Source organism: Moschus berezovskii, chromosome 2, assembly GCF_049115385.1.
Source record: "Moschus berezovskii isolate FMDL1 chromosome 2, NW_MosBer_1.0, whole genome shotgun sequence".
Taxonomy (NCBI): Eukaryota; Metazoa; Chordata; class Mammalia; order Artiodactyla; family Moschidae; genus Moschus; species Moschus berezovskii.
Window position 1 is genome coordinate 67,797,851 of NC_142461.1, and position 72,089 is coordinate 67,869,939.

Here is a 72,089-nt window from a genome sequence, read left to right on the forward strand (position 1 = left end):
GGAGGAGTGATAATGGAAATTAACGTTTACTGGAAACTTACTATGTGTTGGGAACTGCTCTAAGTTCTTACATAATAACCCATTTATCCCTCATAATAATCCTGTGATGTAGGTATACTATGATTTCCATCTAACAAATGAGGAAAGTGCAGCACAGAGGAGTTAAGTAACTTGCTCAAAAACACACAGCCAAGAAACTAGAGTCATTTATATGGCTCTCTTCTTATTTGTAAATAGGAAAAAATTGGAAGTCAGTATATTGAAGGGAAATCTGAACTTTGAAATCAGATGGGCCTGTGCTCAAAGCACTGCTTATTGTAGTCTGAGTCTCTGGGAAGTCTCTATTTCATCTGTAAATGGGTATAATAATATGCATCTCGGGGTAGTTGTGAGAATTAGAAGAGCCTACATATGTGAAACCCCAGAATGAACAATCCAAGAATGTGTTTTCTTAGCATGCCCCTTCCTTTCTTCTGCATAGAATGATTTCCATAGAAAAGTAGAAGTTAGGGATAGGCCATAATTTTGGGGGAGACTTCTGATTTTATAATTTTTTTTCGTACTTTCATTCTTCTTTTGCAAGGGTATTTCAGAGCTTATGACTACTGGTATACCTAGAAGGGTGCTGAGTAGATACCCTTTGATTAGGTGAGCAGTGGTAGAAACCACTTGAGCATGGTTACCAGGAAGCAGAGGGGGCCACTTACCCATGCCCTGGGCCTGTGGGCTAGTGCTTCTCTCTAATATACAGATCAGTATATTGGATTGATTTTGGTAGCAGCTGTATCCTGGTTAAAATCTTTACCAGGAGACTAAATACTGCCTGCTCCTCTGGGGCCTCCTCACTGGCCTACTTAGAATCTGTGCCTTCTAAACATCTCAAGACCTCTCAGCAGCAAAGAGCAAGAACAAGTATTCTTGAGATGAAATGTGTGAGGGAGATAAATTCACCACATAATGCTTTTTTCTTCAATAATCTCACTTTCAAATCCCTCCTGACCTTAAAATGATTAAGATAATAAAAAAGCTTTGTCATTTCATTGACCTACCATTGGCCCTCATAAAAAAGTCATCATGAACTTCAAATGTTAGTGCGTGGTTACTAATATCATCTTAACTTTTCATATTCTTTACTTTCTCTCATAATTACGTTCCATCAAATAATTTTTTTCCTCAATGACTATCCAGAGTACATTATAGGCAATTCCCAAAGTTTTAAAGAAACATTCTACAGGCCGGAAAGATTATTATACTATTACAGGGAAAGTGTGTGGCTTTTGTGCCCAGTGTAAATGCCCATTTTCTTTGGTGGTAAGTGTGCCCTGATCCTCCATTCTTAGCCCATATGCTTCAAGGAAATGAGTCTACTTCAGGCTTCATGGAGGATCACATGATATGAGCCAGACCATCAGTGCATTCTTTCTTTTCTTTTTTTAAGTTTACCATCTTTTATGGGCATAGTTCATGGCACCCCAGAACAATTACAAAAGTAACATCAAAGATCACTAATTATAGGGCTTCCCTGGTGGTCCAGTGGTAAAGAATCTGACTTGCAACGCAAGGTTCACTGGTTTAATCTCTGATCCAGGAAGTTCCCTCATGCTGCAGAGCAATTAAGCCCATGCACCATAACTGTTAAACTTGTGCCCTGGAGCCCGCAAGCCACAACTACTGCAGCCTGCATGCCCAAGAGTGTGTGTAACCCAACAAGAGAAGTCACTGCAATGAGAAGCCCTGGCACCACAAGTAGCGAGTAGATCCCACTCTCTGCAAATAGAGAAAGCCCGCGTGCAGCCATGAAGACCCAGCACAGTCAAAAATAAATAAATATATAAATATATATTTTTAAAGATCACTGATTATAGAACACAATAACAAATATAATAATGGAAAAGGTTGAAATGTTCTGAGAATTACCAAAATGTGACACAGAGACATAAAGTGAGCAAACATTGTTGGAGAAATGACACAGGGTTGCCACAAACCTTCAACTTGTAAAAAATGCATTATCTGTGAAGCTCAACAAAGTGAAGTGGATAAAATAAGGTAGGTCAGTAATAAGTAAAATAAGGTAGGTCAGGTAGGTAATGTCACATCAATGCAAGCAGAGTGTTCTTCCTTTCTGATTTGGATATCCTTTATTTCTTTCTCTTGCCTAATCACTCTGACTAGGACTTCCAGTACTATGTTGAATAGAGGTGGTAAGAGTGGGCATCACTGTTATGTTCCTGATCTGACAATCAGTGCATTCTGTCTTCCCAGGCACTGTGACTCTCTCAGGAACAGGCTTAAGACCTAAGGCTCAAGACTGGAGTTAAAAAGGCTCTGCTCAGGGATTGTGGGTACAGTATTATAGGAAACAGAGTTTCTCTCTCTTTCTCTGAACTTCATATTATACCAATGGGAATAGAAGATGCTGGGCTCAGTCCTGAGGATCTTGAGGATGAAGTCATCAAAGAGAAGGAAGAGTTGAGAATTGGTTCCTGATGACATTGTTTTGTGTCTTGGTCTTCTCAGGATGTTACAAAAATTACCATGTGTTGGGTGGCTTCAACAACGCTGGGGCTGGAGAGTCCAAGATCACGGTGCTGGCAGATGTCTGCTGAGAACCTGCTTCATGGATGGTAGGTAGTCTTGTTGTGTCCTCACATGATATACAGCAGAGAGGAAGCAAATCCTGTTTATGAAGGCTTTACCATCATGACCTTACCTAATTCTAATTATTTCCCAAAGATCCCATATCCTAATACTATCACACTGGGAGCAGAAGGATCCCAAGGACCTGGAAGAAGAAGAAGAATATAATCTAGACCAAAAATGATTCCTTTAGCCACATTGTTAGATAGTTGACATTTATTTCTGAGTGACTACTGTGTCCCAGAATAATTACTAGTTTCTTGGTAAGAATGAAATGGAGATGAATATCAGAACCTGTTCCTCTTTGTGGTCCTTAGATATTTGTGTGCATAGTAAATTATATTTGTTTTCACTGTACAATGTTGGACCAGCTGTTCAAGAAATTCTTTTGTACTATTTGTAATATTATTTATCAATGAAAACCTTTAGGCATCACAAACACGGTTATATCCAGGACTTCACTTGATTTTTCATAGTCATGATTTTGGTGTCTAGAGTACAGATAAGCAAGCTTCCTGTGGGATTCTATCTCAACAAGACTTATTTCTGCCTGGGCCTGATATATATTACACTAGCAATGAACAAACCACTGTCTTGATGTGGATTTTCATGGCTTTCTATGGAGGAATTCCTGTTGACAATCTTTACTGCTAAAGAGTTATGTCTTATGTTTGTGGCAGGCTAGAAAACAATTCTTACAGCTCCAGTCACTCATCCCTAAATAACATAATCCAGTTCTCTACTTTTCAAAAAAGCATCCCTTTTCTCATGTGGTTTTGAGAAAGTGAGATCCATTTCTGATATGAATTTGGCCCTTGGAGTACATGAATCCAGATTATGAATTGTTCCAGAAGGTTGACCCTAAGTAGAGAACAGTTTTTATATCCTTCACTCCCTTCTAGGCTGTTATTAACCACCCCCCCATGTTGGAGGCAGACGCTCCATGTCTTCCAGTGTCTCTGATCACCTCTGGTACACCACACCCGATATTACTTTTCTTTGGAAAAACACTTTTGTTTTCTTTGGAAAAAACACTTTTTGGGGGACCAACAATAATTAAGTGCCCTGTTTAGTCACTAAGTCGTGTCCTCCACCTGCTCTGTGCTAAACACTGTGGAGTTTCTATGTTTGATATTCAAAACAAGCCCACAAGGTAAGTATCTTTATATCCAACGAGAAAACAGAAACTCAGAAATATGATTGCTTTTTTATTGATTAAAAAAATTATTTATTTTTAATTGAAGGATAATTGCTTAAAAGTATTGTGTTGATTTCTGCGATACATCAACATGATGTTAATTTTTAAAAATTTATTTTTATTTACTTTTTGACTGAACAGCACAGCATGCAGGATCTTAGTTTCTTAACTGGGGATTGAACCCATGCTACAATGGAAGCATAGATTCTTGACCACTGGGCCACCAGGGAAATCCCTGAAGCTCAGAAATTTTAAAGTGACTTATTCAAGACAGTCTGATTCCTAAGTCTTTATTTCTTCTAATATACCCAAGAGCTTTTTTACACTTTCCTCTTTAAACACAATAAAATTTGCCTAGGTCACTGTCCAATTGTCTTGGACTGTATTTTCAATCTTCTAAGCACATATTGCTGAGATATCAGTGGTAAGTTTTTCTTGCTAAGGTATTAATGACTGATTTGGCTTTTCTAAGGTGTATTTGTTTTTTAAGAGTTCATTCACCTAATTAAAAATATTTACTAAGTTAATATTTGAAGATTTATAGATGGGCAACATAGCCTAGCTTTTTGGTATGGGCTCTGTGGTGACAAACTGGGTTCAAGTCTTTACTAGCTTTGTAACTTTGTTAAGTTGCTTAGCTGCTCTGCTTTATTTCAACATCATCATTATTGTTAATGAGAATTGAATAATTTAAATCACATCATGTTCTTCGAGCAGTGCCTGGCACATAGGGAGTGCTCACATTGTTCTTGGATAGACTGTGATCCAGCAGACAAGTATTTTGTGCTAGGCACAGGGGAGGCCCAGAGTCACATGAGTTCAACTCAGCTCTCTAATGATATGACTTTGGCTATTTCAGAAGCGATTTTGGGGGCAATAACAAAACTGTAATGAAAGAGCTAAAATGTACTGAGTACTCATTATATGCCAGACTGTAAGCTAAGAGCTTTACTTGGATTAGCGCATGTAATCCTCAACAACTCTGTGAGGAGCCATTATCCCCCTTTCATAAGGAGAGGGCCTGAGAGGCAGGGCTGGGATTTGACCCCATCAATCTGGCTATAGAACCTGCCTGTATGGAACTTCCACTTCTTCCTGGGGTGTTTGAACGTGATGCCAGCCCCTGTTCTCTCTCCCTCTGTCAGCAGCTCTCAGCCTCCCCGACGTGTTCTGGCCTCATTTCTTTTTAGTTCAGAGTGATGTATTGCCAACTAGAAACAGACTTTTTAAAAACCAGTGGGCCTGTATTTTAAAAGCTTTGTTTGCAAAAGCAGTGGGGCAGCCGGCTGGTGCTGCTGTTTGCTGAAGAGACACAGAGGGAGGAAGTACCAGGAATTTGGCTGAATGAGAATATTTATATTTTTCCAGATAATTAACTATGGCAGCTTGTAAGTGAAATATTTGCCAGTGCTCATGAACATTACCCAGGGTAATGTTATCTTTTGATTAAACAACATATGTTCCCTAATAATGTGTGTGTATGAGGGATAAAGAGGAAGGTGCCAAGATGCTCAGAATTTCTTAGAACTGGTGGGCGTCAGCCAGATTCTCACGTAGTTCAAGACTTTCACGGGAGACGGGGAGACTAAAGATTCTGTTGACTATGCACGTTCTTTTTCTAATCCACCTACAAACAATATTGTGCATGTTAATAATGTAAGTAATAATACACGGAAGGAGCACTGGATTAAGTTTGGTAGTAGTGAGGAAAACGAGCAATTTTATGAATTAGGATTGGGTTAATTTCTCCATGAGACTCATTTTCTAGGTCAGTGGGTCTCAAATGTTAGCTGCATTAGCATTGCCTAGTGGCCTTGTTCCTCAGATTGCTGGATTCCATCCAGAGTCTCTGGTTCAGTGGTTCCAGGATGTTGTTGTTCAGTCAGTAAGTTGCGTCTGACTCTTTGTGACCTCATGCACTGCAGTACACCAGAGTCCCCCGTCCCTCACTATTTCCTGGAGTTTGCTCAAACTCATGTCCATTGAGTCGGTGATGCCATCCGATCATCTCATTTTCTGCCATCCGCTTTTCCTCTTGCCCTCAATCTTTCCCAGCATCAGGGCTTTTTCCAACAAGTCAGTTGTTTGCATCAGGTGGCCAAATTATTGGAACTTCAGCTTCAGCATTAGTGGGTCTGGGGTATGGCCTGAGAATTTTCATTCCTAACAAGCTTCCAGATGCTGTTGGTGCTGCTGGTCTGGGGGCCACATTTTGAGACCTCAGGTTGAGGTTAGATTGAAGCAGCACAGGAACATATTGATTGACTGAGGGTCCCACTGTGATATTAGAGACATGTCTATTCCTGCCTGCTCCAAAAGACTCACATACATTTTTGTTTATCAAAGGTACTGGTGGTTTGATGAAATGTGTTTGGCATAAAATCTGCTTGGGTTAGACAAAATTGTAACCTGGACCCTAATTATAAACCTCCGAGCTATTTTTCTTGCTGTAGCGATCAGCAGATATTCAGGAATACACACAAAAACAGCACCAATGAAAAGATGCCTGTCTGGGACATCATAGTGCCCAAGTGGGTGCTTGTATGCTCAGCCACTGGTTGGTTCATTGGTGATATTACCGTGTCTTCTCAGGACTTTTCTCAGCAGCTCCTCAGTTTCTTGTAGGCTTAAATTCTCAGGATGTAAATTTGGGACTATGGCATGGCTTTTTGGATTATGTTGAGTGATATTATTAATACCCTAGCAAAGTTACAAATATTAGAAGCTATCTAACTCAAACCAAATCAAATATGAGAATACGACAAACACATGTTTGTCTGTACCATGGCTCATTACATGATGTCCCATTATCAACAAATACTATTTCTGGAATAAGTAGTGTGTGCGTTAGTCAGTCAGTTATGTCTGACTCTTTGTGACGCCATGGACTGAAGCCCGGCAAGTTCCTCCATCCATGGAATTCTCTAGGCAAGACTGCTGGAGTGGGTAGCCATCCCTGATCAGGGGATCTTTCCGACCCAGGGATCAAAACCAGGTCTCCTGCATTCCAGGCAGATTCTTTACCTGCTGAGCACCAGGGAAACCCAAAAGTAGAGTTGGGCTCAATTTTAATTGGGTATTAAAACCAAGGTATGTCAGATCCAGCATGGCTAGAGAGAATTCACCTAGAATTCATGGACTTCTTTTATTTCAATCTAAGGTGATTAACTCAGAGTCATTCTCCTGGTCGCTTACATTCCATTGCAACTCTAATTCCCTTTTCTGGTTTAGGACACCATGAAGAATATGTCAACTTTAATCAGCAGGTGAATTGTCCAGAGTGTTGGATTCTGAAGTGATGGCTCTGAATAGCTGTGGAGCAACATGAAGACACTGAAGTATCTAATTAATTTGTCAGTCAACCAGGGCCAATTTTGACCCTCTAATGGGGGTATTTGGAGTTTCCCTGGTGGCTCAGCATGGTAAGAATCTGTCTGCAATGCAGGAGATGCAGGAGACGTGGGTTTGGTCCCTGGGTCAGGAAGATCCTGTGGAGAAGGGCACGGTAACCCACTCCAGTATTCTTGCTGAGAAAGTCCCATGGATGGAGGAGCCTGGCAGGCTATGGTCCATAAGGTTGCAAAGAGTCGGACACAACTGAAGCGATTGAGCATGCACACATACGTGGGGATATTTGGCAATGTCTGGAAACATTTTTGGGTTGTACAGCTGGGGAATTGCTATTGGTATCTAGTGCACAGAGGCCATGGTTGCTGATAAATATTGTACAGTGAGCCGGACAGCCCCTCACAAGAAAGAATCATCCAGCTGCAAATGACAATTGTGCTGAGGTTGAGGAAACCCTGTTTTGGGAAGCTGAGATACCCTCAGTTCATTGGGTGCCTTAAGAGAGTAAGTCATTGCAGCCTGTGATGCCTCTTACTTAAGTCACTCTGTTTAAGGGATTCTCCAGGGAAGATTATTGGAGTGGGTTGCCATGCCCTTCTCCAGGGGATCTTCCCAACCCAGGGATTGAACCCAGGTCTCCTACATGTCAGGCAGATTTTTTTTTAACCACTGCACCATCAGGGAAGTCATCGAAGCCTGTGATGCCTTAGTTTTTTATTAAAGGATCCAAGAATCCTAGACTGTGACTCAGGAACACCTGGTCCTGTCAAGCCAGCCAGGAGGAAGTTAGAGGGGAGTGTTTGCTCTTGGCCTTTGGGGAGGCAAGGCTGCAACTCTCATCCAGCAGTGTGGAACCCAGCTCTTGCAAGAATGTGGCATTCACTCCAAGGCTGAGAGACAAATAGGTCCTTTCCTGTTATCCTCCTGTGAAGCTGCACAGTCATTACAGGGCATTCTGAATGAAGAATGTTTGATGAATCCACTCTGGCTGGATGTGGAGCGAACCAGTGCTGGACACTATATGGAAATCCATGCCTGCACCTCATTATCTCTAATGACAGTTTCAAAGGCACTCACAGATTTAGTATCCTATTTGGTCTGACTTGTATAACACCTGTCAGTAAGCTGCTTTCTTGCTATGTTATTAATATTTAAATAATGTGATTTAAAGGTCAAACTGCTCCTATGGCAATATGAAATATATCATTCAGGTCTAGATGGTACTGCAAAGGACTAAGAGACGCAACTCACAGGAGACAGTGAAAACTTAATGACCCTACCTAAGAGGGAGAAGCAGCCACACATTTATTTTTATTGCATTAATATGATTAGTAAATTGAGAAGGTTGCTCCCCCCACCCCTTTTTTTTTCTTCTCTGGTCAGAAATTGACATCCTTGGATTGAATTGGTGCAAAGATGAACTTTAGGGGATGAGTTTTATCTAGACTAGTTGGGAGTGAGCAGGAGAGGTTGGGAGACTTGCCTTCCCTTTACTGTCTTCCTTCTGAGTTTTACATCCTGCTTACTTCCGTGGTCCACTCTGGTCTTTCCTGGGAAATGCTTTGGCTAGATGGCTCTACCACCTCTGCCTGCCCTGCACCTCATTTCTAGCAGAAGGGGTCTCCACCACTGTTGCTTTGGAAGGAAACAGTAACAAATTTATCAATGATATTAATAAGGAAGGAAATGGCAACCCACTCCAGTGTTCTTGCCGGGAGAATCCCAGGGATGGCGGAGCCTGGTGGGCAGCCATCTATGGGGTCGCACAGAGTCGGACACGACTGAAGCGACTTAGCAGCAGTAGCAGCAGCAGCAGTGAACTTTTGCCAGTTTTGGCCATTCAGCATCTACCTGTTGCCTTCTCATTCTATCACATCTTTTGCTGCTGTCGTTCAGACACTAAATTGTGTCTGACTCTGCAACATTAAGGACTGCAGCACACCAGGCTTCCCTGTTCTTCACTGTCTCCTGGAGTTTGCTCAAACTCATGTCCATTGAGTTGGTGATGCCATCCAACCATCTCGTCCTCTGTCATCCCCTTCTCCTCCTGCCCTCAATCTTTCCCAGCATCAGGGTCTTTTCCGATGAGCTGGCCCTTTGCATCAGGTGGCTAAGGTATTGGAGCTTCAACTTTAGCATCAGTTCTTCCAGTGAGTATTCAGGGTTGATTTCCTTTTGGATTGACTGGTTTGATCTCCTTGCATTCCACAGGACTCTCAAGAGTTTTCTCTAGTACCACAGTTTTGAAAGCATCAACTCTTTGGCGGTCAGCCTTCTTTCTGGTCCAAAGCTCACATCTGAACGTGACTATAAATCCAGGTCCTGGTTCCCACCGTGGGTGATGGAAGATGTGAATGGTTCCTCTCCAATTGAAGAGACTTAGTATGTAAGATAAATTCCTTCAATATCCTCATGTTGAGCAGAATGTTCCTATCTTTGGAGCAATGTAGCTTTCTTGGTTCTCTGTGTAACCAACTCAAGTTTTACTGTGGTCCATGACTCTCTGAGCTTTCTGGTGCTGCCCTTCCATGGACAGAGAAGTAGCACATCGAATGACCTATTAACTGAACCCTTGTCTATTTAGGAATGAGACTTCCTAAAGATGTGGGACAAATTGGTCATGAAATGCCTCCTAAATCGTGGTTGAATTGATGACCAAGAGGAGGTGTTGTGGAAAAAGAATCTTGTCTGCCATTTCAGTGAATGAATGATGTCCACCATCAGGCCCTCAGCCACTGCAGCCACATTGATGGTGCACCCTGAGGGGAATTTAAGATGGAGAAAATCAGGATACTTGCCTTACATAGCTATGGTGCATACCCAAGGAATGATTTCAATAAGCCTAGACTCTTGCAGAGTGCACCCTCCTGACCCCAAACTCCCTACTGATTTGTGGGTCTGTCTTGTGTGTTGGTGCACAGAAGCCCAAACAGGCATGAAAGATGCTCCTTCTTGATGGTAGCAAATTGGATTGCACTGTTTATGCCTGAAGATGACACTTCATCAATACTTCAAAAAGCAGAAAAGCTATTGGATCTGATCTGCCCAACTTATTGCCAGGGATGAGGACAGAAACCCTAAACAAGGGTGTTTGTAGGCAGCAGTGAGAGAAAGTCAGCTTTTTGTTGATTATTAAATTGATTATTAAACTGGTGTCCCTTCGGTTACTCTTAGTGAATTACCAGAATCAGTTTCCCATCCTTGGAACCAAAGCTCTGTACACAACTTAAGTGTGGCATGCCTCTCAGAGGTATTTGTGTTGCAGTGCAGGATAACTTTTAAAAATCAAGGTGAGATTTTTCTGGCATCCTTCACAGGTGCGATGAGGGAGAAGAAGAATAGTATATTCCCTCACAAAATGAAACAGTGAGTTTCCCTGTGTTTGGGCTGCATCCTTGCTGGATACTGTCAGACAGATGATGGGAAGGTCCACCATCACAGCCAGCTGTGGACCTGTCTTTGTGGCTTGAATTATGACCTCAATTCCAGGTCACTTAATGGCTCCAGGACAAGTTTCCATATTTACAAAGTGAGAATAATAACAACTTGTAGAATGGTGAGAATTCAGTGAGGCAACACATGTGAAATAGTTTTTTAAACTGTAAAAGAGTGTACAAATGGGAAAGATTTTTCTTAATTTTTGAATAGATATTTTTAGCATATGTGCTTTAAAATATTTCTAGAGACATTAGAAGAAAGTTCCCTCTTACTCCTGTCCCTCAAGCACCCAGTTGTTATCTCAGTCTCTTCCAGATCTCTACTGTTTGTAGCTTCTTTATGCATATTCAAGCAAAGCCCAGCGTACATTCTTATTTTTCTCCTAAATTTTACTCAAAGGTACAATTATTCCTCTGCAACTTGCTTTTTGCCCCCATTTATTTAAAAATATGTCTTGAGTTTGTTTCTATATCAATATATGGTTCGTTCTTTTTTTTTGTAACAGCTGATTTAGTGAGTCCTCTGTTCATACACATCTAGGCTGTTTCCAGTATTTTTCTATTTAGATAAGTCTGCAAAGAAGCCTTGTGTGTATGTGTGCACATGTGGTTATGTACATGTGTGTTTACATACTGAAATTTCTCTGTCAAAGAGGGAAGATTTTTTCTTTCTTTGTTGGTGCAGGAAATCTTGAAACAGTGCTCTCTTTTAGTAACTCTCACCAAGCTCTGATTTTTTTCCCCCTGGACAAGACTGGATTCTGTCAGAGGCCAATTCTTTGTAGCTTTTAAATTTGAGGAAAGAGAAGGGAAGCAGGAAAGGCTTGGTCTAGAGTTGGATTTCTCTCCTCCAGACACGATGAGCTGCTCCTAGAGAAAAGGGACTAACATCACTTCCTTTCTGTGTTTTAGGGCACTTTTCTCATCCAAGGAATGAGATTGGACTCTGATTTACAGGGTCACAGCTGGCTGTGATGGTGGACCTTCCCACCAGGCCCTCTGTCTGACAGTATCTGGCAGGGATGCAGCTCAAACATAGGGAAACTCACTGTTTCATTTTGTGAAGGAGAATACCATTCTCCTGGAGAAGGAAACAGCAACCCACTCCAGTGTTCTTGCCTGCAAAATTCCATGCAGAGAGAAACCTGGCAGGCTACAGTCCAGGGGGTTGCAAAGAGTCGGCCGCGACTGAGCACATCAGCACATACCATTCTGCTCTTCCCTCACTCCCACCTGTGAAGGATGCCACCCAAAGGACTGAATTCCCAGCACAGGCCCACTCTGTGATGTTAGACACACAGCTGTCCTGTCAGCAGGGTATTTGATGGTCCCTCAGCTCCATTCAATTCACCATTACAATGTGAAATAGGACAGGTGCCAGAGGAGCAGGGGCGGAACAGAACCAGGTGTGTAAGGCCATTGTTCACAGTTTGTGGTTTTGGAGGCCCCAATACTCCGCTTCTTAGTTGTCTCAGTGGGTGTCATGTAAACACGCTTGATGCTGGGACAGCTCATGTGCTCCCTGCAGTTGAGCACAACCTGGTCAGACACTGACCTCTCTGTTGCTTGTCCAAAAGCAGCTGCTGTGAAACAGCAGAGCGTGTTCAGGGGCATTGTGCAAGCATCATTTCCTCCTCACAGTGACTGCTCCAGAGACAGGCAGAAGTAGCTGCTGAGAAAAGAGGATGCACCAGGCGGGGGCTGGATGGTGACAAGTCTTGATGACTAAGTTCAAGCTTTTAAACTATTCCAAAATCTTTGGCTTCTGTTGGGGATTTTAAGTAAGAGTGTAACTCCAAATGCACCGGTGTTTGCATGTAGAAAGAGCAATCTCGCACCAGTGGAGGGGGATGGAAGGGGAAGACCCTGGGCTGGCAGGCCAGGAGAGCAGTGAGGGCGCCAGGGTAAGGCAGGAGGTGGGAATGCAGGCTGTGACTCACTGGGAAGTGCAGAGCATGGGAACTGTGAGGGATAGGAGATGGTAGAGGACTAAGTCCTGGATGACTGCCCAGTTTCCAACTCTGCTGGCCAAGTAGACGGTGGTGTCATTTATTGAGCTGTAGGCATAGGAGAAGAAGCTGGTGTTTGTTTATGGAGTGCTGCCATATGGTGATGCACTCCACCCGCGAGTCCCCACTCCCGGGAGGGAGCCCCGCCGCTGAGTCGGACGTAGCCGAGCAGGTGAGGCGGCCTTTCTGGCGCGGATGAGGGGGAGGGTGGACGGCCGAAGTGGGGACGGTTGGAGCGGGGCCCAACGGGGCTCTGCCCTGGGGGCCTTCCTCGCGCCAGTGGCTCCCCACCGCCCGGGCCGCTAGGCCGCCTCCGGCCGCGCCCGACGTCAGCGCCCGTGACCCTGGGCTGCAGGTGCTTTCCCCCCATCCCCTGGCGGGAGAAAGTTGACAATTGTGCTGTTGCCCCCGCTCCAGTGACCGCGTTGATTTGCCCTCCGACAGGTAGTGGGCGCGAGTTGGCCTGCACTGGATAGGGACCTGCCTGGGGAGAAGGATGCTGCACTCAGGACCCTGCGGGTTTTACCTGCCACCTGGTCATGACATTCACAAGTCAGCATCGTTTTTGCTTTGCTCTGATTTTACCACGATTCATGCTTTAGATTTCTCTAAAATCTAAATCTAAGTAGCTCCATTGAGAAAATAGAGCTAACTGGGCGATAAAATGATGGTAAGACCTATGTTTCTCAAACTTGAGTAATGCGTGAACACCTTTAAAAGGTGTTCACTTATTCTCTGGAGTTTGTCTCAGAACCTGGAGGGCTTCTCAGACCCCAGTTAGAGGAACACCAGTGTGAAGTGTTTTCAGAGAACATTTGTCACTAGTAGGAAAGTAAAGAGATGCCTTACAATTTAGGAACTTCCATGCTGGAAGATCGGAGAAGGCAAGGGCACCCCACTCCAGTACTCTTGCATGGAAAATCCCACGGATGGAGGAGACTGGTGGGCTGCAGTCCATGGGGTCGCGAAGAGTCGGGCACGACTGAGCGACTTCACTTTCACTTTTTACTTTCATGCATTGGTGAAGGAAATGGCAACCTACTCCAGTATTTTTGCCTGGAGAATCCCAGGGACAGGGGAGCCTGGTGGGCTGCCGTCTATGGGGTCGCACAGAGTCGGGCACGACTGATGTGACTTAGCAGCAGCAGCCATAAGGTGGCGAGCTTGAGTTCCTGGAGAGACATCTAAATGAAGATGTCCAGTAGGCAGTTTGACATGTGAGCCTAGCTTGGGAGAGAGATAAGGACTGACAGCTGTGCGGATCAGTCTCTTCTACGTTTTTGCCACATTTATTTTTCTGGAAACGGTCTTTTCTTTCTTTCCTGTCTGCATCTTCTCCCATCCCCTCAAAATTGCCTTTCTCTTACAACAGAGACTATGCCGCTCAAGATGTAACCCTCCTGGGATGCTGTTTCTCAGCTAGTGGATCTTTGGTGACTACCTCCTGCTTGCTGAAATGGAGCCTGTCCTGCACATTTGAAAGGAGTGTTAGCAATTCTAGCCTCTGACAGATACCAAGTCCACTAGTTACAATCCTAAGTAATTAAAAGATAGATTAAATGTATCTTTCGTTCTTCTTTAGATTGCAGGAAGAATGATCAATTATGCAAGATTTTGTTTGATCAGTCAGGAGACTGGAAATTCTCAAACCGCAACCTTTCAAAGCATCAGTGGCAGATTGCAGCTCCCTCTCACTCATGAGCACCCACTGTTTCTTGTCTAAAGGAATTAATTAACCATTGTTCCTTCCTTTCCATGTGGATGTCTACAAACCTCCAGGAAGATGCCCTGGTAAGAAACTCACTTCTAGAGAAGAAAGGGAAAGCCCCTTCCATGTGTCTTCTGGAACATTGTAGAACAGGCATTACAGCAAAAATCACCCCAAATTCATCAGCTCTGGCGTATCATCAAAGGAGAAGAAAGACTTCTAATGGGGTGAGCGAATCTTTGTAAATTCAACAGCTCCTTTGAAAAAACCTGACATTTCCTGCTGCCATAGAAACCATCTTTTTCAAGTGTATTGTAAATACAAACAGGGCCCTCTGTCTTCCCATTTATAGTATATGTATATTCTCTTTTAAATATGGAAGAGTATGCCTATTTCTCTCAGAGGTGTCTGGTCTGTTGGTCTCATTTTCATTGTATCTGACTAATCATCGGGAAAACTCAAGTTAGTCTTTCTGGGTTAAGAGATAAGAAATTGACGCAACTGAAAGATGCCAATATTCATTTTAATGCAGTCATAGGTTTTGGGTTCCTGAGAGCAGATGAATCACGGAAAATTAAAAAAAAATCTCTCAGCATGGCTAAAATAATGTCATAGATGTGTGTGGAATTGCTCACAGAACTCCTGTGACAGGAGGGCTGAGGCTGTTTTCAGACATTTCATCTGTTTTTCACAATTTACTTTGAGAGGAGATTCTAGTATTTCATTAGGGCAGATATTTGCCCTTTGTATATCCTTCTCGGGTTTTGACTGGCAGTCCCATGGAAGAGCGCATCTGAGAATCTGCACGGAGGATGAGAGCAGGGTGGCCGGAAGTCGCTTCTGCCATCAGCTACACCTGCCACATACCAACTGGGCAGGGAGGCATGCTGGCAGGTGGGTGTAGGGCTTGATAGCTTTCTTCGCTAACCTTGAGTTAAAGGATAACTGACTTTGCACATTTAAAATGGAGGTCTCCTTCAAAAAGCTACTTGTTTACCCTTGATTTAGCTAAATGCTCTTCTTTTGCATTCCTGTAGCTTCCATCTTGTCACTCAAAGAATACTGAAATTATCTGTTTCTGTTTTACCCACCAAACTCTCCACTTTTTAAGTGCAGATACTGCTCCAGATTCATTCTTATGCAGCAGTGTCCAGTCCCGTGTCCCACACCTAGTAGGTTGTCACTAAATACCTTTCAAACAGAGCTGAAATGAGTTCAAAAGCCACAGCCTGTAATTAGACGCGAGCTTCTCCAGGGTGGGTACCAGGTCTCATTTATTTTCACAATAACAGTGAAGACAGTAGCTCACATTGGTTGATATTTGCATGCATTATCGTTTCTAATTGCCTCATCAATTCTATAAGATACCTTCTATTATTGTCTCCATTTTTCAGATAATGAAACTGAGTCAGAAAGGTAATTTATTTGGACTTGTACAGCTAGTAAGTGATGGATCTGGGGTTTGACACATACCCTCTAATTCCAGAGCATGTGACCAGTGCCATGATGGTCTTCTGTCTTCAGACCTAAGCATGGTCCCTTCTTTAAAGAAGATGTTAAGAGATGTTTGTTGAATGAATATATCCCATAGGAACTCTGGTAGCTCAAAGTCGTCGTGTGCCTGGCTTGCTCTTTAATGTTTATTTATTTGGTTGTGTCAAATCTTAGTTGCTGCACTCAGAATCTTCAATCTTTGATGGGGCATGAGAGATCTTTAGTTGTGGCATGTGAAATCTAGTTCCCTGACCAGGGATTGAACCCAGACCCCTTGCATTGGAAGCATGGAGTCTTAGCCACTCAACCACCAGGGAAGTCCCTGGCTTGCTCTTTTGCTCTTTAGAAGCAGTCAAAACCTTGTTTTTCATGGTGCTGTTGGTTGATACTTAGGGGACTGATCTCATGACCAATCATGAAAGTTGTTCACAAATGTTTTGTTTCTTATCCTTCCAGGCCACGGTAGAATTCACTTCCCTGTTACTTCCTGTTAGTCCTGGACAGTGACTTGGTTTAGCCCACCAAGAAGGAGAAAAATGATATGTGCCACTTTACAGGAAGAAGCTTCGAGGGCCAGTGTGTGTTTCACAATGTACTCTTTCCCCTGCAGTGGTGAATGTGGACACAAAGGCTAAGATGGTACTGTTCTCATCCTGGGTCCGTGAGTGACCTCAACAACAGAGCTTCTTGACAATTCATGTTGGTCATATGTAGTCCGAGGGAGAAATAAACCTTTTTGTTATTGTTGTTGTTGTTGCTGTCAGTCACAGACATTGGGGCTTGCTTGTAATTATAGCGTAATCTTACCCATCCTGACTGGTCCAATTATCAAATGATTGCTTCTCTCCCATTTCAACCATATTGCATCACTGCAATGATGGTCAAAGTACAAGAGGTATTCAAAAGATCTCTGGTAATTCAACAAATATTAACCTATTTCTCCTACCATCTCCTTTTAGATTTCAAAATTTGGAAATTTTTGATGGTGCCTACCTAATATTCCTTTTGAGAGCTTTGTTAGTACGATTGCTTTTCTGCATTTGGCTAGGTCTTTCTTAGGTCAGGTTCCCCAGGAACAGACACAGAAATGAGAATTCCTTTATTGTTGTTCTTGTTGAGTCCCTCAGTTGTGTCTGACTTTTAGTGACCGCATGGACTGCAGCCTGCCAGGCTTCCCTGTCCTTCACTACCTCCTGGTGTTTGCTCAAACCCATGTCCATTGAGTCGGTGATGCCATCCAACCATCTCATCCTCTGTCGCCCCCTTCTCCTCATGTTCTCAATCTTTCCCAGCATCAGGGTCTTGTCCAATGAGTCAGCTTTTCTCATCAGGTGGCCAAAGTATTGGAGCTTCATCTTTAGCATCAGTCCTTCCCAGGAGTATTCAGGGTTGATTTCCTTTAGGATTGGCTGGTTTGATCTCCTTGTTGTAAGTGTTTAACTCAAGAAGGGGTCCCAAGGGAGGCCAGGGAAGGGTAAGGGAGCAGGACAGGGAAGGGGAGGAAACCAAGGTAGCACATAGCCTCAGGCTAAGTCTTTAGCAAGAGTCCAAGGGAAAGGAAAGTAAAATTTTAGTGTTGTCTTTCCCGGCGTAAGGAGTTAGGCTTCACTGCTCCTTAGCTGAACACCTTTGATTAATGGTCACCCTGTAGCAGGTGGGATGCAAACCCCAGGATATGGCCTCCTCATTGGCCAAGGACATTCTCAAAGAAGATGAGCAGATGTTGGCTGTTGAAAGCATAGTGAACGGGGGAGGAGAAAGGAAGGGTAGACACAGAAAGTTAATTTGGGGACATTTTTTAGTTTTGACCTGTTTTAAACGCATTGCTTGACATCTGTCAGTGAGAAATCAAAAGCTGGCCTCCCTCATTTCTGTATGACAATGACAGACAGGGGCCATGGGGGTGTAAAATGACCTTCCTGTCATCAGGGAAGCAGTTGCAATGAAAGATGCTATTGGCACTGTGACTTCTGAGTCTGGTTCCAGAGAATCATGCACCAGCTCTGGGGTACTTTCAGCACGAGAACTGATTGTATCAAACTCTAAGTGGGCTCTACTTTAATACAATCTGATGTGCAGATGTCTAAATGTCCCACAAAGACAAATTAGGGTATATCTACCAACATTACAAAATCATTTACTGAAGCTGAAAGGTTAAATGCCAGTATTCCTGGTAACGGTTTCCAAGGTACAAAAAGTGAGTTTGGGAGTTTGAGATTGACATGTACACACTGCCATGTTTAAAACAGATAACCATCAAGGACCTACTGTATAGTACAGGGAACTCTGCTCAATATTTTGTAATAATCTGAATGGGAAAAGAATTTGAAAGGGAATAGATACATCTACATGTATAACTGAATCATTTGTCATTTGCTGTCCACCTGAAACTAACACAACATTGTTAGTCAACTATACTCCAATATAAAATAAACATTTTAAAAAGTGCAATAATTAGGAATGAGGTTGGACAAGAAAAGAACAAAGGAATAAGAGTATAAAACTCTGAGAAAAAAATAATCGTGGTGTGTAAATTGTTTATAAGTAGTTCACTAGGAGAGGTTGGAGGCTTTCTTTCTTTTGAGGATTTTAACAAGGTCTTATGTGGGGGCATAGGAGGAATGGGCTTCCCAGATGGCACTAGAGGTAAAGACCTTGCCTGCAGTGTGGGGGACATGAGACACTTGGGTTTGATCTGGGTCAGAAAGATTCCCTAGAGGAAACCATGGCAACCCATTCCAGTATTCTCACCTGGAGAATCCCATGTACAAAGGACCTGGCAGGCTACAATCCAAAGGCTTACACAGAATCAAACATGACTGAAGGAACTTAGCACACAGGCAGAAGAATGGGGAGGGAATGACTTTTCAAGGTCACTCATGTTGTGATAATACTGCAACAAAATTGGGATTCCAAGTAACTGTGATCAGAACTATTTATGTACGATACCCGGCACTACATGAACATATGGCAGGGACACAGACACTGGAATGCATGTACAGATTGCATCATTATGTTTGTGTGACTTCTGTTTTATACATCTGTCACAAGGAAAGAATGAGGCCTGTGATTATCTTTCTCTTAGATTGGCAAATGAAATTGTAAAAGTTGGAGAAAAGACAGACATTCTATTTACCAGAAACTCATGAACTATGAGAATCTGTAAGTAAATGTGTGAGAATCAATTTCTTCTTGCTTGGGAACGTTATCAACATTTCAGCTGTAACTGCAAATAATGTGAGATTTAAAAACAAATACCAAAATATGTTCCTGTTTGGAAATGTTTTAAACTTTGGTCTTTATCAATAAATCTAAATCTTTTCATTCCACTCACAGCTCTGACATTTTATTTTCAAAACGTTGTGTTTTTATTCTGGCATACAACTCTTTTGCTTCCTTACCCCTTCCATAACAAACAATCACACAAACAAACAAAAATCACCCTGGACCTTTACAGTTCATTGTGCTATGCTGGCTCCCACTCAAAAGTTGTCTGAAATTCTTAGCAGAATTATTTCAACATTTGGTTTTATCATAGCTATAACACTTATCATGTTCTTTTTTTTTTTGAAAAAGAGGAGGGACAGAAATGAAATACAACTTTCATTATAATTTGTTTTAAGCAGTAATAGAACATGACTGTGCAATTAACTTTTCTTTTCCTCCTTGCATTTCTTGGATTTCCTGTCTCTTTGTGGAGTCTTAGCCGGTGACTCTAGGTCACCTGCTACAGTGGAATTGTGCCTCTTGTCTCAGTGTGGAAGGTGCATTTATAGCATGATCCATGGCAGGAAGGATTAGTAAGAAGTAAAATATTAAAGCTCACGGGTACAGGTAGATGTGGGTACGGTGCTTTAAAAGTGTAAAAATTTTTAAAAAGTGTATCCACAAATTCTCTCAAATTCTACTAGTACTCTATCTTCCTTTTTCTTCTAAATCTGATTTTACTCTCATCAAGACTCTGAACCTTAACTTTTCCCTGTTTTCCCCCATCTGTTTTTCTTTGCATTTTCTTAGTCTATGCTTTTATAGGCACCCAAGAGTTTCTTATTCCCTATTTCATCTTGCCTGCTTTGAACATCCTTAACCGCACACAGCTCCCCAATGTCTGCATTCTGTTTCCAGTATTATTACAGGTGAAGACTTTTGAGAGTCCATCAGACTGCAAGGAGATCAAACCAGTTAATCCTAAAGGAAGTCAACCCTGAATATTCATTGAAAGAACTGTTGCTGAAGCTGAATCTCCAATACTTTGGTCACCTGAAGTGAGGAGCCAACTCATTGGAAAAGACCCTGATGCTGGGAAAGATTGAAGGCAAAAGGAGAAGGGAGGGTCAGAGGATGAGATGGCTAGATAGCATCACCGGCTCAAAGGACATGAATTTGAGCAAACCCCAGGAGACAGTGAAGGACAGAGGAGCCTGGCATGCTGCAGTTCATGGGGTCACAAAGAGTTGGACACAACTTAGGGACAGAACAACAACAGCAGAATATTATGGTGGAAAACTAGGATATTCATGTTTCTTGAGAAAAGGTGGCACATGTGCCATTCAGGCCATCATGGGGAAGCCCCAGGTTTGGTCAGGAGGTGAGAGCAGGAGCGAAGGGAAAGCCTAGCTCACAGGGAAAGGAAAGGCAGGATGGGAGGAGTATTTTAGGACTGGCAAGAATAATTCTGGCAGAACTTGGGGCATAGGGTCTCCAGCTGCCAGGTTCACAGCCCTGGGTGATTAGGGCAGAAGAATATAGTCTCCTGGGGTGCACCAAGCAAATAGAAGAGGTGGTTTAGAGCGTGGGTTCCGGACTGGGTAGATCGCACATGAAAGACATGTTCCTGTCAGAAACCTTAGTTATCTCTAGGAATTGGCTAGTCCTGATGGGGGCAGTCTCTTCCTGTCCAGGAAGGTGTTGCATTTAAGACGCTAAAGCATCACAAGAAACAGAAAAAAAAAAAAAGATTAACCCAGTGCACATCATTTTTCTAGCTTTCTTTTCTTAAATTTAGTTTTATTTTTAAAATTTATTTAATAAATTATTAAAATTCTATTTTTTTTAACTGGAGGAAAATTGCTTTACCATGTTGTATTGTTTTCTGTTGTACAGCAATGCGAATCAGCTGTAATGATACATATATCCCCTCCCTCCTGTCCTCCCATGCCACTCTAGGTCATCACAGAGCAACAGGCTGGGTTCCCTGTGTTATACAGCAACTTCCCACCAGCTGTCCATCTACTTTACATGTGATAGTGAGCTCTCATTTTATTATCTCACCACCGCATCTCTGTTTCCTCTTGCTGTCAGATTACGCCCCCCTCTAAAATTTAGACCTAAACCCTCCAGTTCTCCTTCGTTTCAGTCTGTTGTGCCCATGTGCCCTTTTGGGGCCTTAATCAGTGCCTCTGTCTATCAGGGATGGAGTAAGCTTTAGTAAGTGTTTCTGTTTGGGCCTCTGCTTCTTTGTCTTAAAATAGAAGGAGGTAAGGGGTCATAAGTGGTCGTGCTTAGTCATGTCAAACCCTTTGTGACTCCATGGACTGTAGTCGACCAGTCTCTTTGGTCCATGGGATTTTCCAGGCAAGGATACTGGAGCAGGTTGCCATTTCCTTCTCCAGTGGATATTCCCAACCCAGGGATCGAACCAACATGCCTGCATCTCCTGCATTGGTAGGCAAATTCTTTACCACAGAGCCACCTGCGGTAGAGGGCTTCATTTTTCCTCCCATCTGTACTTTTTATCTTAAAGGTTGTAACCAGCCCCTGAAAGGGGGCCTCTTTTTGAAATAAGGCGTGGAGGATATTCTCCATCACCAAAGTGCTTGTTTACCTGGGAGAACAGAGGAGGGAAGATGGAATATCTCTGGGTCAGACAGAAAAAGAAGTAGTTGAAACAGATTTCACAACTCTCTGCCATCCAGCTGAATATACAGCACTCTAATTTTGCTTGTGTTATTAATTTTAGGCCCCATAATATGAATGCCTGATATTTCCCAACACAAGCCATTGTCTGCATCCTGACAGGTCTTTGCTTTTTCTTTTTTTCAAAAACTTTTTATTTTGTATTGGGATATAGCCAGTTAACAATGTTGGGAGAATTTCAAGTGAACAACGAAGGGATTCAACTATACATATACATCTATCCGTTCTCCCCCAAACTCACTTCTTATCCAGGCTGCCACATAACGTTGAACAGAGTTCTGTGGGCTATACAGTAGGGCCTTGTTTGTTATCCATTTAAAATATAGCAGTGTGAACTTGAGACAGGTCTTTGTCAACTGTCTTCGTTATTTCCACCAATGTGTCTTGCTTCATCCTGGCTCCTCTGTCTTGCATGCCCTTTCCCTTCATGTTTAATCTTCAAGGCATAGGGTTTTTACTCCTGATTTTCTTCTCTGGTTTTTCTGGGCTGCCTTGAGCTCTACTATAGTAGTTAGGGTCTGCATCACACAAGGATCCCTTAACTAATTCTAATTGTTACAAATGTGTTAGTTTTTGAAATTGGACCCCGAACTTTAGGTGGTCTGAGGCCACTTCTGAATGCCCTGCCAATGTTGGAGGTCTTTAGTTACATACATATATGTGACTACATAGTATGTTTTCTCCTTGGATCTCCCAACTGCAGGCTGCTCTTCCTCCTGCACCAGCTGAATGCCCTGCTGCTTCAGAATTCAGTGCTTTCACCCATACAATCCCCTTTGTTTGCACACCCCCTCCATCCCCATTACAGTTTTATTGGCTTCGTTATGCCTACTGTAAAACTCAGTTTTGATTACTTATCGAATCTCCTTAGGCTGTGAACTCCTTGAGGGCCATGACTTGTAATGCTTGGCACACAGTAGGTGCTTAAGAATTGCTCTTAGTATAATTAAAGAAGAGGCCCAGCTGGCTTTCTCACATATTGTATTATTCTCCACCCCGGACTTATCACATTTATTTTATCTTGAAGGGGGCTGGTTTCCTGGAACAAAGAGGGACAGAGTTTGCCATGAATTCTGACTTCTGTTTGACCCTGGTAAAGACAATCTGAATATTTTTTCCCTTTGGGTGCTTGAGGAAAGCAAATTAGCTCCATGCTTGTCAGATTCCCTCCTCTCTTTGTGCTGCAGATGAAAGTACAAGGAGTGAAAACTGGAACTCTCTTAACCTTTTCAGGTCTTCAAATAATGATTTTCTAGACAGATAAGACTAAATTGGTATTGGATCTCTCCTCAGGAGCAGGAAGGATGGCTGTTTACAGGCTGCATGTGTCTTGCTCACAGCTTCATTGTCTCCTCTGCTCTTCAGTGGAGGAAATTAAAACTCTGATGGTCAGATTAGGTGGTTCTTAGCCTCTGCCCTTTTCCTGCTGCTGCACATGTGAGAATTAGGCTTATCTACCGGTTCAGATGAAGTGGTCGATAATTTGAACAATTGAAGAAATAACTGAGGTAATAAGATCCTAAACTAAAGGGCTCATCGGTTGTTAAAAGAAATCCACAACCCAAAGCAAACAAACAACCGTCCTCACCCTCAGCTTCCCACTGAAGAGCAGAGGGTTACCTATTCAAAGAAAAGCAGAAGGCATGGTCAAGATCATCTACTTCCTAAGACTGCCTTCTGATGTGAACTGCCCCTATTAATCATTCCTTTGCGTTAAAGCATCCATCTAAAATGGAGCTGCCTGTTAAACAGGAAACATCTGCTGTTGACCAATATAAACACGACTTCCATCCAAGTGTTTAGCTGGGCTTGTGGGGAGCTGAACCATGTGCCAGGTAAGTCTTCAAGAGGAAAGGGGGTTGGCAATAATCCAAAGCCAGGGGTTGTTTCCAAAGGCCCATTTTCATCACATACCACAGGGGAAGTAACTGGGGGGCACTGGCTATTTTCTTGAAAAAGATATCAGGGGTTGGAAGGAGAGGTCCTCAAAAACACTTGTGGCTTACATCTCGGTATGGCTAAGACTGGCTTCCCAGGTGGCGCTAGTGGTAAAGAACACATCTGTGAATGCAGGAGACATAGGAGATGCCAGTTCGATCTCTGGGTTGGGAAGATCCCTCGGAGAAGGGCATGGCAACCCACTCCAGTATTCTTACTTGGAGAATCCCAAGGACAGAGGAGGCTGGTGGACTACAGTCCATGGGGTCACACAGAGTTGGACGTGACTGAAGCAACTGAATATGCATGCATGTGGCTAAAACGAGCAATGATGTCTTCGAAGCGTCCTTATTAAGGGCTGTGAGTCAGTCTGCATTTACTGGGTGTCTTGACTCTTGGAGCAATGAGAATTGGAAGGCCAGAGAGAAAAGTTGAGTCATCAGACTTCTTTGTTTAGTGGCACATCATTGTAAGGTATACTTTTTCTGCACCTACTCCTCTATGTTACTGATCCTCTTAGGGGGTAGCTTTGAATCTCAGTCATATAACTCTGCACTGTCTGGGATAAAGCATTAGGAGAAACAGGCCTGGATAGTTATTCCTCTAAGGCTTAGCAGAAATCAAGCTTTATTTACTTATTTTTCAAGCTCCATAGTTAAAGAATACAGAAGATTATTGCATCTGATTCTCACAGCAGTGTGACTTTTCTTCTGAAACCAGTGGAACAGGACTGGTTTTGTGCAGTCACACAAGTAAAGAATCTGAGGGTCACAGTGAACCACTAAATAAAGCCTAAATGAGACTATAGAAAAAATATTAACAAGAGACTGTTATTTTTCTATTTTTTAGTCTCTTGCTCTCTTTTTCTCTCTTTCTCCTTCTGTTTATAGAAGGATTGGGCTCTCTAGACAGTACCTGGTCATTTTCTCCTGTGACCCTTTAATTTTACTAAAACAGCTCTCTTTATTGGGAAAAATTAGGTTCAAAAGAGCATTTACTATTGTTCTTTGGTTTACTTAATGGCAGATGAAATAGTTATTTGTGTACAGTTTATGTGACTTTTTATAGTTCCTAAGCTAAACATTATAAAATGGCATGACCCTTTTATCAGAAAGTTGACAGTTCTGGCCGGTAAAGTGTCCAGAGCATAGATGACCAAAGCCTCCTTCTCTCTGTGATCAGACTCACACCAGGTTCATTCTAAGCCATTAACAAAGCCTAGGATAAAATCATACTGAGAAAACATGTCTCATGAACCGACAGAGTCTGGTACTCTATACCCTGAAATGACTAAAATGAGACTGCGTTTGTTGTATTGACATATTTGAAATGATGTCATATTGCAAAGGGGCAGCCTTTGTCCAGAATTTGGTTTGATGTCCAGGAGTTCAGGGCAGGGAGATCTGAGCTCATTATAAGGAAGAATTGTTCCATTAGAACTGGTGATGTACTGAGACTTCTTTCACTTTAAGTATTCCAGCAAAGACTGGATGCTTACTTGTGAGAATATTGTAGATGAGATTAGGCTGGGTTATCCAATGTGCCTGAATCTCAGATGAGGTTTTCCCCAGTATAATCCTCAAAGAAGCAAAAGTTATTTTATATTTGAAGACAAATAAGCTTGGAGATACTTTAAATACTTTAGTTGATGCTACTTTGAATAGCATCAAAGATTTATGATTTAAATAATAGAATCGGTAAAAGATGAAGGAAAAGAATTTCTGAAAAATTTAGTAATGGTTTCTGGGTATTTGACCTTGCAATTCAAAACACTGAGGTTGTTATAAAAAATAATTTTAAAATAATGTAATACTACACTACAGTAAGAGGTTACTCTGGCAGTGGTTCTTATCTGGGGGTGATTTTGCCTCCCAGGAAATATTTGGAGACTCTTTTTTTAAAAAAACTTTTTATTTTGTATTGGAATATAGACAATTAACGATGTTGTGATCAGTTTCAGGTGAACAGTGAAAGGATTCAACCATACATATACAGAGTCTATTCTCACCCAAACTCCCCTCTAGGCTGCCAGGTAATTTTGAGCAGACTTCTGGAGCCATTTTTGATTGTCATGACTGATAGGAGCTGTATGTGCTATTGCCCCCTAGTGGATAGGGGCCAAGGATGCTGCTAAACATCCTTCAATAAGCAGGACTGCTGCTGCTGCTGCTGTTAAGTCGCTTCAGTCGTGTCCGACTCTGTGCGACCCCACAGATGGCAGCCCACCAGGCTCCCCCGTCCCTGGGATTCTCCAGGCAAAAACACTGGAGTGGGTTGCCATTTCCTTCTCCAATGCATGAAAAGTGAAAGTGAAGTCGCTCAATCTTATCCGACCCTCAGCGACCCCATGGACTGCAGCCTTCCAGGCTCCTCCGTCCATGGGACTTTCCAGGCAAGAGTATTGGAGTGGGTTGCCATTGCCTTCTCCAAATGAGCAGGACAAGCCCCCACAATTAAGAATTATCCAGCCCGAATGTCAGTCGTGCTAGAGCTGAGAAGCCTTGCTTTAAGGAAATCAGGAATTTAGCTACAAGCCTAACAAAAATCAAATCAGTGACAACATCATGTATATTTACAAAATGCTATATTTTAAACAATATTATGGGAGTAAAGATGATGTGTTTTGAAGAACCATGTTTAGTGTTATGTGGCTCAAAAAATGACTTTGTTGACAGCAGACATTCTGTTATCAGCAATGTATGTGGAGAGTTCCAAGAAAGCTGTATCATAAAATGTGTAAGTGAAGAAAGCAATATCTCTAAATCAATGTTATTGTATATAACATGCGATTTTAAATATTTGCTTGTAACTAATTTAATAAACTAAATGTTGTAATCATTTGGCAATGTAATTTGTTCTAATAGTTGACTTATTGAAGTAAGCCTGATACAATTTTTTGATCTCCTCATTGGGAAAAATGCCTGCATGCCTGGTATTCAAGTGAGCTTCATATTTGGAAATGGACAGAAAATCTAATTCCAGGGTCTTAAGTTCTGCCTATGTGTGTAACATACATTTTTTTTTGGGTCATAATATGAAATTCCTTCTGTCTTATGAATCTGGAAATAATATCCAAATGTAATCAAATCTTTCCTTTTATTTGCTTTAAAAAATTACACACTGTAAAATTCAGCACATTCTATGAGTTTTGACAGATGCACACAGTTGTGTAGCTCCTGCCACAATCAAGATGCAACCAATCTATCATTGTTAATATTTTCTCATGCTTGCCTTTTGTTATCAGCCCCTTTCCTCCACGTTATATCTTTTAAGATGTACACTTACACACCTTACCAGTAGAATCTAATTTTCACAATAGACTCCACTGTGGAGACCCAGCATCTAAATCGGACCCACTCACTTCTCTGGGCAAAGTGGGGCATAGAGTCCTCAGTTCACCTGCTCTGCCTCCTTCTGGCCCCTGCCAGGGCCCTGGGGATTTTTTTTTTTTGTAAACTTGTGCTCTATTGAACAGCCAACACCACTGATAAAATTCTTCCCTTGATCAAATGTTAGATTTGGCCCTTACAGTGTGCCAGACTGGGAGCTGGGATGGAGAGAAAGAAGAACCAGATAGATATGGTTCCTGCCTTTAACGAGCTTAAATTCTAGTAGACAGATATCAGTCAAACACACATACAAACAAAACTGAAGATTTGTTAAGTGTTAAGAAGGAAACCTCACAGTGCTTTGGGAGGATGTGACAGTGAAGTCAAGGCAAAAATGATGTCCTCTCTGATGGAACCATTCCTGTTCATCATTCACATGCTGAGCAGAGTACGCTTCATGGGAACCCTGAAGGGAAGGTGCAATTATGAGAAAGCTGATGTGGCCAGACGGGCACAGAGTGCCTGGAGAAGTTGTCAGGGGTTGGGCTGAGCAGGCCTTTGTGTGCCAGAAAGAAAGAAAGGAAGGAAGGAAGGAAGAATACTGAAAAAATTGAATTTCACCTTGAGGTTTGGAATGAAGGGTGATACTTAGGACAGTGAAATGATCAGATCTCTCTCATTTATTATGGTTTCAGTTAGTGGATTAGATTGGAGTGTGGGATGGGTAAAGATTGTAGATGGAGTAATGAAAAAACAGTTTCAGCAGCGACAGACAGGAGATGATGGTTGACACACAGAAGGGTGATGGTGAAAATAAAGATGAGGTAATTCATTAAATGTCAGAGGCAATTTAATGCTGGCCTGTTGCTGAGATAAGGAGAGAGTGATGATGAGGAGGTTGACCAGATATTTGGCTCGGTGTGTGTGTGTGTGTGTGTGTGTGTGTGTGTGTGTGTGCGTGCGCACACATGTGTGTGGTGTGTGTGTGGGGGAATACAGAGTCTACTTTTGAACATGTTAGACTATGGGGCATGGGAGACATCTAGAAGGAAATCCAGATGAGGTAGACAGGTATCAAGGTCTGGAGCTCCATTCCAACACTTATTTATTTATTCTTTGGAAAGATCCACCATTCCCTGGTCCCTGAGCTAGGTGTTGGGATGAAAATACAGCTATGATGTGAGCCATGCCCTGGAGAGGGAAACAGCATACATTTGGATTAATGTTGTAAAAGAAATGTGTTCATGCAGCCATGGGGGCTCAGCAGAAGACACAATTTCTTTTGCCTAATGGAGTCAGAAAAGTTGTTTCTAGCTTTGCTGATGGAGGGTTTTCCTAGACAAAAAGTGGAAAGAACATCATTCTTGGGACAGAAAGCAGTTAAGTATAAAGTTTACAAGATATGAAAATTGATGGTCTACATGGGGACCTTCAGGGAGTTGGATTATAGGCAAGCCGTAGAGACTGCAAACTAGGGGAAGTGGCTGGAAATGGGTCCAAATGTTGAATATGCAAAATGCCTTGCAAGGGAGAAGCCAGGTAGGGCAGCAAGGAGGGAGGAGACATGGTAGGAAAGATCCATGGCTGCAAACTGCAGTGTGGACTGCAGGGACGGGCTGGGGCCAGGGAGACAGGCTCAGGGGAGTCTCAGTGGTCCAGATGGGAGGTGGAGTTTCTCAAGGCCATGGGAATAGGAGTGGATAGAAAGGGGTGACTTGGGGACATAAGAAGCAGAGTCGTGTGGCCTTGGTGAGAGACGAGATGAAAGGACAGATGATATTATTTCTAATTTGAAAAAGCCTGTGATGGTGATGCTGTTAACTGCAACTGCAGACTAGAGAGGAGCAGCAGTGTTGTGGTCAAATATTAAATTCCATTTTTTTTACATGTTGTGTGTGGGCTCCTGAAGGGCCTCTGTGGACCCCAGTGGGAAGTCAGGATGATGTAATCCCATCACGTTGACTGTGATTCTCTGGCAGGTTGTGACAGACCCAGCTGTTTCATTCCAGTGATTTATTATGAGTCTCTGTTTAGATTATATGTATTCCCAGGGTAGAAGCTGGGCTGTATTTTCCCTTTCTCTCCAGGCACATGTTGTAGGGTGGTGTCTTTCAAAATTCAATTTTTTTTTTACTTCAAACACAGTAAGAAATACATTTTCCTTATTGCACAAACATCCATCTAAAATATACCTAAAATTGTCTTAGAAAACACTTACCTATAGCATCTGCAGCGTACTTTTCTCTCTAGTTTCCTCTCCTCTTATCTCTTCTTATTTCTCCACATCTCTTCATTTTCTATTCTAATTTTATTTATTTTATGTCTCCTGCTGGGATATACGTGTCTCTTTCAATTCTGGTTTCCTCAGTGTGTATGCCCAGCAGTGGGATTGCTGGGTCATATGGCAGTTCCATTTTTAGTTTTTTAAGGAATCTCCACAATGTTCTCCATAGTGGCTGTACTAGTTTGCATTCCCACCAACAGTGTAAGAGGGTTCCCTTTTCTCCACACCCTCTCCAGCATTTATTACTTGTAGACAATTCTGACTGGTGTGAAATGGTACCTCATTGTGGTTTTGATTTGCATTTCTCTGATAATGAGTGATATTGAGCATCTTTCCATGTGTTTGCTAGACATCTGTATGTCTTCTTTGGAGAAATGTCTGTTTAGTTCTTTGGCCCACTTTTTGATTGGGTCGTTTATTTTCCTGGAATTGAGCTGCAGGAGTTGCTTGTATATTTTTGGGATTAATTCTTTGTCCGTTGCTTTGTGTGCTATTATTTTCTCCCATTCTGAAGGCTGTCTTTTCACTTTGCTTATAGTTTCCTTTGTTGTGCAGAAACTTTTAATTTTAATTAGTTCCCATTTATTTATTTTTCGTTTTAGTTTAAAAATTCTGGGAGGTGGGTCATAGAGGATTCTGCTGTGGTTTATGTCGGAGAGTGTTTTGCCTATGTTTTTCTCTAGGTGTTTTATAGTTTCTGGTCTTACATTTAGATCTTTAATCCATTTTGAATTTATTTTTGTGTATTGTGTTAGAAAGTGTTCTAGTTTCATTCTTTTACAAGTGGTTGACCAGTTTTCCTAGCAGCACTTGTTAAAGAGATTGTCTTTTCTCCGTTGTATATTCTTGCTTCCTTTGTCAAAGATAAGGTGTCCATAGGTGTGTGGATTTATCTCTGGGCTTTCTATTTTGTTTCATTGATCTATATTTCTCTCTTTGTGCCAATATCATACTGTCTTGATGACTGTGGCTTTGTAGTAGAGACTGAAGTCCGGCAGGTTGATTCCTCCAGTTCCATCCTTCTTTCTCAAGATTGCTTTTGCTATTCGAGGTTTTTTGTATTTCCATACAAATTTTGAAATTATTTGTTTTAGTTCTCTGAAAAATACCATTGGTATCTTGATAGAGATTGCATTGAATCTATAGATTGCTTTCGGTAGTATACTTCTTTTCACTATATTGATTCTTCTGATCCATGAACACGGTATACTTCTCCATCTATTTGTGTCCTCTTTGAGTTCTTTCACCAGTGTTTTATTTATTTTTTTGTTTTTTATTTTTTCCTCTCTCTCTTTTTTTTTTTATTGGAGGCTAATTATTTTACAATATTATATTGGTTGGTTTTGCCATACATTGACATGAATCCGCCCCGGGGGTACATGAGTTCCCCTTTCTGAACCCACCCTCCCACCTCCCTCCTCCCTTTATCCTCCCTCTGGGTCATCTCCGCACACCAGCCCCGAGCATCCTGTAACATGCATCGACCCTGAACTGTCACCAGTGTTTTATAGTTTTCTATATATAGGTATTTTGTTCCTTTAGGTAGATATATTCCCAAGTATTTTATTCTTTTCATTGCAATAGTGAATGGAATGGTTTCCTTAATTTCTCTTTCTGTTTTCTCATTGTTAGTGTATAGGACTGCAAGGGATTTCTGTGTGTTGATTTTGTATCCTGCAACTTTACTATATTCATTGATTCGGTTCAGTTCAGTTCAGTCGCTCAGTCGTGTCATTGATTCAGTTCAGTTCAGTTCAGTCGCTCAGTCGTGTCCGACTCTCCGCGACCCCATGAATCACAGCACGCCAGGCCTCCCTGTCCATCATCAACTCCCGGAGTACACTCAAACTCATGTCCACAGAGTCGGTGATGCCATCCAGCCATCTCATTCTCCGTCGTCCCCTTCTCCTCCCGCCCCCAACCTTTCCCAGCATCAGAGTCTTTTCCAGTGAGTCAACTCGTCGCATGAGGTGGCCAAAGTATTGCAGTTTCAGCTTTAGCATCAGTCCCTCCAATGAACATCCAGGATTGATCTCCTCTAGATTGGACTGGTTGGATCTCCTTGCAGTATAAGGGACTCTCAAGAGTCTTCTCCAACACCACAGTTCAAAAGCATCGATTCTTCGGCGGTCAGCTTTCTTCACAGTCCAACTCTCACATCCATACATGACCATGGGAAAAACCATAGCCTTGACTAGACGGACCTTGGTTGGCAAAGTAATGTCTCTGCTTTTTAATATACTATCAAGGTTGGTCATAACTTTCCTTCCAAGGAGAAAGCGTCTTTTAATTTCATGGCTGCAATCAGCATCTGCAGTGATTTTGGAGCCCAAAAAATAAAGTCAGCCACTGTTTCCACTGTTTCTCCATCTATTTCCCATGAAGTGATGGGACCAGATGCCATGATCTTTGTTTTCTGAATGTTGAGCTTCAAGCCAACCTTTTCACTCTCCTCTTTCACTTTCATCAAGAGGCCTTTGAGTTCCTCTTCACTTTCTGCCATAAGGGTAGTGTCATCTGCATATCTGAGGTTATTGATATTTCTCCCGGCAATCTTGATTCCAGCTGGTGCTTCTTCTAGCCCAGCGTTCCTCATGATGTACTCTGCATATAAGTTAAATAAGCAAGGTGACAATATACAACCTTGACGTACACCTTTTCTTATTTGGAACCAGTCTGTTGTTCCATGTCCAGTTCTAACTGTTGCTTCCTGACCTGCATACAGGTTTCTCAAGAGGCAGGTCAGGTGGTCTGGTATCCCCATCTCTTTCAGAATTTTCCACAGTTTATTGTGATCCACACAGTCAAAGGCTTTGGCATAGTCAATGAAGCAGAAATAGATGTTTTTCTGAAACTCTCTTGCTTTCTCCATGATCCAGCGGATGTTGGCAATTTGATCTCTGGTTCCTCTGCCTTTTCTAAAACCTGCTTGAACATCTGGGAGTTCACGGTTTACATACTGCTGAAGCCTGGCTTGGAGAATTTTGAGCATGACTTTACTAGTGTGTGAGATGAGTGCAATTGTGTGGTAGTTTGAGCATTCTTTGGCATTGCCTTTTTTTGGGATTGGAACGAAGACTGACCTCTTCCAGTCCTGTGGCCACTGCTGAGTTTTCCAAATCTGCTGGCATATTGAGTGCAGCACTTTCACAGCATCATCTTTCAAGACTTGAAATAGCTCAACTGGAATTCCATCACCTCCACTAGCTTTGTTAGTAGTGATGCTTTCTAAGGCCCACTTGACTTCACATTCCAAGATCAGTGATCACGTTATCGTGACTATCTGGGTCGTGAAGATCTTTTTTGTACAGTTCTTCTGTGTATTCTTTCCACCTCTTCTTAATATCTTCTGCTTCTGTTAGGTCCATACCATTTCTGTCCTTTATCGAGCCCATCTTTGCATGAAATGTTCCCTTGGAATCTCTAATTTTCTTGAAGAGGTCTCTTGTTTTTCCTATTCTGTTGTTTTCCTCTATTTCTTTGCATTGATCACTGAGGAAGTCTTTCTTATCTCTCCTTGCTATTCTTTGGAACTGTGCATTCAGATGCTTATATCTTTCCTTTTCTCCTTTGCTTTTCGCCTCTCTTCTTTTCACAGCTATTTGTAAGGCCTCCTCAGACAGCCATTTCGCTCTTTTGCATTTCTTTTCCATGGGGATGGTCTTGGTCCTTGTCTCCTGTACAATGTCACGAACCTCCGTCCAGAGTTCATCAGGCACTCTATCAATCAGATCTAGTCCCTTAAATCTATTTTTCACTTCCACTGTATAATCATAAGGGGTTTGATTGAGGTAATATCTGAATGGTCTAGTGGTTTTCCCTCCTTTCTTCAATTTAAGTCTGAATTTCGCAATAAGGAGTTCATGATCTGAGCCACAGTCAGCTCCTGGTCTTGTTTTCGTTAACTGTATACAGCTTCTGCATCTTTGGTTGCAAAGAATATAATCAATCTGATTTCGGTGTTGACCATCTGGTGATGTCCATGTGTAGAGTCTTCTCTTGTGTTGTTGGAAGAGGGTGTTTGCTATGACCAGTGCATTCTCTTGACAAAACTCTATTAGCCTTTGCCCTGCTTCATTCCGTGCTCCAAGGCCAATTTTGCCTGTTACTCCAGGTGTTTCTTGACTTCCTACTTTTGCATTCCAGTCCCCTATAATGAAAAGGATATCTTTTTTGGGTGTTAGTTCTAAAAGGTCTTGTAGGTCTTCATAGAACCGATTAACTTCGGCTTCTTCAGCATTACTGGTTGGGGCATAGGCCTGGATTACTGTAATATTGAATGGTTTGCCTTGGAAACGAACAGAAATCATTCTGTCATTTTTAAGATTGCATCCAAGTACTGCATTTCGGACTCTTTTGTTGACCATATTGGCTACTCCATTTCTTCTAAGGGATTCCTGCCCACAGTAGTAGATATAATGGTCATCCGAGTTGAATTCACCCATTCCAGTCCATTTTAATTCACTGATTCCTAGAATGTCGACGTTCACTCTTGCCATCTCCTGTATGATCACTTCCAATTTGTCTTGATTCATGGACCTAAAATTCCAGGTTCCTATACAATATTGCTCTTTACGGCACTGGACGTTGCTTCTATCACTGGTCACATCCACAACTGGGTATTGGTTTTGCTTTTGCTCCATCCCTTTATTCCTTCTATAGTTATTTCTCCACTGAGCTCCAGTAGCATACTGGGCACCTACCGACCTGGGGAATTCCTCATTCAGTATCCTATCATTTTGCCCTTTGTTACTGTTCATGGGGTTCTCAAGGCAAGTATACTGAAGTGGTTTGCCATTCCCTTCTCCAGTGGACCACATTCGGCTGTGGTCCATGTGATCAGATCGACTAGTTTCCTGTGATTATGATTTCAATGTGTCTGCCCTCTGATGCCCCCTCACAATACCTACCATCTCATTTGGGTTTCTCTTACCTTGGTCACGGAAAATCTCTTCACAGCCGCTCCAGCAAAGTGCAGCCGCTGTACCTTACCTTGGACGAGGGGTATCTCCTCAAGGCCGCCCCTCCTGACCTTGAACGTGGAGTAGCTCCTCTCGGCCCTCCTGCGCCCGCACAGCCACCACCTGTTGGATGTGGGGTAGCTCCTCTCGGCTGCCGGCCCTGGCCTCAGGCGTGGGGTAGCTCCTCACAGCCCCACCTCTTTGCGTGGTTCGTTGCGCCGGGGCTGGCATCTCTCGCGTCGCGTCTGCACCACCGGGGCCGGCGTCTCTTGATTAGCTCTAGTAATTTTCTGGTGGAGTCTTTAGGGTTTTCTATGTAAAGGATCATGTCATCTGCAAACAGTGAGAGTTTTACTTCTTCTTTTCCAATCTGGATTCCTTTTATTTCTTTTTCTGCTCTGATTCTAATTTTATTTTAAAAAGTTACTCCTTGCTATATTCACTCCTTCCTATATTCACTTCAGGATGAGGAATCTGCTGTCAATCGTGTGTTAACCACTGATGTGGAGCACAGAGTGTAGTAAAGATTCTGGAATCTGTAGTCAGGCAGACTCAGGTCTGAACTCTGTCACCGAATAGCTTTATGCCCCTAGGCAAGTCATTTAACTTCTTTGAATCTCAATTTCCTCACTTGTAATATGAAGACAAATGCTTCAACTGTAGTGAAGAGAAAATAAGAAAAACATGTAAAAGGGAATTTAGCTGTATTAGTTTGTCTTGCTGCTGTGGCAAATTACCACAAAATAGCTAGATCTTTAAATCTTACATTTCCGGAGGTCGGATGTTCAAAATGGGTCTTCAGTTCAGTTCAGTTCAGTCGCTTAGTCGTGTCCGACTCTTTGCGACCCCATGAACCACAGCACACCAGGCCTCCCTGTCCATCACCAACTCACGGAGTTCACTCAAACTCATGACCATCGAGTTGGTGATGCCATCCAGCCATCTCATTCTCTGTCGTCCCTGTCTCCTCCCACCCCCAATCCCTCCTAGCATCAGACTCTTTTCCATTGAGTCAACTCGTCGCATGAGGTGGCCAAAGTATTGGAGTTTCAGCTTTAACATCAGTCCTTCCAATGAACACCCAGGATTGATCTCCTCTAGAATGGACTGGTTGGATTTCCTTGCAGTCCAAGGGACTCTCAAGAGTCTTCTCCAGCACCATAGTTCAAAAGCATCAATTCTTCGGTGCTCAGCTTTCTTCACAGTCCAACTCTCACATCCATACATGACCACTGGAAAAACCATAGCCTTGACTAGATGGACTTTGATTGGCAAAGTAATGTCTCTGCTTTTTAATATGCTATCTAGGCTGGTCATAACTTTCCTTCCCAGGAATAAGCGTCTTTTAATTTCATGGCTGCAAACAGCATCTGCAGTGATTTTGGAGCTCCCAAAAATAAAGTCTGACACTGCTTCCACTGTTTCCCCATCTATTTCCCATGAAGTGATGGGGCCAGATGCAATGATCTTTGTTTTCTGAATGTTGAGCTTCAAGCCAACCTTTTCACTCTCCTCTTTCACTTTCATCAAGAGGCCTTTGAGTTCCTCTTCACTTTCTGCCATAAGGGTGGTGTCATCTGCATATCTGAGGTTATTGATATTTCTCCCAGCAATCTTGATTCCAGCTGGTGCTTCTTCTAGCCCAGCGTTCCTCATGATGTACTCTGCATATAAGTTAAATAAGCAGGGTGACAATATACACCCTTGACGTACTCTTTTTCCTATTTGGAACCAGTCTGGTATTCCATGTCCAGTTCTAACTGTTGCTTTCTGACCTGCATACAGGTTTCTCAAGAGGCAGGTCAGGTGGTCTGGTATCCCCATCTCTTTCAGAATTTTCCACAGTTTATTGTGATCCACACAGTCAAAGGCTTTGGCATAGTCAATGAAGCAGAAATAGATGTTTTTCTGGAACTCTCTTGCTTTCTCCATGATCCAGTGGATGTTGGCAATTTGATCTCTGGTGCCTATGGGTCTTACTGGGCTAAAATCAGGGTACAGGAGGTCTGTGTTCCTTCTGAGGCTCTGTGGGAAGATGTGCTTCCTCACTTGCCTGCACTCCTGGGCTTGTGGCCTCTTCCTCCATCTTCAATGATGGCAGCACAGTATTTTCAAATCCCCTCCCAGACTGTAACCTTTGCCTCCTTCTTTCACATTTAAAGAACCTTGTGTACTGTATAGAGGGCTCACCCAGATAATCCAGAGTAATCTCGTCATCTTAAGGTTAGCTGAATAGCAAACTTAATTCTCTCCTGCCATTGAACATAATATATTCATAAACTCTGGGGATTAGGATGTGGGCATCTTTACGGGCCACAATTCTGCCTATTGCAATAAGTACAGTTGATACTATGTAGGCCCTGTTGGGCTTCAGGACCCAAGATCTTTCCCTATCCCTCATTTCTTTGGTTATAGGAAACAGCCTTTGTTCAGCCTCCATGACCTTCCCTGAATTCCAATGGGCAGATTTAAGCAGATGTTAATTAAGGAAGGGAAGGAATGGGAGATCAAGTAGAAACAAACAGTCAAGAGCCATCTTGGGGCAAGGTCCTGTATCTCCATCAGTGGATACATGCAACAATACCTTTGTGCTATTTTTCAGATACTGAAATCCCCTCCAGGTGGGAGGAATTAATGAAGATTAGATTAGGAATGGTATGCTGCCCGCAAGCATGTAGACTTCAAACCAACTGGACCTGAAAGTTGATGTTGACTTTTACATACTTCACCACCAACCCATCAGAAGAATGTCCATGAATTGATCACTCTGTCTTTGAAAAATTGCTATAAAACTTCTATCTTCTCCAAGTTGGGACACGCAGTTTTGAGGTCACTAACCTTCTATGTCCTCCTTTGACTGGTTAAGCATTGCACGTGTGTTGTCACTTCAGTTGTGTCTGACTCTTTGCGACTGTAGCCCACCAGGCTCCTCTGTCCATGGGGTTCTCCAGGTAAGAATACTGGAGTGCCATACCCTTCTTCAGGGGATCTTTCCAATCCAGGGATCAAACTTGCACCTTTTATGTCTCCTGCATTGGCAGGAGTGTTCTTTAGTACTAGCACCACTTGGGAAACCCAGCTAAGCATTAAACCTTCCCTTTTCTACTTCACCCAAAACTCTGAGATTTGATTCGGCACCTGCATACAGAGAAGCTGAACTTTTGGCATCACAGTGAGTAGAACCTTATGTGTTTCCAATAAAGAGCCAGTACATTGAAGTTCCCCTTTAACTCTGTCAAGAAAAACATATAATATAAATCAATGCAACACAAAACAAAAAAATCTAATCTTTAAATATAGATTCAGCTTTAAACCAGATACTCATTTAAACATTGGGAAACTGGCATTTAATGCTAAGTACAGGACGTGGCATTTGATTATCTGATAGTTTTGAAATCAGGCATTAGCATCAAAGTCTTCTTAAAATGTTTTGCCTCAATTGAGAATTTGGTAAGCAAGCTTTCTTGCCAGTGTTCAAATCAACAATGAAAAAGTCAAGCAGGCTAGGTCTTGTGGAGTTCTCATAGAGGCTTTTCTCAACTTGGAAACTGATAATCATCAGTACTTCCCACATTTGAACTGAGAGAGAGAAGGAGAAGGTGGAGAGAGAAGGAGAAGGTGAAGAGAGACAGAAAACAGAAATTAAGAGCAAGCTGTACTTCTGACAAAATGACACAAAGTAGATTTTTTTCCCTGGGGATTGATGTCTTGGAAAAAAAAAGTTGAGTTATAATAAGGCCAGTTCAGTTCAGTCGCTCAGTCGTGTCCAACTCTCCGCGACCCCATGAATCACAGCACGCCAGGCCTCCCTGTCCATCACCAACTCCCGGAGTTCACTCAAGCTCATGTCCACAGAGTCGGTGATGCCATCCAGCCATCTCATTCTCCGTCGTCCCCGTCTCCTCCCGCCCCCAACCTTTCCCAGCATCACAGTCTTTTCCAGTGAGTCAACTCGTCGCATGAGGTGGCCAAAGTATTGCAGCTTCAGCTTTAGCATCAGTCCCTCCAATGAACACCCAGGATTGATCTCCTTTAGAATGGACTGGTTGGATCTCCTTGCAGTATAAGGGACTCTCAAGAGTCTTCTCCAACACCACAGTTCAAAAGCATCGATTCTTCGGCGATCAGCTTTCTTCACAGTCCAACTCTCACATCCATACATGACCACGGGAAAAACCATTGCCTTGACCAGACGGACTTTGGTTGGCAAAGTAATGTCTCTGCTTTTTAATATACTATCAAGGTTGGTCATAACTTTCCTTCCAAGGAGCAAGCGTCTTTTAATTTCAAGGCTGCAATCAGCATCTGCAGTGATTTTGGAGCTCCAAAAAATAAAGTCTGACACTGTTTCCACTGTTTTTCCATCTATTTCCCATGAAGTGATGGGACCAGATGCCATGATCTTTGTTTTCTGAATGTTGAGCTTCAAGCCAACCTTTTCACTCTCCTCTTTCACTTTCATCAAGAGGCCTTTGAGTTCCTCTTCACTTTCTGCCATAAGGGTAGTGTCATCTGCATATCTGAGGTTATTGATATTTCTCCCAGCAATCTTGATTCCAGCTTGTGCTCCTTCCAGCCCAGCGTTCCTCATGATGTACTCTGAATATAAGTTAAATAAGCAAGGTGATAATATACAACCTTGATGTACTCCTTTTCTTATTTGGAACCAGTCTGTTGTTCCATGTACAGTTCTGACTGTTGCTTCCTGATTATTATTATTCTACCTATTTTCAGCATTTCTCATAAATTACACCTGGAGCTATGCACAAGGCTCTCACTGTTGTCTCCCTTGTCAATGAGATTAAAGAGCTAAATCCCTGGATATTTAGCCAGCTTGCAAGCCTGCAGTCAATCGTGCATGCTAAGTTGCTTCACTCGTGTCCGACTCTGTGATCTCATGGACTGTAGCTCACCAGGCTCCTTTGTCCATGGGATTCTCTAGGCAAGAATACTGGAGTGGGTTGCCATGTCCTCCTCCAGGGGATCTTCCCAACCAGGATCAAACCTGCATTTCTTATGTCCTCTGCATTGACAGGTGGGTTCCTAGCGCCACCTGGGGAAGACAGTGCCTAATTCTCTTCACATTAACTCCTCAAGATTTGAAAGTAGGGTCAACACCAGTGCAAAGGATTCTGGGAGCTAAGGACACATGTTTAGCAGCACCAAGAAGAGTGATGTAAGGTTTAGAATTAGGGATCCTAAGGGAGAGTTTATGGGAGCTTTGCCTTCTCTGAGCCATGGGGGAAGTATGATGATAAAGGAAGTATGGTGATAAAAGGAAATAAAGCACCACAGCAGTCAACTAAGAGGAGATTAGGGATATCATCACTGATTTTTTTTTTTTTTAAGATTTTTTTAATGACGTGGACCATTTTTAAAGTTGCTATTGAATTTGATGCAACATTGCTTCTGTTTCATGTTTTGGTCTTTTGGCCATGAGGCATGTGGGATCTTAGCTCACCAACTAGGGATTGAGCATGCACCCCCTGCATTTGAAGGTGAAATTCCAACCACTGGACCACCAGGGAAGTCTCTATTACCACTCATTCTAATGTTTGGCCTACATGGCATCAAACATGGGGACTTTGAGGACAGTCCAAATGATGAATTGACTTTTTCATACTCTATTGTCTTTCCACACTCATGAAGAAACCCAGTTTTCTGATTTCCATATATTTTGCCTCTAGACACATGATTGAATCACCTGGTTGCCTGCTGACCTCTGACATTATATTGATTCAGGCTAATCTTGAAAGATGATGCTGTGAAAGTGCTGCACTCAATATGCCAGCAAATTTGGAAAACTCAGCAGTGGCCACAGGACTGGAAAAGGCCAGTCTTCATTCCAATCCCAAAGAAAGGCAATGCCAAAGAATGCTCAAACTACCACACAATTGTACTCATCTCACACGCTAGTAAAGTCATGCTCAAAATTCTCCAAGCCAGGCTTCAGTAATATGTGAACTGTGAACTCCCAGATGTTCAAGCAGGTTTTAGAAAAGGCAGAGAAACCAGAGATCAAATTGCCAACATCCGCTGGATCATGGGGAAAGCAAGAGAGTTCCAGAAAAACATCTATTTCTGCTTCATTGACTATGCCAAAACTTTTGAATGTGTGGCTCACAATAAACTGTGGAACATTCTGAAAGAAATGGGAATACCAGACCACCTGACCTGCCTCTTGAGAAACCTGTATGCAGGTCAGGAAGCAACAGTTAGAACTGGACATGGAACACCAGACTGGTTCCAAATAGGAAAAAGAGTACATCAAGGGTGTATATTGTCACCCTGCTTATTTAACTTATATGCAGAGTACATCATGAGAAATGCTGGGCTGGAAGAATTACAAGCTGGAATCAAGATTGCTGGGAGAAATATCAGTAACCTCAGATATGCAGATGACACCAACCTTATGGCAGAAAGTGAAGAAGAACTAAAAAGCCTCTTGATGAAAATGAAAGAGGAGAGTGAAAAGTTTGGCTTAAAGCTCAACATTCAGAAAGCTAAGATCATGGCATCTGGTCCCATCACTTCATGGCAAATAGATGGAGAAAGAGTGGAAACAGTGGCTGACTTTATTTTTTGGGCTCCAAAATCACTGCAGATGGTGATTGCAGCCATGAAATTAAAAGGCGCTTACTCCTTGGAAGGAAATTTATGACCAACCTAGGTAGCATATTAAAAAGCAGAGACATTACTTTATCAACAAAGGTCCATCTAGTCAAGGCTATGGTTTTTCCAGTAGTCATATATGGATGTGAGACTATAAAGAAAGTTGAGCACCATAGAATTGATGCTTTTGAACTGTGGTGTTGGTGAAGACTCTTGAGAGTCCCTTGGATTACAAGGAGATCCAACCAGTCCATGCTAAAGGAGATCGATCTTGAGTGTTCATTCGAAGGACTGATGTTGAATCTGAAACTCCAATACTTTTGGCCACCTGATGTGAAGGGCTGACTCATTTGAAAAGAACTGATGCTGCCAAAGATTGAGGGTAGGAGGAGAAGGGGATGACAGAGTATGAGATGGTTGGATGGAATCACTGACTGAATTGACATGAATTTGGGTAAATTCTGGCAGTTGGTGATGAACAGGGAGGCCTGGCATGCTGTGGTTCATGGGGTTGCAAAGATTTGGACATGACTGAGAGACTGACCTGAACTGAACTGAACAGACACTCAAGATTGGCCTGATTTATGAAGATGTTCATTATTAACTTACAAAGCAACTATTGTTTGACAGTTCCAGCGTCTTCAATGCCAACAGTTTCAGCTGGGACCCAGACACTATAGCTTCACGATCTTCCATGTTGCATTGGTTCTTTTTCAATGGCTACATAATGGGTGCTCCAACTCCACGGTACCATGTGCTAGCATTGTCCCCAAGAAAAATGATACCAAAAAGCTTTTTTTTCTTAGAGATCTTTTTATCCTACAAGTGAAAGCCTCCAGTGATGGACTTCACCTTATGAATCTTTGGCCAGAACTGTGCCCACCTCAAGACCATACTTGAGGAGGAGGAACGACCATGCTTCTTTCTCTGTGATCAAGTCATTTCTGCTTCCAAGCAGGAGGATAGAGAGCACTGTCTGCTGGGTTAACTTTAAGTGACATCTGCCATACCTCCTACACATGATTCCCTCCCTGCCTACCTTCTCCTCACATGCCTTATCTGTAGCCAGTGCCTCTGAACTTTGTTTTCTTCTAGAGGTCATGATCCCTAATACACTGGAAGTTCTAAAGGGTTAAGTAGGAACCCCATCCAACATGTTTTTGTTGTTGCTGTTGTTGTTTTATTTGCACATTCTGTCTCCCCCAGTACAGCATAGAGTCTTGAAGAATAAAGATTGTCTTATGCTCATTTTTGTTTCTAGTACCCAGCACAGATCCTGCTTGATGGTTTCTGTTTAAAATAGGTTTGTTAAATGAAATAAGTGTGTCTGAGACCTGAAATTCAATGAGAAATTCATGTAGATTAGAGTAGGAATGAGGTTCTAGTTCAATAAAGGACCTATGAGTATAGAGTAGAAGAGTGATTAACCAAAATGCCAGATAGGTATAAACTCAGATATTAGCACCTACCTTGCTGTTGATTTGCAAAGTAATCTCCTTTGCACCTAAAGGCAGCTTCTGTCTGGGAAGGGAGGAGGAGCTGGGAATAGTGTGAATCAGCTGGGTCTAGCATAAATGTGCACGTGCATGTGTGTGAATGTGTACGAGTCACGTGGGACTCTTCATGGTCAGTAACCTTCACCTCAGGTCTAGTGGGTATGGCTTCTACATGTATTCTCTTCCCTAGACTTGGTGTTGTGGCTAAGCCACAAAAATTACTGAAGTTCCCTGGGATTTGGGGTCATCTCATGAGTAGCAGCTATCACAGGACATCTGGATTTCCCACAGGCTTCCCCTGAGAGCAGAACAGTTTTGCTAAGCTACTTACATTTGGGGGTTAATTTGTTATTGCAGCCTAATCTGTTTATGTGAAGGAGAAGCTGAAAAGTCAAGAGAGAGGACTTCTTTGAGGAAGTTGCCAAAATGTTGTAGAATGTTCTTTTCCTTGATGTGATGGAGAAGGGTAGGTGGGTACCACCCTTTCACTTCTACCTAGTTAGAGGGGCCTCAGAGGGGCCATGCAGAGAGCTGGACATCTTCCTCTGGGGACCACAAGGAGGCACAGAGACTGTTGGATCTAGGGCAGGAAGTCTGAAGGTGAGATACTATGGCCAGCAGGAGAGCTGGCTGCTTTGGGAGTAGGCTATGCTTCTGGAGTTTGCGGGACAAGGATGGATGAGGTAAAGTAAGAGCCAAAAGTTGACCTAGAGGGACTTTGTGCAAGTTAGCTACTTTTAGGGGTGTTAGGACCTAACAAAGCCAGGCTGTGTCTGGGGTGCTGCAGGGGCAGGGCTGAAGAGTGAATTCAGAGCAGCCGGTTGGAGGAGGGGATGACAACCACTGGACTCTGTTATAGCTGTGCGAAAGAACCCCCAAGAGAAAGAATCAGTCTTAACCCTCTGCCACAGCTGCAGGCCATCCTTTTCTGCTCTTGAATTCTCCTCCCTCCTCCCCCTGGAGGAAGCAGAGGTGACTTTTGAACTGAGGAAAGGGCCAGATACTTTAGGTGGGGAAATGGAGAATGTGGCCTTGACCCCCTTCCTGAATGAGGAAGTAACTTTGTTATTAAGTATAGTTGACAGGTTTGACTCTTGATTGAGACCGAATAGTTATATTACGAACAAAAATTGGGAGTCTAAAAGTAGAGAAGTTTTCAAAAATATACAAGAATGACAGAAAAAATAGAGAAAAATAATATAAAGAAGAATTAGTCCCACAGACCAGATTTGAAAGAGTGGAGAAAAATATGTGTGTGTTGTTTTATTTTTGCTTGGCTTCACTTTCTCTTTCAAAGGTATGGTTTCACAAACATCACATATGATACTGATTGTAATAACAGCAAAATAACTGAAATAGAACGTATGTTTGTGCTCAGTTGTGTCTCTTTGTGACCCCACAGACGGTAACCCTCCAGGCTTCTCTGTTCATGGGATTTTCCTAGCAAGAATACTGGAGTGGGTTGCCATTTCCTTCCCCAGGGGACCTTCCTAACCTGGGGATCAAACCCACATTTTCAGCATCTTCTGAATTGGCAGGCAGGTCTTTACCACTGAGCCACCGGAGAAGCCAAACCACAAAATAGGACAGTAACCTGAAATATGTAAGAGATACGTAATATCTTTTCTTGAACGATCTCACAGAGTATGACAGTGAATAATGTATCATTCTTCTAATTATAGAACATAATCTCCTAGTATGGAACAGGATACCAAGAGCCGAAGTTTCATGAGCCTCCTGTACATAAACAGTTCACTGTCTTTAAAAAAAATCAATTAATTGTAATGCAAAATTGCTTGACAAAACCCAGAGGAAAATTTAACAATAATTTTCCTAAACACCTTTTATTTTTGGCAACAATAAAAACAGCAATACTAGAGATTATACTCTACAAACATGTTCCACAAAGAAACAGGTAATTACATTTTTATCAACTGCACTTCTTGCCTTTTTAAAATTGTGCGTTTTATCCTCCTCTAAAATGTTTTCTCTTATCTACTGTTGCCCTGCAAGAGCAGCAAATAGTGTGGTGATAAGCTCAGTAATTATGGACACCGTAGGTTCTGGAAGATTTTCGTGGCTGGAGTCAATGGGCAGCATTATTATCTGAGGCCATCACACTGGGTTAAGTGTCCTTCAGGATGAATCCTCAGAGGATCTCAGTGTGTCTTCTGTGTCATCAGTAGAGCCTAGTCGGGGGTGGGGCTGGATAATGGGTAAATGAAGGGCTTTGAAGATGGCTTTGGAGATGACAACCCCCAACAAGCCTCCCCTCTTCTCTACCTGACAATGGTGCAATTTTGGGCAAGTCATTTAACTCACTTAAGGCTCGAGTTTCTTCTTTACAATAATGTGGTTATCACCTACTGAGGTTTACTTTGAAGGTTAAATGTGCTAACACACTTAAAGCACTAACACAGTGCCAGGTAAATAGCATGTTAAAGACTAATAAAGGGAATTATTTCAGGCTGATGATACAATGACATTCACTAGAATGATAGAAGAATGGATGATGCTAAAAGGATAAAACAGTAATAATGAAAATTGGATAACTGTAAAAGGAGACAATGATAAAACAATGTAAAATTTATAATAAAATACATGCATGTCACAGGCCAAAGATATACACTTTTCCACTTTCAATTTATTTTATAACTGTGAGAGACCTGATATTCTCTTTTAAAATTGAGGAAAGAATTAATTATTTAACCCATTTAGGACTATTCCTTCTAAACGGATGTACGGCAAGCATCTTAGAAGAATCAATACAGTTTGCTTCTGTCTCGTTTCTTGGTCGTAATCTGCTTGGTTCACTTGCAACAGAGGATTTTTCAAGGCTTTGCCAATAATCCCTTCCAATTGTGTTATTGATGCTCGAGCTGTATTTGAATTACCTTAAAAAGGTGGGGGTGGGGGTGTGCTTCCCTGAATGTGAGCTGATTGCTCTGTAGAGACCTCTTGTTCTAGAAATACGGGTGTATTTTTAAAATCGCTCTTGCTTGAATACAAAAGTGTCAGGGGATTGCTTCTTGCTGAGGGGTTGGGTTTTATTAACCTAGTGGTAAAAGTGAAAGTGAAAGTCATGTCCGGCTCTTTGCTACCCCATGGACTCTCCATGGAATTCTCCAGGCTAGTATACTTGAGTGGGTAGCCTTTCCCTTCTCCAGGGGATCTTCCAAACCCAGGGATCGAACCCAGGTCTCCCGCATTGTGGGTGGATTCTTTACTAGCTGAGACACAAGGGAAGCCCAAGAATACTGGAGTGAGTAGCCTATTCCTTCTCCAGCGGATCTTCCTGACCTGGGAATTGGACCGGGGTCTCCTGCATTGCAGGCGGATTCTTTACCAACTATCAGGGAAACCCTAACCTAGTGGAAAGACTGTGAATTCCTGGGAATAGTCACCTTGCTGTGTTTCCTTCCTGAACCTAAAGATCTTAGGTTTGCATCTTTGGCAGAATTGGACATTGTCTGCAGCTTTTTTTTTAAAAAGATTTTTTATTTTTTTTAATGTGGACCATTTTAAAAGTCTTTATTGAATTTGTTACAATACTGCTTCTGCTTTATGTTTTGGTTTTTTGGCTAGAAAGCATATGGGATCTTAGCTCCCCTGCCAGGGCTTAAACCTGCACTTCCTGCATTGGAAGGTGAAATCTTAACCACCGGACCACCAGGGAAGTTCTTGTCTGCGGCTTTGAACTTGCTGCCATTCAGCCCCAGGCTCAGAGCAAGTCCTGAGCATCCCCAGAAGCAGTGGTAGTATGGAAGGGGCTGGGCTGACTGGTTTTTCTATAAAGACTGCCCAGGCGTTGGCTTGAGGAGATTCAAGGTGGAAGGAATGAGTGGAGACACAAACACGAAGTAACACAGTGTGCTCAGCTCTCTCTGTGCCCGGCACTGCCTATTCAGGGGTTCTCCGGCTCACAGATTATTTTGACCCTTCCTGTTCTCTGCCTTTCTTAGATGGGGAGCCATCTGGCCCTCCCCATGGGTATTATTTCTCAGACAGTGACAGTGACGGATAATGAACACAAACCATCCATTTTCTCCTGGCAGCAGCTCTCTAATACCCAGAAAGGCATATGTGTGGATGAACATATACATGGTGGTACCCTCTTCCTCTCATTTACCTGCTTCAGCTCTTATTCTACTGCCTCATGTTTACCTTCATCATTAGTAACCTCCAAGAGGGCACACACAGGACTCATCTCTTTCTTCTGTTTTCTTCCCCCTATAAAAAGAGCATGTCAATTTTTGACTATTTAAAAATTTTGAAAATAAATAAAATAAAACAGGATTCTGAAACCCCACCACTGAGAGATACTAGGTATTTATGTTGTTTTTCTATCTTGGTTTGACCTTGTGTATGTACACAGTTGAAATCATACAACATATTGCATGTTATGTCTTATTTCATATAACATTTTATTATGAGCATTTCCTTATACCAATAAACATTTTTCTCATAACTTCAATAGCTAAGACTATTCCATTGTACAGGTATTTCTGATTTATTTAACCTTTCCCTTGTTGCTGTATCTAATTTTTCACTGTCATAGACAGTGCCGCAGCAAGCATCTTTCTCTGTAAATCTTTGCTGGCCTCCCAGAGTTTGGGATACACAGTGCTAAATGCTTTCCAGAGAACAAGTATCCATTTTCAGTCCCCTCAGTCCTGTCTCAGAGTTCCATTTCCACCAAATTCCCTCGATTGCCATGAAGTATCATATTTTACTGCCTATTTTTAAAAAAGAAATGACATCCCACTGTTATTTCAATATACATGTCTCTGATAATTAATGTCATCTGTATAGACTACTTTACTTTTTGGGGCTCTGCTTACCCCCAAAGGATGATTTCTGCATTTATAGTCAATATGAGCAGGAAGTCCAATATGCCCTCTTGAGGCCTCCCAGCAACACCTGCATCCCTGCCTCATCTGAGAACCCCCAGGGTGGAATCTGTCTGACATCCAAGTGTCTAGGAATAAGGTAACTGGAGAATCTAATTGGTACCTTCTGAGGCTGCTGAGGGGGTGCCGGCTGAAGGCTGGTCTTGTGAAGTTCAGGTCCTCGTCCTGTGCCCCGCACATGTTCACTCACTGTGTTCAAGCTCAGTCACGGTGTCAGGTTGGCTGGTCTTGGGGTGAGGTTCATGCTTGTTGACACTGTCCCTTGCTACCCTGAATCTAGCCTGTGAGTTTCAAGGACACCTCCAGTCTTTTTGTGGAGGTCCTTCTGGTGACCTGAGCATCCTTTCTCTCAGTAGACCTTAAGGAAACACCTGGTTCAGCCAAGGTTCTAGTTTAGAATCTGGGAGCTGGGGGGCAAGGCTGTGATCTCAGAGGGTTTTAGGCCGTTAATGAAGTGGATCTATTCCTTCTGAGAGATTTGCCTACCAAGGGCAGGGGGCTTTTCCTAAAGCCTGGGTGTGACAGTATCCTCTGGGGGTCTGACTGCCTGACTTTGAATCCTGGTTTTACCATTTCTGAGCTGCATAATTTTATGCAGTTTGCTTAAATCTCTTTAAGACTCAATTTCCGCATCTGTGAAAGAAGGTTTATTTAAGTACCTTCCTCTTAGGATCCCTGAGAGGATTAAATGAGATAATCCATGAGAAGTGTATAATGTAGTCCCTGGCACAAAGACGTGCAACACAAGTTAGCCACAAAATTACTATTCTAATCTGCTGGATCATGGAGAAAGCAAGAGAGTTCCAGAAAAACATCTATTTCTGCTTCATTGACTATGCCAAAGCCTTTGACTGTGTCGATCACAATAAACTGTGGAACATTCTGAAAGAGATGGGGATACCAGACCACCTGACCTGCCTCTTGAGAAACCTCTATGCAGGTCAGGAAGCAACAGTTAGAACTGGACATGGAACAACAGACTGGTTCCAAATAGGAAAAGGAGTACATCAATGTTGTATACTGTCACCCTGCTTATTTAACTTATATGCAGAATACGTCATGAGGGACGCTGGGCTGGAAGAAGCACAAGCTGGAATCAAGATTGTTGGGAGAAATATCAATAACCTCAGATATGCAGATGACACCACCCTTATGGCAGAAAGTGAAGAGGAACTAAAAAACCTCTTGATGAAAGTGAAAGAGGAGAGTGAAAAGCTTGGCTTGAAGCTCAACATTCAGAAGACGAAGGTCATGGCATCTGATCCCATCACTTCATGGGAAATAGACGGGGAAACAGTGGAAACAGTGTCAGACTTTATTTTTTGGGGCTCCAAAATCACTGCAGATGCTGATTGCAGCCAAGAAATTAAAAGACGCTTACTCCTTGGAAGGAAAGTTATGATCAACCTCGATAGCATATTAAAAAGCAGAGACATTACTTTGCCAACCAAGGTCCGTCTAGTCAAGGCTATGGTTTTTCCCGTGGTCATGTATGGATGTGAGATTTGGACTGTGAAGAAAGCTGATCGCCGAAGAATGGATGCTTTTGAACTGTGGTGTTGGAGAAGACTCTTGAGAGTCCCTTGGACTACAAGGAGATCCAAGCAGTCCATTCTAAAGGAGATCAATCCTGGGTGTTCATTGGAAGGACTGATGCTAAAGCTGAAACTGCAATACTTTGGCCACCTCATGCGACGAGTTGACTCACTGGAAAAGAGTCTGATGCTAGGAAGGATTGGGGGTGGGAGGAGACGGGGACGACAGAGAATGAGATGGCTGGATGGCATCACCAACTTGATGGACATGAGTTTGAGTGAACTCCGGGAGTTGGTGATGGACAGGGAGGTCTGGCGTGCTATGATTCATGGGGTCGCAAAGAGTCGGACTCTACTGAGCCACTGAACTGAACTGAACTGAACTGAAGCCACTTTAGTCATGTCTGATTCTTTGTGACCCCATGGACTGTAGCCTGCCAGGCTCCTCTGTCCATGGGATTCTCCAGGCTCATGAATACTGAAGTGGGTTGCCATGCCCTTCTCCAGGGGATCTTCCTGACCCAGGGATCAAACCCATGTCTCTTGTGTCTCCTGCATTGGCAGGCAGTTCTTTCCACTAGCACCACCTGAGAAGCCTCCAAACATCCTATTGTATCCGAACGAAAGTTTTGCTGCCAGGGCACTTCATCATTATGTGGAGAAACTGCCTGAAACTTACTTCTTGTTTAAAAAATTCTGTCTAAATTCATTGATTAGTCAAGTTAAATACTCTTACTCCCACCTCTGGCTTTGTGATATTTATTTGCTCTTTGCAAATTGTGGGTAAGCCATTTTGTGTTTTCTGCTTTCTTTTGATTCTTTAGTTAAACTTTTTATTTAGAGATAGCTGTCTATTCATATGTAGAAATAAAAAGTAAGACAGAGAGATTCCATCTCAGTTTCCTGAGCGGATCTGTGCATGTGTGTGTGTATTTACTTATTTTTCCAAACTGTTTCTCTGTTTTTCAGATTATATCATTTCTATTGCCCTATCTTCAAGCTCACTAATTCTTTCTTCTGTTCTCTACATTTTGATGCTGAGTCCATGCACTGAGTTTTTATTTAGGTTTTCTATTTTCCCATTCTAAAATTTCTGTTTGGTTCTTCTTTACATTTTCTGTTTCTTTGCTGAGATTTTCTAATTTTTGCTAAGTCTTTCTATGTTTTCGTTTATTTCGAATGTGTTCTTAATTGTTCCCTGAAACATTACATGATGGCTGATTTAAAACCCTTGTCAGATAATTTTAACATCTCTGTGTAGGTGTCTATATTCCCCACATTCCTGCTGAGGTCTTCTTAGTTTTTTGCAAGATGAGCAATTACTGATTGAAACCTGAACATGTAAGGTATTATGTTACAGACTCTGGGTCTTAGTTAGACCTCCTGTTTTAGCTGGCATTTGTAGCATCACTCTGTCAGAGGAAGGGAGCTCACCCTTGTTACCACCCAGCAGAGTGGGAATCCCAGGTCCTTCATCCCCTCTGTTGACCCTCGAGGGTGGTGGGGCTCCTTCTTACTGCTGGGTGGGGGTAAAAGATTGACTCACCATGAGGTCTTTATGACAACTTTGCCTGGGAGGGGAGCCTTATCACAGCTCTCACATGGCCTCTGAGTTGGGGGCAGGGCAGCCTCATTACAGTGGATGCTGGTGAAGTCCTGACTCAGTGCCAGGCCTCCGATGACTCCCAGGGTGGCGCCTTGTTACTACTGGTGGGTTACTTACTTGGTGCTGCGACATTGCAGCCTCCCCACACGGTCTCCATAAAGTGGGGGTGGGGGACCTCATTGCTGCCCATTGCATGCCTCTTGTTGTTGCTGTTGTTCAGTTGCTGAAGTGTGTCTGACTTTTTGTGACCCCATGGACTGCAGCTCACCAGGCTCCCTGTCCTTCACTATCTCCTGGAATTTGCTCAAACTCATGACCATTGAGTCGGTGATGCCATCCAAGCATCTTATCCCCTGTCGTCCCCTTCTCTTCCTTCCCTCAGACTTTTCAGCACCAGGGTTTTCCAATGAGTCAGCTTTTCACATCAGGTGGCCAAATTATTGGATCTTTAGCTTCAGCATCAGTCCTTCCAGTGAATATGCAGGGTCTATTGGCAATTATGATTCACAACTGCTCCCTACTCTGCCTTTTCTGCCATAACCCTTATGGGAGAGTTCGGACACCTTCTTAAAGACCAAAGAGGATGGACATCTAAGCTCCCCACTTGGCCTTTGCTGGCATGGGTGGAGTGGGCCAGAGTTTTATCTGTCATGTTTGACTAGGGGAGAGCATTAAGATCTAAAATTTATCTGCTTTATTAGGCTGCTCTTTACATGGTCCTTTCATTAGGAAGGTGCTTCCTTGGTGGCTCAGATGGTAAAGAATCTGTCTACAGTGGAGGAGACCTGGGTTTGATACCTGGGTTGAGAAGATCCCCTGGAGCAGGGAATGGCTACCCCTCAAATATTCTTTCCTGGAGAATTCTGTGGACAAGGGATCCTGGTGGGCTACAGTCCATGGGATTGCAAAGAGTTGAACACTACTGAGCAATTAACACTTCATTAGGGAGAGCAGGCTTTTGGGGGCTTTTATTTCTGTCTGCATCTATTGGCCTTTTCAGCTGAAGATGCCAGGAGATCAGGAGACTGCTGGTAACAGGAGCACCTTGGTCTCCAGCTGGGCTGAAGAAGTTCCTATCAGTGATCCATACTGGTTCTGCCAAAGGACCTTGATGATGCCTTAGAGTCTTGGATAATTAGAGCTTCAGTGAAAAGCCTGTCCCCTTGGCAAAATGCTGGAGACCTTCCCTTTATAACACCAAAGCTGCAAAAATGAGAATGTCCTTGGTCTCAGTGACTTTGGGGACATTATTTGTATGACACTCTCACATACTGGACTTTCTGTTCCCTCCAATCAGGAAAGACTGCCAGGAAAATTGTGACCTTTGGGATGATGGTTTTGGGTGATTATACATCTTTTTTGCCCTTCATTCACATATTCATTAATTGAATCATCTATTTAGTTTTTCATCCACTTACTGGAGAACTACCCGTATGGCAGAAAGTGAAGAACTAAAGAGCCTCTTGATGAAAGTGAAAGGAGAGTGAAAAAGTTGGCTTAAAGCTCAACATTCAGAAAACTAAGATCATGGCATCCGGTCCCATCACTTCATGGCAAATAGATGGGGAAACAATGGAACCAGTGGCAAACTTTTTTATTTTGGGCTCCAAAATCACTGTAAATGGTGACTGTAGCCATGAAATTAAAAGATGCTTACTCCTTGGAAGGAAAATTATGACCAATCTAGACTGCATGTTAAAAAGCAGAGACATTACTTTACACACAAAGGTCCATCTAGTCAAAGCTATGGATTGTCCAGTGGTCATGTATGGATGTGAGAGTTGGACTGTGAAGAAAGCTGAGTGCCGAAGAATTGATGCTTTTGAACTGTGGTGTTGGAGAAGACTCTTGAGAGTCCCTTGGACTGCAAGGAGATCCAACCAGTCCATCCTAAAGGAGATCAGTCCTGGGTGTTCATTGGAAGGACTGATGTTGAAGCTGAAACTCCAATTTTTGGCCACCTGATGCAAACGAAAGAAAGTGAAGTCGCTCAATTATGTCTGACTCTTTGTGACCCCATGTACTGTAGCCTACCAGTCTCCTCGATCCATGGGATTTTCCAGGCAAGAGTACTGGAGTGGGTTGCCATTTCCTTCTCCAGGGGATTGTCCCAACTCAGGGATCAAACCCAGGTCTCCTGCATTGCAGGTAGATGCTTTACCATCTGAAACACCAGGGAAGCCCAAGAGCTGACTCATTTGAAAAAGACCCTGATGCCGGGAAAGATTGAAGGCAGGAGGAGAAGGGGACAACAGAGGATGAGATGGTTGGATGGCATTACCGATTCAATGGACATGAGTAAACTCCAGGAGTTGGTGATGGACAGGGAGGCCTGGTGTGCTGTGGTTTATGGGGTCACAAGAGTCGGACATGACTGAGTGACTGAACTGAACTGAACTACTGGAGAACTACATTATTTTCAGGAGGCATCAGGGAAACAAATGAAAAGCATCCATTATCTTGGTAGGATGATCATGAGTAGGGGAGACAATGACCATTAAACTTAAAGCCATGAAGGAAGTGCAAGATCATCCCAGAGTGCAGAGCAGACTAGCAATGGAGAGTCAGAAAAGGCTTCTCCAAGGAGGTGACTGGTGGACTGAATCTTGTTGAGAAAAGGAATTAGCCAAGCCAAGAGCGAGCAGGCATGCAAGTCTGACCACTGCAGCAGAAGGATGTGGCTCCAGGATGGTAAGACCACACAGTGGGAAATACTAGGCATGTGAGAGGTAACCCTGAGACGGTGACGAGGTTTGGTGCTGCATAGCTTTACTGTCAGGCTACCGAGCCTAAATTTCAGCCTAAGGACATGTGACCATGAAGGGTTTTTTTGCGGAATAGTGGCACAATATTCCTGGAGAAGGAAATGGCAACCCACTCCAGTATTCTTGCCTGAAGAAACCCAGGGACAGAGGAGCCTAGTGCGCTGCCGTCTATGGGGTTGCACAGAGTCGGACACTACTGAAGCGACTTAGCAGCAGCAACAGCACAATATTCCAGAAAGTTCATCTGACTCTCTTGCAGAAGAATGAACTGGTGAAGGATGAGCCTTTGCTTGAATGTAATCACTGTCCACTTCAGTCTTGGAGGAATTTGGTATCTTTATTTGAACCAAGATAGGAGTGACTTTATATAACCATAAGAACGTTATTTTTGTTGTCATTGTTGTAAATGAGGATTGGAAGAATGGAAGATGGCTCATATTTTGTGGTGAACATTCAAGCCATACCATATGGGTGAGTGTATATTAGCTGAAGTTTGAAACCTGTTGGCCTTTCTTTCTTACAAACTACAGGTAACTGAGAGCTATTATCAAAGATGAACTCTTTACAACCCATTTGCTTATGTAAATAATAGGAAGGGCCTTTCTTTTGAGTTGTGAAGACTGTCTTGAAAGAGAAAATAGCTGCTTTGCAGTGCTTTGGGAAAATGATAAATACTGATGGTGAAAGAGCACAAAATGAAGGCCATTTCCCACTCATTTTCTTCCTTTGGATCAGAAACTACAAAAATGTAAGTCAAACCTTGAAATGCTCCAGCAGAAACAGGAAAACACAGGACAAAGGCTGTTTGAGACATAGCTAGTGAGTTTGGGGAGAGTGGAAGATGGGGGTGAGATTTTCTGTCTCCAGAAAACAATATTACGTTCATCAAAAGAAAGAAAAACTAAGTTCTCTGGCTTCCTGTGTCCTGAGGCTGAGTTTAATTAAGGCTAGAAAGGGCAGAAAGAAGTGATAAATAAAACAAAACCAAGATCTGTAGGAAACTGCCCTAGAGAAGTTAAAGGAGAGTGAGGTTGGTAATGATCATTACATGAGGGATGAGATATGTCAAGGGTAGAGGATGTCGTGTGGACAATATAATGAAGCGCCATATGGGAGGAGATAGTAAAATTCAAACACCTTTTATAATAGCAGAACTAAGATGCAGGGTGCATGCCTGAGCACTGGTTCTTTGTAGTTTGACAAAACGGATCTGTGATGTTTCCCTCTTTATCAACCTGAGGGATGAAAAATGTGGTACCTGCAAGGTGATGCCCTTGGCCTGGGCCGCTAAGTTCGATTGGAGACATGAGAGAGGAACACTGAGTGATGGATAATTTGTATGGTAAGGATCACATTTCAGATGAACTTGGGGAAAGGTAATATGAGCAAAAATACAACAAAAAGCAATGGGAATGCCTGGAGCAATTGAAAATTCAAGTTCTCAAATGCAGGATGGCAACCCCAGGTTTGCCAGTTTTGGGCTTGGTGACTTAGGGCAAGTCACAACTTCACTATTCATCTGTCAGTCAGAGAACGGGGGTAAGGTGCATGTACCTCATTTTCAGTTCAGTTCAGTTCAGTTGCTCAGTCGTGTCCAACTCTTTGTGACCCCATGAATCACAGCACGCCAGGCCTCCCTGTCCATCACCAACTCCCAGATGTCACTCAAACTCATGTCCAGAGAGTCGGTGATGTCATCCAGCCATCTCATTCTCTGTCGTCCCCGTCTCCTTCCGCCCCCAACCTTTCCCAGCATCAGAGTCTTTTCCAGTGAGTCAACTCATCGCATGAGGTGGCCAAAGTATTGGAGTTTCAGCTTTAGCATCAGTCCTTCCAATGAACACCCGGAATTGATCTCCTCTAGAATGGACTGGTTGGATCTCCTTGCAGTCCAAGGGACTCTCAAGAGTCTTCTCCAGCACCACAGTTCAAAAGCATCAATTCTTCGGCAATCAGCTTTCTTCACAGTCCAACTCTCACATCCACACATGACCACTGGAAAAACCATAGCCTTGACTAGACGGACCTAGGTTGGCAAAGTAATGTCTCTGCTTTTTAATATGCTATCTAGGTTGGTCATAACTTTCCTTCCAATGAGTAAGCGTCTTGTAATTTCATGGCTGCAATCAGCATCTGCAGTGATTTTGGAGCTCAAAAAAATAAAGTCTGACACTGTTTCCCCATCTATTTCCCATGAAGTGATGGGACCAGATGCCATGATCTTTGTTTTCTGAATGTTGAGCTTCCAGTCAACCTTTTCACTCTCCTCTTTCACTTTCAAGAGGCTTTTTAGTTCCTCTTCACTTTCTGCCATAAGGGTGGTGTCATCTGCATATCTGAGGTTACTGATATTTCTCCCAGCAATCTTGATTCCAGCTTGTCCTTCTTCCAGCCCAGCGTTCCTCATGATGTACTCTGTATATAAGTTAAATAAGCAGGGTGACAATATACAATATTGATGCACTCCTTTTCCTATTTGGAACCAGTCTGTTGTTCCATGTCCAGTTCTAACTGTTGCTTCCTGACCTGCATACAGGTTTCTCAAGAGGCAGGTCAGGTGGTCTGGTATCCCCATTTCTTTCAGAATGTTCCACAGTTTATTGTGATCGACACAGTCAAAGGCTTTGGCATAGTCAATGAAGCAGAAATAGATATTTTTCTGGAACTCTCTTGCTTTCTCCATGATCCAGCGGATGTTGGCAATTTGATCTCTGGTTCCTCTGTCTTTTCTAAAACCTGCTTGAACATCTGGAAGTTCACGGTTCACGTATTGCTGAAGCCTGGCTTGGAGAATTTTGAGCATGACTTTACTAGTGTGTGAGATGAGTGCAATTGTGCGGTAGTTTGAGCATCTTTGGCATTGCCTTTCTTTGGGATTGGAATGAAGACTGACCTTTTCCAGTCCTGTGGCCACTGCTGAGTTTTCCAAATTTGCTGGCATATTGAGTGCAGCACTTTCACAGCATCATCTTTCAGGATTTGAAATAGCTCAACTGGAATGCCATCACCTCCACTAGCTTTGTTCGTAGTGATGCTTTCTAAGGCCCACTTGACTTCACATTCCAAGATGTCTGGCTCCAGGTGAGTGATCACGCCATCGTGATTATCTTGGTCATGAAGATCTTTTTTGTACAGTTCTTCTGTGTATTCTTTCCACCTCTTCTTAATATCTTCTGCTTCTGTTAGGTCCATGCCATTTCTGTCCTTTATTGAGCCCATCTTTGCATGAAATGTTCCCTTGGAATCTCTAATTTTCTTGAAGAGATCTCTTGTCTTTCCCATTCTGTTGTTTTCCTCTGTTTCTTTGCATTGATCGCTGAGGAAGACTTTCTTATCTCTCCTTGCTATTCTTTGGAACTCTGCATTCAGATGCTTACATCTTTCCTTTTCTCCTTTGCTTTTCACTTCTCTTCTTTTCACAGCTATTTGTAAGGCCTCCTCAGACAGCCATTTTGCTTTTTTGCATTTCTTTTCCATGGGGATGGTCTTGGTTTCTGTCTCCTGTACAATGTCATGAACCTCCGTCCAGAGTTCATCAGGCACTCTATCAATCAGATCTAGTCCCTTAAATCTTTTTCTCACTTCCACTGTATAATCATAAGGGATTTGATTTAGGTCATATCTGAATGGTATAGTGGTTTTCCCTCCTTTCTTCAATTTAAGTCTGAATTTGGCAATAAGGAGTTCATGATCTGAGATTAAATGAATTAATGTGTGTAAGGCACTTAAATGGGGCTTTTATGGTAGCTCAGTTGATAAAGAATCTGCCTGCCATGCAGGAGACCTGGATTCTATCCCTGGGTCAGGAAGATCCCCTGGAGAAGGGAATGGCGACCCACTCCAGTATTCTTGCCTGGAGAATTCCATGGACAGAGGAGTCTTGTTGGCTACAGTCCATGGGGTCTCAAAGAGTCGGACATGACTGAGTGACTGACACATACACAAGGCACTTAAATAATACCTGGAACACAGAGAATGTAACATATAAAAAAGTTAAAAACTATTGTGATGAAGATTACCTGCTCAAGTTATTGGGGTGTCTGGGGCCTCACTTGAGATATACTTGAGATAGTATGAAACCAAAATTGTCACTGGGAAGATGAACCAACTTGAAGAAGAGTCTAGAATCAAGGGAAATCAATATTAGTATCCAGTGGGGGATGGGAAAGATCAGGATCATAAATGGGTGCACGAACCATGAGTCAGGGGTGGGCTGGAAAAGGCATGGAATCAGAACCAGTCTGGATCAAGATGGGGGTGGTCTGTAAACAGGGATTTATGTCACCTTGTTTATTGCTATAAGCCCAGTGCTGAGAACAATACCTGATACATTGCTGGCCCTTCCTAAGTATTTGTTGATAAATGCTTTAGGTGTTGAGTGGACAGTGGATATGCAGGTCTGGATAAAGGAACAGAATCAGGATGGACAGAAGTTACAGGAAGGCAACATCAAAGGCCATGATAATTCCCACAGCAAGGAGTCTGGGTTCTCTGAAGTATCCAGAATGAGAAAATCCTGAATTTGAGTAAGGAACGCTGAGGAGCATCAATTAATGTCTTTCTCTTTCTTCTCCCTCTTGCCTTTCCTCCCTCCTTTTGGATCTCTGTCTTTCCTCTGACAGTCTACTTTGATCTAAAGGAATTGTTTAATATCTAATGTTTCACTTTTCTGTGGTTGGAGAAAGGACAAAAATCAAGTGAGTTTAATCAATTGTTGAAAGATTTCAGTTAGGTCTAAAGAAGAATTTCTTACCAGCAAGGAGTGCTCAATTCTGAAATCTGTTAGTTACAGAGTCAAGTGGGGAATATCTTCTGGTCTAAAAGATCTCTGTCAGTAGCACAAATTCTCCATTCTTTAGAAAGCTCTGTGACCCTACATGAAAGAGAATGAACAAGGAAAACTCATGAAGGGTCTCTGCCCAGGAGGACGTGGAAGAGAAGATGAACTTAAAGATGACTTGAAGATTTGTAGGCAGGCAAAATGGAATCGGGATGGGAGGGATAGGGATGATGTCCGAAGACTAAGTCAAGGCAAATAGCAGCCTTCTCTTTCCAGCAGATCAGAGAGGGTAAGAATCCTTGGTGTCTTCATGATTAGATGTTTATTCTGGGTTTTTAGCCTGTTTGGGACATTGTGATAGATGCATAAGATTGTGGTGGTGGTGGCGGTCTGTGCTTAGGTGTGAGTGTGGGGTGTATGTGTATGGGTCTGTATGGATGTGTGTGTGTGTGTGTGTATAAGAATGAAAACGAGGAGTCTGTATTTTCAAATCTGCCAAAGTGCTTAGAGATCCTCATTGTGGGTTTCCATGGAAACTCATGATTCTCTTTCAGAAACAAATGGCAGGATCCTTGAGAAAAGGGCATGGATATTCACATTTCATCTCTTTGTAATCTACCTATTTTGTGCATTTGTGAGGGGAAATGGGCTAAAGGGTGATCAAAATACTGAGAAATGTTTTAGTAGTTATTTTAACAACAACAAAAAAAGACATTGGTCATTGGGCTTTTGTTTTATACAGCTTTCACATAGCACAGAGGTTATTTTCAAGAGTCTCTCTTTGATTTCTTACTTTACTTCAGCTTGTATACCAACCAATTCTTGTTAAATATTTATGGACAAGATTAAAGACTTTATAAAACTTAACAGCTGGCAGCTGTCCTCGCCTAAAGGATAAAGCAGAAAGTTTTCATTTTAATTGGATGACTATGTGACCGAAATATCTAACCCCTAAGGGAAATACAAGAATTAAAATATGTAAAGCAATTTTTAAAAGGGAAAATCGCGTTTTACATTTCATAGTTTTTGTTTCCTTGTGTAGTTTGTGTGAAGGTGAAGTTGCAGTTGTTGTCTTTTATAGTTTCCTAAGGTTGAAGACATATTTCAGTGTTTCCGAATGTTTCCTATTAAGATTCAGGTGGTGAAAATACACTTTTGGCCCTTGTTGTGACGCAAATCACTCATCCTATTTCACTTCTCAGAATCTTTAATACAATTGCCTCATAACCAAGTTGTAAAATGAGAGAATAAACTGAAACATTCTATGGGTGTGGGTAGAGGGAGCCGTTAAACTGACTGACATTGAATATAATCAACAGCAGTGGGGAGAGTGGTTCTATTTTTCTGTTTTTAAGCTAGCAATTACCTGACATTGAATAGCCACACTGTTTGTATTGAGATTCTGATACTGATCTGAAAGACCCGTCTGATCTTCAACAAGTCACCTACCCGCTATGGGCTGACACTCAACTATACCATATGGGGCTTGGACAAAATAGTTCCTGAGGTTTTTTTTTTTTTTTTGAGAGTCTAAATATTTAAGTCAGGGTTAGCAAGCAAAGGATCATGAACCAAATCCTGTCTCCTTACTGCTTTGTGCCTTCCCTGGTGGCACAGTGGTAAAGAATCCGCCTGCCAATGCAGGAGACCCGAGTTCAATCCCCAAGTCAGGAAGATCCCCTGGAGAAGGGAATGGTAACCCACTCCAGTATTCTTGCCTGGAAATCCCGAGAAGAGAGGAGCGTGGTGGGCTACAGTCCATGGGGTTACAAAAGAGTTGGACGTGGCTCAGTGACTAAACAAAAACAAAACAAATTAAGAATGACATTTTTAAATGGTTAGGGAGGGGATCAGTATAATATTACTACTTTGTGATACATGGAAATTATATAAAATTCAAATTTCAGTGTTTATAAAGTTTTATTGCAACACAGCCAAGTTCATTCATTTATGAAGCTTTGTTCATGGCTGTTTTCACACCACAGTGGCACTGCTGAGTGCTATGACAGAGACCCTATAATCCTCAAAGTCTAATGTGCTCACTCTCTGATCTTTGCAAAAAAAGCTTTCCATCTCCTATCTGATTCTCAGCCATTGAAAAGAATCAATCAGATCATCTCTGTTTGTTTGAACAGTAATCTTAATAGAACAGATAGTGTTTGGATAAAGTTTTTGTTAATTTTTTACTCTATTATTAAAGGGGAAAAATGTAGGTTTCCTCAAACAAAGCTGATAACTTTTTTGACATGAACCAATTTGTCTAGGTAATTTTTCCTCTCTTAACCTCACGTGGGGAGTGTTAGCTACATTCCTGGAGGAGCAGGGGCGGTAGGGGAATGTAATGTATGGACCTTAACTTTATTTATGTATTTATTTTTTTTATTTATAATAACCTTATATTTTTTAATGGTAATTAAAAAAATTTTTATTTATTTTAATTGGGGGCTAATTACTTTACATTATTATATTGGTTTTGGCATACATTGACATGAATCTGCCCCAGGTGTGCATATGTTCCCCATCTTGAACAACCCTCCCACCTCCCTCCCCATCCCATCCCTCTGGTTCATCCCAGTACACCAGCCCTGAGCATCCTGTATCATGCATCAAACCTGGACTGGCGATTCGTTTCACATACGATAATATACATGTTTCAATGCCATTCTCCCAAATCATCCCACCCTCGTCCTCTCCCACAGAGTCCAAAAGACTGTTCTATACATCTGTGTCTCTTTTGCTGTCTCGTATACAGGATTATCATTATCATCTTTCTAAATTCCATATATATGCGTTAATATACTGTATTGGTGTTTTATTTTCTGGCTTAATTCACTCTGTATAATAGGCTCCAGTTTCATCCACCTCATTAGAACTGATTCAAATGTATTCTTTTTAATGGCTGAGTAATACTCCATTGTGTATATGTACCACAGCTTTCTTATCCATTCATCTGAAGATGGACATCTAGGTTGCTTCCATGTCCTGGCTATTATAAACAGTGCTGCAATGAACATTGGAGTACATGTGTCTCTTTCAATTCTGGTTTCCTCAGTGTGTATGCCCAGGAGTGTGATTTCTGGGTCATATGGCAGTTCTATTTCCAGTTTTTTAAGGAATCTCCACACTGTTCTCCATAGTGGTTGTACTAGTTTGCATTCCCATCAACAGTGTAAGAGGGTTCCCTTTTCTCCACACCCTCTCCAGCATTTATTGCATGTAGACTTTTGGATAGCAGCCATTCTGACTGGCGTGAAATGGTACCTCATTGTGGTTTTTGATTTGCATTTCTCTGATTATGAGGGATGTTGAGCATTTTTTCATGTGTTTGTTAGCCATCTGTATATCTTCTTTGAAGAAATGTCTGTTTAGTTCTTTGGCCCATTTTTTGATTGGGTTGTTTAGTTTTCTGGAATTGAGCTGCAGGAGTTGCTTGTATATTTTGGAGATTAATCCTTTGTCAGTTGCTTCATTTGCTATTATTTTTTCCCATTCTGAAGGCTGTCTTTTCACCTTGCCTGTAGTTTCCTTTGTTGTGCAGAAGCTTTTAATTTTAATTAGGTCCCATTTGTTTATTTTTGCTTTTATTTCCAATATTCTGGGATGTGGGTCATGGAGGATCCTGCTGTGATTTATGTCGGAGAGTGTTTTGCCTATGTTCTCCTCTAGGAGTTTTATAGTTTCTGGTCTTACATGTAGATCTTTAATCCATTTTGAGTTTATTTTTGTGTATGTTGTTAGGGAGTATTCTAGTTTCATTCTTTTACAAGTGGTTGACCAGTTTTCCCAGCACCACTTATTAAAGAGATTGTCTTTTCTCCATTGAATATTCTTGCCTCCCTTGTCAAAGATAAGGTGTCCATCAGTTCAATTCAGTTCAGTTCAGTCTCTCAGTAGTGTCTGACTCTTTGCGACCCCATGAATCACAGCACGCCAGGCCTCCCTGTCCATCACCAACTCCTGGAGTTCACTCAAACTCATGTCCATCGAGTCAGTGATGCCATCCAGCCATCTCATTCTCTGTCGTCCCCATCTCCTCCCGCCCCCAATCCCTCCCAGCCTCAGAGTCTTTTCCAGTGAGTCAACTCGTCGCATGAGGTGGCCAAAGTATTGCAGTTTCAGCTTTAGTATCAGTCCTTCCAATGAACACCCAGGATTGATCTCCTTTAAATGGACTGATTGGATCTCCTTGCAGTCCAAGGGACTCTCAAGAGTCTTCTCCAGCACCACAGTTCAAAAGCATCAATTCTTTGGCAATCAGCTTTCTTCACAGTCCAACTCTCACATCCATACATGACCACGGGAAAAACCATAGCCTTGACTAGACGGACCTTTGTTGGCAAAGTAATGTCTCTGCTTTTTAGTATGCTATCTAGGTTGTTCATAACTTTCTTTCCAAGGAGTAAGCGTCTTTTAATTTCAAGGCTGCAATCAGCATCTGCAGTGATTTTGGAGCCCCAAAAAATAAAGTCTGACACTGTTTCCACTGTTTCCCCATCTATTTGCCATGAAGTGATGGGACAAGATGCCATGATCTTTGTTTTCTGAGTGTTGAGCTTCAAGCCAAGCTTTTCACTCTCCTCTTTCACTTTCATCAAGAGGTTTTTAGTTTCTCTTCACTTTCTGCCATAAGGTGTCCATAGGTGCATGGATTTATCTCTCGGCTTTCTATTTTGTTCCATTGATCTATATTTCTGTCTTTATGCTAGTACCATACTGTCTTGATGACTGTGGCTTTCCAGTAGAGCCTGAAGTCCGGCAGGTTGATTCCCCCAGTTCCATTCTCCTTTCTCAAGATTGCTTTGGCTATTCGAGGTTTTTTGTATTTCCATACAAATTGTGAAATTATTTGTTCTAGCTCTGTGAAAAACACCATTGGTAGCTTGATAGGGATTGCATTGAACTTATAAATTACTTTGGGTAATATATTCATTTTCACAATATTTATTCTTCCAATCTATGAACATGGTATGTTTCTCCATCTATTAGTGTCCTTTCTGATTTCTTTCACCAGTGTTTTATAGTTTTCTATATATAGGTCTTTTGTTTCTTTAGGTAGATATATTCCTAAGTATTTTATTCTTTTCGTTGCAATGGTGAATGGAATTGTTGGACCTGAACTTTAAAGAGTCCATTCCTTCAAGGACTTCCTTGGTTACAAAATCTCAAACCTGAGTTCTGGCTGCCCAAGTGGCTCAGTGGTAAAGTCACTGGTGGCCCCTGCCAATGTAGGAGATACAGGAAACGTGGTTTCAATTGTAGAGTTGGGAAGATCCCCTGGAGTGCGAAATGGCAACCCAGTATTCTTATCTGGAAAATTCCATGAACAGAGGGAGACTGCCAGGTATGGTCCATGGCGTCAGATATGACTGAGCATGCACACACTATAATGCACTACTAGAGACCCGAGTTCTGGGAAAAACTCTTGACTGGCTGAAGTGCAAATGAAACCAGTCATTAGCAGACCTGGGGGTGGTAATCTTTATTGATTCCCTACTTTGTGCTAGCCTCAGTGTTAGATATTGGCATGCATAGTTTTATTTATTCTTTTTAATGACCTCATCTCCCAGGGGAGAAGGCCTGGGGCATGGAGAGTTTAGACAGCTGCTTAGTAAAAGAGGGTAGATTTCAGCCTGGGTCTGTCTGACTTCAACACTTATCTTCTTACAAAATCAATTTAATATTTACAAAATCTCTCTTCTCAGTAAGGAAATTACCCAAAGAAATCAAAAGTAAATCCAGAAGACCTGCATTTACGTCATAGACAAATCCAGGAACCTCTGTCAGTCTCTATGGATATATCAAAGCTCTATGTATCTTCCAATCTCTGTTTTCAAGTGTCAGAGATCTCCTTTATGAGACATTGCTTGTTTTTTACACTCTCACTTCTGTTGTTGACAACCTACTCATCTTTAAGAGATGACTCCCAGTGTGCAGAGCAAGTCAGGGGCCCTGACACCTTGCTGGCTGTTAGCAAATGCTACCTCCTCCAGCCAGTTTGTTAGGAATGTTCCTGCACTGCTTGATTACATCTTCCTCTGAGACCCTAGCCTGTCCTTTTCTTAGACTCAACATTCTGCTATGGGCCCTGCTGGACCTTTAACTTCTTAAGGTCAGAGATGATATCTTAGGTTTTTGTGTCCCTGCAGCACTGAGTGTGGTGCCTTGTGAGGGCAATGAATGTTGGTGGTAAGAATTACACGGGAAAAAATTCCATTCTGGCAATTTACCTTGTTGCCTATATTCTGAGCACCTACTATATGTTGAAGCCAACAAGAACATATTGAATGAATGCAAGGCTGGTCATGCTTATTTCAGCAGGAAAGGGGCAGGTTGGAGATGAGATAAGACATTTAGGGATGACATTTTAAAAAATGGGCTTCCCTGATAGCTCAGCTGGTACAGAATCCACCTGCAATTCAGGAGACCCCATAAGTTTAGTTGATGCAGAATATCATATAAGTTATAGGTATATAATACTGTGATTCACAAGTCTTAAAGGTTATACTCTATTGACAGCTAATACAAAACATTGACTATATTCCTCCTGTTGTACAATATATCATTGTAGCTTATTTTATATCTAGGAGGTTGTGCTTCTTAATTCCCTGCCTTTGTACTGCCCCTTCCTTCTTCCCTTTCCCTAGGATGGCAATTTTTCTTCCTCTTTTATTATTATTTTCTTAAAATCTTTTGCAGGTGTATAGCAAAGAGATACAGTTATACACATACATGTATCTATCACTTTTCAAATTTATTCCCCATTTAGATTATTACTGAATATTGAGCAGAGTTCCCTGTTCTATATAGTAGGTCCTTTTTGGTTATCTATTCTAAATCTAGCAGTGTATACATGTCAATCCTAATCTCCCAATGTATCCCCTTGGCCTTCTGCCCAGGTAACCAAAGAGTCTGTTCTCTAAATCTGTGAGTGTGCTTCTGTTTTGTAAATAAGTACATTTGTATCATTTAAAAAAAGATTCCACATATAAGAGACTTCAGGCAATTTTTATCTTTCTCTGTTTGACTTAATTTACTTAGTATCATAATCTCCAGGTCCATCCATGTTGCTTCAAATGGCATAATAATTTCAGTCTTTTTAATGGCCAACTAATAGTCTATTGTATATATGTACCATTTCTTTATCCAAATAATTGTTCATGGACATTTAGGTTGCTTCTGTTCTTGGCTATTGTAAACAATGCTGCAATGAATATTGGGGTGTATGTATACTTTCAAATCAAGTATTTCTCTAGATATATGTCCATGAGTGGGACTGTTAGATCGTATGATAGCTCTATTTTAGTTTTTTAAGGAAACTCCATTCTGTATTCCACAGTGGTTGTACCAGTTTACAGTCCCACCAACTGTGTAGGAGAGTTGCTCCTCCTCTACACCTTCTCTAACCTTCATTGTTTGTAGATTTTTTTTTTTTTTTTGGATGATGGTCATTCTGACTGGTGTGAGGTGATATCTCATTGTAGTTTTGATTTGCATTTCTCTATTTAATCTTCTCATAAAGGTGATATCTCATTGTAGTTTTGATTTGCATTTCTCTACTAATGCTAAAGCTGAAACTGCAATACTTTGGCCACCTCATGCGACGAGTTGACTCACTGGAAAAGACTCTGATGCTGGGAAAGGTTGGGGGTAGGAGGAGAAGGGGATGACGGAGAATGAGATGGCTGGATGGCATCACCGACTCTATGGACATGAGTTTGAGTGTAGTCCAGGAGTTGGTGATGGACAGGGAGGCCTGGCGTGCTGTGATTCATGGGGTCGCGGAGAGTTGGACACGACTGAGCGACTGATCTGATCTGATCTGATTAATCAATCTTATGTGACTCTTTGCCTTCTGTATATCTTCTTTTGAGAAATGCCTATTAAGGTCTTCTGCCAATTTTTTGATTGGGTTGTTTGTTTTTATAGTATTGAGCCATATGAGCTGTTTTTAAACTTTGGATACTAATCCTTTTATGGTTGCATCATTTGCAAATATTTTCTCCCATTTTTTGGATTGTATTTTCATTTTCTTTATGGTTTCCTTTGCTGTGAAAAAGCTCTTGAGTTTAACTAGGTCTCATTTGTGTATTTTAGTTTTTATTTCTATTACTCTGGGGGAATGTATTAAAAATGACATTGCTGCGATTTATGTCAGAGAGCATTATGCCTATGTTTTCCTCTAAAAGTTTTATAGCATCTGGTCTCAAGTTTAGGTCTTTAATCAACTTTGAGTTTTTTTGTGTGTAGTGTTAAAGGGTGTTCCAATTTCTTTCTTTCTTTTTCTTTTAACATGCAAGCTGTCCAGTTGTTCCAGAACCACTTATTGAAGCAACTGTCTTTTCTCCATTGTATAATCTTGCCTCCTCTGTGGTAGATTAATTGACTATAGGTGAATGGATTTACTTCTGGGCTTTCTAGAAACATTTTCCATTGTTCTATATTTCTGTTTTTGTGCCTGTACCATGCTAGTTTGATAACTGTAGCTTTGTAATATAGTCTGAGAAGTCAGGGAGACTGATTCCTCCTGTTCTGTTTTCCTTTATCAAAATTGCTTTGACAGGGGGATCTTTTGTGTTTCCATATTAACTGTACATATTTTTTGTTCTAGTTTGTGAAAAATACCATTGGTAATTTGATAAAGATTGCATTGAATCTGTAGGTTGCTTTGGGGGGTATAGTCATTTTCACAATATTGATTCCTCCAATCCAAGAACATGATATATCTCTCCGTCTGTTAGTGTCACCTTTGGTTTCTTTCATCAGCATCTTATAGTTTTCTGCATACAGATCTTTTGTCTCATTAGACAGGTTTATTCTTAGGTGTTTTATTCTTTTTGTTGCAATGGTGAATGGGATTGTTTTCTTAATTTCTCTGTCTGAGCTTTCATTGTCAGTATACAGGAATGCAAGTGTCTTCTGTGCATTAATTTTGTATCATGCAGCTTTACTAAATTCATTGATTAGCTCTAATAATTTTCTTTAGGGTTTTCTATGTATAGGATCATGTTGTTTGAAAACAGTGACGGTTTTACTTCTTTTTTTCCAATCTAGATTCATTTTATTTCTTTTTTCCCTCTTATTGCCATGACTGCTGCTGCTGCTGTTACTGAGTCACTTCAGTCGTGTCCGACTCTGTGACCCCATAGACAGCAACCCACCAGGCTCCCCTGTCCCTGGGATTCTCCAGGCAAGAACACTGGAGTGGGTTGCCATTTCCTTCTCCAGTGCATGAAAGTGAAAAGTGAATGCGAAGCCGCTCAGACGTGTCCAACTCGCAACGACACTAGGGACTGTAGCCTATGGAACTCCTCTGTCCATGGGATTTTCCAGGCAAGAGTACTGGAGTGGGGTGCCATTGCCATGGCTAGGATTCCCAAAACTATGTTGAATAATAGTGGAGAGAGTGAGGATCCTTGACTTGTTTCTGATTTTAGAGGAAATTCTTTCAGTTTTTCATTGTTGAGAATAGCATTTGCTGTGGGTTTGTTGTACATGGCCTTTATTCTGTTGGGGTAGGATCCTTCCTTGCCCATTTTCTGTTTTTTTTAATCATAAATGTGTGCTGAATTTTGTCAAAAGCCTTTTCTGCATCTATTGAGGTGATCATATGGTTTTTATCTTTCAATTTGCAAATATGGTATATCACATTGATTGATTTGTGTATATTGAAGAATCATTGCATCCCTGGGATAAATCCCACTTGATCATGGTGTATAATCCTTTTAATGTACTGTTGGATTCGGATTGCTAGTATTTGTTGAGGATTTTTGCATCTATGTTTATCAGTGATAATGGATTTCTTCCTCTTTTTTTTGTAGTATCTTTATTTAGTTTTGATATCAGGGTGATGGTGACTTCATAAAATGAATTTGAAAGTGTTCCTTCCTCTGAAATTTTTTGAAATAGTTTTAGAAGGAACTATTTAGAAGTTAACTCTTCTCTAAATGTTTGATAGAATTCACCTGTGAAGCCATCTGGTCTTGGACTTTTGTTTGTTGGGAGTTTTAACATCACACATTCAATTTCAGTTTTTGTGATTTGTTTATTCACATTTTCTATTTCTTCCTGATTTGGTCTTGGGAGACTGTACCTCTATAAGAATTTGTCCATTTCTTCCAGGTTGTCCATTTTATTGGGATACAGTTGCTTGTAGTCTCTTATGAGTCTCTGTATTTCTATGGTGTTGGTTATAACTTCTCCTTTTTCACTTCTAATTTTATTGATTTGAGCCCATTCCTTTTCATCCTTGATGAGTCTAGCTAAAGGTTTATCAATTTTGTTTATCTTCTCAAAGAACCAGCTTTTAGTTTCTTTTCTATTGTTTCCTCATTTCTAGTTCATTTATTTCTGCTCTGATGTTTATGATTTCTTTCCTTCTTCTAACTTAGGTTTTTTTTTTGTTCTTTCTCTGGTTGCTTTTGGTGTAAGGTTATGTTCTTTATTTGTGATTTTTCTTGAGGAAAGATTTTATTGCTATAAGCTTCTCTATTAGAAATGCTTTTGCTGCATCCCATAGGTTTTAGATCATTGTGCCCTAATTTTCATTTGTCTCCAGGTAATTTTTATTTCCTCTTTGATTTCTTCAGTGATCCATTGGTTACTTAGTAGTGTATTTTTTGGCATCTACGTGTTTGTGGCTTTTATATATTTTTTTCTTGTAATTTATTTCTAATATCATAGTATTGAGGTTTAATAAATGCTTGATATGACTTTAATTTTCTTAAATTTACCAAGGCTTGGTTTGTGGCCCAGCATGTATTCAAGTCTGGAGAATGTTCTATGTTCACTTGAGAAGAATTTATCCTTCTGCTTTTGGATGGAATGTTTTATAAATGTCACTTAAGTCCATCTGGTCTAAGTGTCAGAGAGTCCCTTATACTGCAAGGAGATCCAACCAGTCCATTCTAAAGGAGATCAATCCTGGATGTTCATTGGAGGGACTGATGCTAAAGCTGAAACTCCAATACTTTGGCCACCTCATGAGACGAGTTGACTCACTGGAAAAGACTCTGATGCTGGGAAAGGTTGGGGGCGGGAGGAGAAGGGGACGACGGAGAATGAGATGGCTGGATGGCATCACCGACTCTGTGGACATGAGTTTGAGTGAACTCCGGGAGTTGGTGATGGACAGGGAGGCCTGGCGTGCTGTGATTCATGGGGTCGCGGAGAGTCGGACACGACTGAGCGACTGAACTGAACTGAACTGAACTGAAGGCTTATGTTTCCATATTGATTTTCTATCTAGATGAACCTATCCATTGATAAAAGTGGAGTGTTAAAATCTCCCACTATTATTGGGTTACTATTGATTTTTCCCTTTATGGACATTAGTAATTGCCTTATATATTGAAGTGCTCCTACATTGGATGCATAAAATATTTTCAATTGTTATATCTTCTTGGATTGATCCCTTGATCATTATGTAGTGTCCTTCTTTGTCTCCTATAAGTCTTTATTTTAAAGTCTATTTTGTCTGATATGAGTATGCTGCTCCAACTTTCCTTTGATTTCTATTTGCATGGAATACCTTTTTCCATTCCCTCAATTTCAGTCTGTATGTGTCCCTAGGTCTGGTTGAGTCTGTTATAGACAGCATATATATGGGTTTTGTTTTTATATCCATTCAGCCAGTTTATGTCTTTTGGTTGGAGCATTTAATTCACTTGTATATAAGGTAATTATTGATACATATGTTTTTAATTGGCATTTTATTAACTGTTCTGGATTTGTTTCTGTAGGTCTTTTTTTCTTCCCTTCCTCTTTTGTTCTCTTTTGTGATCTGATGACTATGTTTAGAATTGTGTTTCAATTTCTTTCTTTTTTTCCCAGCGTGTCTGTCTATTGTAGATTTTCAGTTTGTGATTATCATGAGGCTTTGATATAGCAGTCTATATACAAACAAGATTGGCTTAAGTTGCTGGTCTTTTAATTTCAAATGCATTTCCAATATTCTATGCTTGTGTCTTCCCTTCTCAAAATTGCTGGTTTTGATATCAAATTTTGTGTGGATGATTTTGTACCTTTACTGTGTTTGCCTTTACTGATGAAATTTTCCATTCTTTATTTTTCCTGTTTCTAGTAATGGTCTTTTCTCTTTTACTTAGAGAATTTCCTTTACATGTGTTGCAAAGCTGGTCTGGTAGTGCTGAATTTAATGTGATTGTTTGAAAATCTTCGATTTCCCCATCAGACCTGAATGAGAGCCTTACTGAGTAGAGTGTTCTTGATTATAGGTTCTTCCTTTTCATCACTTTAAATATATCATTCTACTCGCTTTTGGCCTGCAGAGCTTCTGCTGAGAAATCAGCTAATAACCTTATGGGAGTTCCCTTGTATGTTATTTGTTTCATTTCCTTTGTTGTTTTTAATTTTTCTTTGTCTTTAATTTTTGTCAATTCTATTACAACATACCTTGGCATACTCCTCCTTGGGTTTGTCCTGCCTATGACTCTTTGCACCTCCTGGACTGGGTGACTGTTTTCTTTCCCATGTTAGGGAAGTTTTCAGCTATTATCTCTTCAAATATCTTCTCAGGTCTTTTCTCTCTCTCTTCTCCTCACGGGACCCCTATAATGCAAACACTGATATGTTTAATGTTGTCCCAGAAGTCTTTTAGACTGTCTTCATTTCTTTTCTTTTTTTCTTTATTCTCTTTCTTAGCAGTGATTTCCACCATTCTGTCTTCCAGTTCACTTATCTGTTCTTCTGCCTCAGTTATTCTACTATTGAATTCTTCTAGTATATTTTTCACTTCAGATATTGTATTGTTCATCTCTGCTTGTTCTTCAGTTCTTCTAGGTCTTTGTTAAACATTTATTGCATCTTCTCAATCCTTACCTCCATTCTTTTTCCAAGATCATGTATCACCTTCACTACTATTATTCTGAAATCTTTTTCCAGAAGGTTGCCTATCTCCATTTCACTTAGTTGTTCTTCTGGGGTTTTATCTTGTTCCTTCATTTGAGACATATTACTCTGCCATTTCATTTTGTCTAATTTTCTGTGATTGCAGTTTCTGTTCTGCTATCTTATGGTACATGTGGCTATCTAAGAGGCTTGTTCAGGCTTCCTAATGAAAGGGACTGGTGGTAGTTAGAGTTGATTCTTTTCCCTCTGGTTGGCAAGGCCATGCTCTGTAAGATTTTCAGCTGCATGGCTGCTGATGGGTGGGGCTGTGTTCCCTTCCTGTCAGTTGTTTGTCCTGAGGTGACACAGCACAGAAGACTATAGGTTACTTGGTGGTGCTAATAGTGGCCTCCAGGAGGGCTCATGCCAATGAGTACTTCCCAGAACTTCCCAATGTCTTTGTCCCCACAGTGAGCCATAGCCACCCCCTACCTCTGCAGGAGACCCTCCAATACCAGCAGATAAGTCTATCCCAGACTCTCGTGGGGTCACTGCTTTTTTTCCTCTGGATATTGGTGGGCATGAGGATTTGTGTTCACCCTCAAAATGTAGAGTTTGTTTTCCCCCAAGTCCTGTGTAATTCTTGTGACCAAACTCCACTGTCCTTCAAAGCCAGGTTCTCAGGTTGGGGGTTGGCGGGGAGGCAAGGCTTCTCCTTCCATTCCCTTAGGCTGGGAAGCCTGATGTGAGGCCCAGAACTTTCACTCCAAGGGGGAACTTTTGAAGCATAATTATTTTCCAGTTTGTGGCTTGCTCTCCCAGTGGGTGTGGGATTTGATATTATTGTGATTGCATCCCTCCTACCATGTTATTGTGGCTTCTTCTTTGTCTTTGGATGTAAGGTATCTTTGTTAGTGGGTTCCAGTGTTTTATTTGTTGTTGTTGTTGATGATTGTTTAGAGTCAGTTGTGATTTTGGTGTTCTCCTAAGAAGGGGTGAGCATAGGTCCATCTACTTCACTGTCGAGACTGATTACCTTCCCCAAAATGGCATTTTAAAAAGAGATTCTTCAGTTCACTGAGAGGAAATCTCTCTGTTATCTTGGTGGGTCTTACTACTTTCTTCCTTTTGACCAGAACTGATAGAGGTACTACATACCACTCAGTCAGTTCCAACTTTCCAAATACTGGACTTTTCACTCGTCCAAGCTCCAGGAATCTTCAAGGAGTCACGGCATGGTGGTGAAGAATATGAGCTCTGGAGTTAATAGATTTGTGTTT